The sequence below is a fragment of the Pipistrellus hanaki genome (assembly GCF_964339955.1).
Source record: "Pipistrellus hanaki genome assembly, chromosome: 12".
In the NCBI taxonomy this organism is placed as follows: Eukaryota; Metazoa; Chordata; class Mammalia; order Chiroptera; family Vespertilionidae; genus Pipistrellus; species Pipistrellus hanaki.
Genome location: NC_140514.1, coordinates 33,797,516 through 33,868,771, shown reverse-complemented (window position 1 = coordinate 33,868,771; position 71,256 = coordinate 33,797,516). Strand labels below are relative to the sequence as shown.

General features: G+C 43.5%; 2 protein-coding genes and 1 pseudogene across 7 annotated transcripts; 1 reads left to right on the top strand and 2 right to left on the bottom strand.

Moving 5' to 3' along the window:
* Positions 1–11,119: 11,119 nt before the first annotated feature.
* Positions 11,120–38,229, top strand: RAB1A (RAB1A, member RAS oncogene family). Its single transcript, XM_084901127.1, has 6 exons — positions 11,120–11,372; positions 23,936–24,008; positions 24,791–24,886; positions 34,561–34,656; positions 35,830–35,961; positions 36,413–38,229. Exons 1-6 carry the CDS (start codon positions 11,350–11,352, stop codon positions 36,608–36,610), a joined length of 618 nt encoding a protein of 205 aa, XP_084757253.1. The 5' UTR covers positions 11,120–11,349; the 3' UTR covers positions 36,611–38,229.
* Positions 38,070–63,866, bottom strand: CEP68 (centrosomal protein 68). 5 transcript variants are annotated; one of them, XM_084901078.1, is made up of 8 exons: positions 63,726–63,866; positions 54,364–54,752; positions 50,892–52,391; positions 49,388–49,510; positions 46,284–46,380; positions 42,602–42,774; positions 41,514–41,581; positions 38,070–40,462 (listed from the first exon to the last, which is right to left on the bottom strand). In XM_084901078.1, exons 2-7 carry the CDS (start codon positions 54,709–54,711, stop codon positions 41,558–41,560), a joined length of 2,265 nt encoding a protein of 754 aa, XP_084757204.1. In that variant the 5' UTR covers positions 54,712–54,752; positions 63,726–63,866; the 3' UTR covers positions 38,070–40,462; positions 41,514–41,557. The 5 variants fall into 5 exon arrangements, with proteins under 5 accessions (XP_084757204.1, XP_084757203.1, XP_084757205.1 ...); XM_084901077.1 differs by having other exon boundaries at positions 38,070–41,581; XM_084901079.1 differs by having other exon boundaries at positions 38,070–41,581; positions 54,604–54,752.
* A 2,537-nt stretch (positions 63,867–66,403) lies between these two features.
* On the bottom strand, positions 66,404–67,518 carry LOC311630691 (dnaJ homolog subfamily B member 6-like; annotated as a pseudogene). The gene has a single exon. The product of its transcript is annotated as a dnaJ homolog subfamily B member 6-like (transcript).
* Between the last annotated feature and the right edge of the window lie 3,738 nt (positions 67,519–71,256).

Below are 71,256 nucleotides of genomic sequence, written 5' to 3'. Positions count from 1 at the left end.
TGTTTAGAAACGAGAAGTTTGCCCTGCCCTCGTGGATTTCTGGGAGAGATTAGGCTTCAACAACTGAGTCCAAAAGCCCTCCTAATAGAGATCAGGGAAGGAGGTGAGAGCTGGGGAGGGTCAAGCTGTAGCAGAGAGAGAGATACACTCTGACACAGGTCCAGGTTGGCCAGTCTAGCCCTTTGTCACTCTGAGCCCAGGGGAGCTAGAAGGGTTCTGAAACCCATTTAGAAAATTTCAGTCTGGCCGGGACCGGTTTGGCTCAGTGGATAGAGCGTCGGCCTGCGGACTGAAAGGTCCCGGGTTCGATTCCGGGCAAGGGCATGTACCTGGTTGCGGGCACATCCCCAGTAGGGGGTGTGCAAGAGGCAGCTGATCGATGATTCTCTCTCATCGATGTTTCTAACTCTCTATCCCTCTCTCTTCCTCTCTGTAAAAAATCAATAAAATATATATTTTTTTAAAAATTTCAGTCTGATTTTATGGGGCATACCTGTGTTCCCTGCACACCAGGTGGCCTTGGCAGCTCCCTGACCTCATAGGAATATTTCAAACCGGGGACAACTCCTTGGGAGGTGGAAGTCAGGCAACTAGGCATTCAGACAGAAGTTCTTTTTAGAGGATTGAAGACCTGGAATTGGATATCTATAGCAGGCAAAGAACACTTTAGTCAATTCCTTCCTCTCTTCCTGCTGGCCATGACTGGATGGACAGGAGTTTATCTGTTAGGCTTCAACACATTGTTCCTCTTTCTGGGAGGATGGACTGAGTTTTATTTATGGGTGAGGAAAACACAAAAAAATTCAAGTAATCGTAGAGCTTAGTAATACGGCAATTTTTTCCTGAGGACCCAGTCAATGAAAATGTGAAATATTTCTTAGATATAAATCTGTGTGCAGAGTAGTGGCGGGAAAAGATACAGGGCTTGATAAAGTGTAGTCTCTGCTCTCAAAGAGCTTAGACTCTAGCTGCAAAAATAAAACATACATAAAAATTATAATAGCATGTAGTGCTATCCAGTAGATCTTTCGGCAATGCAATGATGGAAATATTCTATAATGTTCATACCTAATACAGTAGCCACTAGCACATGTGGCTATTGGGCACGCGAAATGTGGATGGTGCAACTGAGGAAATGAACTGAATTTTTAACAAGTTTAATTAATTTAAATAGCGATATGTAGTCATGGCTTCTGAACTGAACAGCTTTAAGAGGACAATGATCACCCATTTCAGGTTGATGTGGACAGGGAAGGCTTCCAGGAAAGGGGTGTAATTAGAGTTGGGGCCTTAGGAATATGTAGGACTATGATAAGGAAGTAAAAATAGATGGTACCAGCTTTTGCGAATTTTCAGAACACTATTGGGGGTACCGGAGAGTAAATATTAAACAGAGTAGAGTCCTCTTCTGGTTTTCCTGTTATCTATTGTATTGAAAGATGTTAGGGCACATGCCCCGGTTGCAGGCTTGATCCCCAGTAGTGTGCGTGCTGATTGAAGATTCTCTCTCATCATTGATGTTTCTATCTCTGTCTCCCTCTCCCTTCCACTCTCTGAAAACAAACAAACAAACAAACAAAAATCCACATATTTATAAGAAAAAGAAAAGAAAAGATGGTAGTTTGATGAGGCAATTATCTCTCTTCAGTGCTTTCTGCCCCTTGCTTTTCAGGGGCCTGAGCAAATAATTTTTTTTTTAAAAAAAGGTTTTTTAAAATATATTTTTATTGATTTCAGAGAGGAAGGGAAAGGGAGAGAAAGAGAGAAACATCAATGATGAGAGAGAATTAATGATGGGCTGCCTCTTGCACGCCCCACAACCCGGACATGTGCCCTTGACCGGAATCGAACTCAGGACCCTTCATTCCTGGGCCAACGTTCTATTTACTGAACCAAACCAGCTAGGGCCTGAGCAAATAATCTTAAGGGCAATGGGAAAAGCACAAAACCCATGTAGAACCCATGTCAGAAGACATGGGTTCTACTCCTGCTGTGTCATTAACTCACCCATAGGGCTTAGTTTCCTTGTCTAAAAAAAATCAGGGTTCTGTTTTATGCCTGTGTTCTGATTCCCATCACATTTTAGTGGAGTAAGATGGTGTAGCCAATGTTATCCAGCTTAAAATCCTATGCAAGGTGAAAAAGGGGACTCATTGGGGTGGGGGTAAGGGGTACAGGAATATTAAGAGTCTACATCCTCTTTACTCTCCTGTCTTAGAAGGAGAAAAGCAAATGTGAAGGAGTGGGTAAGCTCACTTCTAAAGTATCTCTCACCTCTATGGCAATAGGGGTTTTCTATAGGTTGAGAGGGGTGAGGAAAGATAGAATAGAATTGGAAAATACATTAAACTGAAGTGGGGATGTTGAGAGTACTTGGGATAAGGTTAGGTATGGAGAGTGGATGCCTAGAGGAAGAGGATAGTGGTGACCAGGAAGTTCAAGTCCTGAAAACTTTTCCAACCGTACAATTTCCCACTGCAGCCTACTGTCACATATGGTGCTTAGAGCCTCTGAAATAAAGGGATATTTCTCACAGTCATTGGACTTCTTAAATCCAGAGTTCTGTTTGACAAAAGTTCTCCTTTTACCAAGATCTAGTCAGGCTTCTTTGAGCCTTATTCTCAACTAAGTCTTAAACTTGGCCTATAAAGAACTATAGATTCTTAGCACAAATGATTTTTCCAACCCACCTCCCATAAACAGAGATCTGAACAAACACCAGGATACACACTCAAATCTTGGTTCTCAACTATCTCTCTGATCTTGAACAATTTTTTTCTTGAACAAGTTGTTCATGGAGAACATGTTGTGGTTGTCCAACAAAACTTCAGTTCTTGACCTGACAACCCTTTCATGCTGATACCGCAACATGATAAAAAAAAAAAAAAAATGTCTCTCAGGCCACAAACAAAGGAGAGAATGCACGAGTATGAGTCAGTTTACCACTAAACCTTGTGTTGTTAACATCTCAGGAAATTGTGCTGTGAATACTTTTGTGGGTTTTTTTTTTTTTTTTTTTTTGTGTGTGTGTGTGTGTGTGTGTGTGTGTGTGTGTGTGTGTGTATGCGCGTGAGTGTGTGCGCACGCACTTTTATTGCTGGGAAAATGAATGATTAGCACAATTTTAAAACATAAAGAGGCCATCAAGAATGCTGATGTGGTCCAGTTGGCCAGGCTCAGTGATTGAGTGTCAACCTATGAACCAGGAGGTCAGGTTCAATTCCTGCTCAGGGCACATGCCCAGGTTGCTGACTCGATCCCCAGTGTGGGATGTACAGGAGGCAGCCAATCAATGATTCTCTCCCATCATTGATGTTTCTTTCTCTCTCCTTCTCCCTTCTTCTTTGAAATAAAGAAATATATATATATTAAAACACACACAAAAAAAACAAACACACACACACACACACACACACACACCCCAAAAAAACCAAAAAAACAAAAACCTGATGTGGCCCTTGCCAGTGTTTCTCAGTGGTTAGAATATCTGCCCATGCATGGAAGACTTTTGGGTTCCATTCCTGGTCAAGGCCACATACCTGGGTTTCAGGTTCGATCCTGGACCCCAGTCAGGGTGCGTGCAGGAGTCAACCAATCCATGTGTCTCTCTCACATGGATCTCTAAAAATCAATGGAAAAATATTCTCAGGTGAGGATTAACAACAACAATGAAAAGAATGCTGATGTGTCTAAGGGGGTGAAAGTGCTCATGAAACAACAATCCCAGGCAACTGAAGAGCTAGAAAAAATGTTGATTTGGATAAACAGAAAGCAGTTAGCTGGTGGTAGCATTTTGGAGGCAATGTTATGTGAAAAAGGGAGGCTGTTTGCAGCTGACCTCTTGAAAGACACCCGTGGAATGAGTGCTGACCAAGTGCTGAAAGTGATTCATTTAGGGCAGTGGTGGGCAAATCGCAGCTTGAGAGCCACATTGGCTCTTTGGCCCCTTGAGTGTGGCTCTTCCACAAAATACCACATGGCGAGCTCGTACAGTGCGATAGAAACTTCGTGGCCCATGCGCAGAAGTCAGTTTTCGGCCTGGGCGAGTCTATTCGGAAGAAGTGGTGTTCGAACACTCAAGGGGCCAAAGAGCCGCACGTAGCTGGCGAGCCGGGGTTTGCGGACCACTGATTTAGGGCTAGTAGGAGATGGTTCTTTAGTTTAAAAAAAGAAGTGTTTATTTATAGGTTAAGCAGTGTATTAGACATGTGCAGTATATAAAAAAGGTTCAAACGGGGAATCATTTGGGAGCCTGGAACAGATTAATTCAATTTATATTATTACATAATAATATTATATATTATAACAAATCGCTTCTCAAACAGGCTTCTGGAATGAATTAAGTTTGAGAACCGAGTCCCACTGTAGTGTCTAACAGTTCAAGGCCACATCCTTAGGATCACCCCAGGGCCCCCCCCCCAACCCCCGACCCCCCACCACCCCTTCAAATGCCTGCCTGGGAAAGCTCAGTGCTGCCTGGAGAAATTTCTGTTTGTTCCAGCCAAAACTTGGTGTTAGGAAGATAGGCCCCCCCAGCACCCCCTCTTTGAGCAGTTACTTTCGAAAGCTTGCAGTTATAAATCTTTTGCTGCTTTCTTTTTGAAATGCAAACATTCAGGAGATAACTCATTTCCAGCCCAGGGCTCTTACTTGCATCACTGCCTCCTGTCATAAAGATGCAAAAAGAGCCTGTGATGAGTTGCTCTAAAAAAAAGTAAAAAGCTTGTCTCCCAGTTAAATGCCAATTAACAAACCCAGATGGCCTCATCGCATGGACCAACCAACCCCCTTAACACTCTTCAGAGGCTTTTCCTTAGCACACCCCAGCTTTTACAAAGCCTGCCTTTTGTTTTAGTGATGTTAAATTCAGTTCACATCAGGCCCTTTCCCCTATTGTAATAGTCATTACTGAATAAATTGTTCTTACTGTTTTAACTAACTCCTGGTTTTCTCTGTCATTGACAGTCTTCTGTGTTGTGTGCTGATTCAGAAAGGGGAGAGGGGAAGGCAGTGAAGAGAACTTACACACTTATATGCAAAGCCCATGGACACCAGCAATAGGGAGGTGAAGACCTGGGTGGATGGGTGGGAGGGTGGGGGTTGGGTAGGGGCTGGGCAGAGGGAGGTGGAAGAGGGCTAAAGGGCAGATGGAGATGTCTGTAGTACTATCAACAATAGTGTTTTGTTTTGTTTTTTAAAAAGGGGACAATTTCAGGTACAGTCATGAGCTACTTAATGACTTAATCAATGATAGACTATATATATGATGGTGGTCCAATCCTATATAATAAAACCCTAATATGCAAGACCAAACGGCAGAATGACGGGTTGCTATGGTGTGCACTGATCAATGCAGGAGCTGCCCTCTGTAGTCTGTGCACTTCCACAGGGGGAATGCTGCTTAATCAGAAGCCGGGCTCACAGCTGGCAAGCACAGTGGTGGTGGCGGGAGCATCTCCTGCCTCTGCAGCAATGATAAGGACCTCTCAGGAGATGTCCACCTAAGCCAGCAGGCGGACATCCCCCAAGGGTCCTGGACTGTGCGAGGGCACAGAGAGGGCACAGGCTAGGCTGAGGGACCTCCCTACCCAATGCACTGGGCCTCTAGTCTCTCTCTCTCTCTCTCTCTCTCTCTCTCTCTCTCTCTCTATATATATATATATATATATATATATATATATGTATTTTATATAGCCTAAGTAACCATTTGACTGTTAAACCATTTGATTGGTAGCTATGATGCTCAACACACAGGCATGGAAACATTGGACAGACTAATGAATCTCAGAGGGAAGGGGAGAGGGGAGAGAGCAGGAAGAGATTAACCAAAGATCTTGTATGAGTACTAGAGGCTGGTGCATGAATTCATGCACTGGGGGGGGGGGGGGGTGTCCCTCAGTCAGGCCTGCAGAGATTTGGCCGAAACCAGTAGTCCAACGTCCCCCAAGGGATCCTGTTTTGCGAGAGGGCACAGGCCAGGTCAAGGGACTTCACAGGTACATAAATCTGTGCACCAGGTCTTTAATAAGATTATAATGGAGCTGAAAAATTCCTATGGTGTATTGATGCCGTAGCCATCGTAAAGTCATGGTGCAACATATTACTCACTTGTTTGTGGTGATGCTGGTGTAAACAATCCTACTGAGCTGCCAGTCGTATAAAAGTATAGCATATATAGTTACATACAGTACATAACACCTTTCTTCCCCCACCAGTCCTGTCTTAAACAGTACATACAACTTGATAATGATGATGAATGACTATGGCTGGTTTGCGCATTTATTATATTATACTTTGGCTATTTAGAGTTTTATAAAACAGTATGCTGTTATGTTAGCAGTAGCCTCATACATCTTGTGTTGACGTGTCTCTTGATTGGATCCTTTTTGCTTATGTTTGATTTACTCTCATGTTGCTTCGTGTAGTAACAAGCTGTGCAGACTTGTAGCCTAGGAGTAATAATAGGCTATGCCATACAGCCAAGTGTGTAGTAGGACCTACCATCTAGGTTTGTATAAGAGCACTCTCTATGATGTTTATGCAATGATAAAATCACCTAAAGACAACATTTCTCAGAACATATCCCTTTGTTAAGCATGGCTATACTCTAGTACTTCCACACCAGGGCAGCTTTAACCCTGACTTTGAACTGCATGGCATTGCCAGTCTTCCTCCATTTTACCCCATTCCACCGCCCTCCTCCCCTGTTCTCTGACTTGGTTGGGGCCTTGGTTCCTAAGCCAATAGGTAAACAGGAGACAGTATCTCTGAGTCACTTTTAGTACCTCCCTCCCCACACCTTCAAATTCTATCTCCTCCTCCCTGGAATCTCCTCTCCTTTCCATTCTTTTTTATTTTTATTTTTTATAAAATATATTTTATTGATTTTTTACAGAGAAGAGGAGAGAGGGATAGAGAGCTGGAAACGTCGATGAGAGAGAAACATCGACCAGCTGCCTCCTGCACATCCCCTACTGGGGATGTGCCTGCAACCAAGGCACATGCCCTTGACGGGAATCCAACCTGGGACCTTTCAGTCCGCAGACCTACGCTCTACCACTGAGCCAAACCGGTTTCGGCTCCTTTCCATTCTTGATGCAATTGCTCTAGGTCAGGACTCATCATTTCTTGCCTAAATGAATCTAATTACCTTTTAACTAATCTCCCTACCTCCAAAGTGCTACTGTGTTTCCCCGAAAATAAGACATCCTCCGAAAATAAGACTTATTTACAGGTTTCCTTCTGAGTGAAATATAAGGCATCCCCCGAAAATAAGCTCCCCCAGGCTAAACATGAGAGATTTGGTCCACTGATTCTGAAAGAAATGGTGTCACAAGAAATTCACCAGGAAATTCAGGAATTGGATTGTTATGATGATGCTCCAGAAGATGATGACACGATTGTCATTGAATAAATAAGTAAATTCTTGATACTGTAGGATTCACAGTTTGTCTGGTTTGTGTTGACAACTACCGTACTACCGTACCGTATACAGGCAATAAATTTCCTTTATTTTCATTTAACAATAAATGTGTACCGTATTCTTCTTCATGGAAAAATAAGACATCCCCTGAAAATAAGACCTAGCGCATCTTTGGGAGCAAAAATTAATATAAGACACTGTCTTATTTTTGGGGAAACAGGGTACTTTTAAAACACTGAGCTGACTACCTCACTCTTCTCAGAACTTCTGACTCTATTGCCCACTGAATAAAGGTAAAACTTCTCAGCAGGCATTTGAGGTTCCCCTTTGCTCTCATCTTTTTTTTTTTTTTTAATAATATTTTTATTGATTTCAGAGAGGGAGAGGGAGATAGAAATATCAATGATGAGAGAGAATCATTGATCGGCTGCCTCCTGCACGCCCCCTACTGGGGATCGAGCCTGCAACCCAGGCATGTACCCTTGACCAGAATCGAACCAAGGACCCTTCAATCCGCAGGCTCACACTCTATCCACTGAGCCAAACCAGGTAGGGCGCCCCATGCTCTCATCTTAACCTCAATTTTTTCCACCTCGTCTTCCATGGAACTATTCCTTAAACTCATGTGTATCTTTACACTTTTAGGGTTATGCTCATTTTCTTTTGTCATTCTAAAAGACAAAAACTGATGTGGCTCCCTCTTCCCCGTTTTGCCAATGATCAAGCTATTAATCTTTTTCAAGGCCTAATTCAAATATCATTTCCTTAATAAAAGCATTCCCAATAATTTGAGTTGGAATTATTTCCCTCCTTCGTATTTTCACCTTATATCATTTTCATAACAGGTATAACTATCACCACAATGATGATACAGAGTACAATTAACCCTTGAACAACATGGCAGTTAGAGGTGCCAGTGCAATGCAAAATTTGTGTAGCTACTGTATTTCCATCACACAAAGTTCCTTTCTGTCTCTTTGTAGATAGTTCCTTCCTCCCACTTCTAGTTCCTGGCAATTACGGATTTGATTTCTGTCCCTACACACCTCATATAATTTAATCTAATTTTTTTTATTAGTTCTTCACCCTTGTATTCCTCATGGTTCCAAGCACAAGTTCCAAACACATTTATTATGTGTCTGTGCCACACCAGCACAGCCAAGGGTTCCGGGAGCCTGAGCCGGAGGGGGGACGAAGGATGGAGAAATGATGACAAAGAGAAAAAGCAGGATTTACGTAACTTGATCTTCTGTGCCTTGCTGAGGCCACAGAACAGATCCAGACTGCAAAGCTGATGCTTTATTGTCAGGGACAAACAAGGTAATTTACAGTGTTCTTGTAAGTTTCACTTGTTTTGGTAGCACCTGCTGTCCCTCCCACAGCCCACTAGCTACCCAGAAAAGATCTAGGGAGCAGTCACAAGATCAAGCTTAATTATGCTGAGAGGACTGTGCCCTCCAAGCTGGGAGTTGTTTGCAACTTTGCCAGCAGGTCAGTCGGAGGCTTAACCTTATAACCACTTCCTACATGTGTCAGGTCGTAGCTATTTGATAAAAGAAAAAGGGAATAAAATGAAAAGGAAAGAAGAAAGGAAGAAAAGAATGACCCCAAGAACAAATGAACATCTCTCTAAAAGAGTTCTTATTCACCAATAGGGCAACCAACAGGGCTCATGCTAGTTTAATGAATGATTCTGAGTTATTAATCTGAAGTATAAAAGTAGCTACTCTTAAACATCTAGAGTCCAGGGATCTTCAAACTTTTTAAAGTGGGGGCCAGATCACGGTCCCTCAGAGAGCTGGAGGGCCGGACTATATGAACTACTAATTCCTACTGTAACACCTCGGCTGCGCTCACTGCCCAAAAAACCTGGCGGGCAGGATCACACTCCCCTGGGGGCTGCATGTGGCCCGCGGGCCATAGTTTGAAGACCCCTGATCTAGACATAAGCTGCCACTGATCTCTTTGCATATGACAACACTGTAAGGTCTGAGGTGTTCTGTCCTTAGTATGCAGCAAGTACACTTAGAAGTTTCAGGGAAGTTAAGGGAAGGGAAAAGTATTAATAATTCTTTTACCAAGTGCCCCCACAGCCTTTGTGCGATATGCTTTATTATTCCCTTTGATCCCTGCTCTGATCTTGTTTTAATCTAATTCTTACAACTACATTCTCACATAAAAGTTATTAGGAGGTGTTTCTTTGTTGGGAAAGAAAATAGGCAATTAAAGGAAATTTAGGGGTATATCTCCAAGGGGAGGGGCAGGTTAAAAATTGTATTTTGGGGTCAGGATGAGTTCTTCAGAGATTTTTCTGAGTGTTCCATTTGTGAAATTACAATATATAATAAAAGACAGGAGACTGGGGTAATCAACACTTTTTGAAGTCTATCATTGATCCATTCAGGGTGCTTCTGGTGGAATTTAGGGTTAAGGGGTGTAGTTGGTAAATGGGTAAAAATAAGAACAGCCTTCTTTCCTTATTTTGGCGTCACAGGAATGTAAAGTTATTTTGCAATCACTCTCGGGATATCATTTCCTTGGTTCTTAGAACAAGTTGGAAGATAAACTTTGGACAATATATTGTACTATGCCCTTTGTAATGAAATAACCCAAGATAGTATGTTAAAGTTTAGTGATTTAAATTCCCGAGCTGATCAAAGAGAGCTGTTAAGATCAAAATACGTGTCAGTCCTACTCCTGGATTTCAACTAAAAATAAGTACAACTCAACTTGAAGGCTGAGGCCGGGACCGGAACATCTTGCGATTTTTGTCAGTTCCGTGTCCGTCCACGGCCTGCGAAGCCATTAAAAGTTGTGGAGTCGCGATGGGAGCGCTGTTCCAGGAGGATCAATCTGGCTGTGCGTGTGGAGACGGCCTGGGACAGAAGACAGAAGTAGCCCCGCTACTTGGAGGTGACTGAGTGTCCAGGCTGCGGAGATCAGAGCAGGGATCAAAGGGAATAGTGAGAAATGAAAAAAGAAAACAACAGTGTCAGTAACGTGAGTGAGGAGGGAAACTGGAAGAATGGCTTCGTGTTTCCCAGAGACGCCGTTTTCAGCAGAGGCCCCCTGATTCCTTCTTTGTCCTTAGAGGGCCGTCCTCGGACCAGCATGAAGGTTGAAGCCAGCAAAAGGCGCACGGGACGCAGGCCCTCCTTTCCTCCCCTCCCCTCCCGCCTCCGCACTCCAGCCCTCCCTCGGGTTCCCACCCCTCTCTCTGGTTCCCACCCCTCTCTCTTCCCCCAGCAGAGTCCCTAGAACTGCCTCCACCCCCATCCTCCGCCCGCCGCCAGCACCGCCTCCTGCCCCTCCCTTCCCCTCCCCCCAACCGCGTCCCCTCCCCTCCTCCCTTCTGGGGTGCTGACTTTCCCGGCTGCCACGTCTCACTGATGACATCACCAGGGCCGCTCGGCCTCAGCCAATCCGCTAGGGGGAGTCCGAGCAAAGTCCTAGCCAGCGAGTCAGCGGGGAGGGGCGCGGGGAGGAGCGGAGGGCGGCGGTGAGGGAGCGGGGAATGGGGCGGGAGACAGCCCCGCAAGGACGCATGCGCCGGGCGCGCGGGGCTTGGCGGGAAGGCGAGTCCCGGCCCCCCAGCCGCTCCGTCCGCCTCCAGCGCCCAAGGAAGGGCTAGCGACACGCTCTCCCGGCATGCCGCGCGGCGCTGCCGCCTCTGGGCTATGTAAAGGCCCCTCCGTCTCAGGCTTCCCTATTTCCTGGTTCGCCGGCGGCCATTTTGGGTGGAAGCGATAGCTGAGTGGCGGCGGCTGCTGATTGTGTTCTAAAGGGGACGGAGTAAGGGGGGAAGACGTTTGATCTCCCGGAACAGCCTATCTCATTCCTCTCCGACTACCCGGGGCGGCGCGGAGAGTCGGGTCGGCGGCTGCGGCAGCAAGGGCGGCGGTGGCGGCGGCGGCAGCTGCAGTGACATGTCCAGCATGAATCCCGAATAGTGAGTGCAGGGGAGCGCCCGCCGGCCGGGCCGGGGGGCTAGCTTCGGAAGGCTTCTTGGAGGGAGGCGAGGAGGGCCGGGGAGGGGCCGGAGGGCCTCGGCCGGGGTGAGGCGAGGGTGACGGGGCGCGGGGAGAGGCTGGCGGCGGGGAGCCGGGCCCCATTGTCTGACGGAGGAGGGGCGGCCTCGGGGAGGGGTCGGGCCGGAGGGGCGAGCCGCCGGGCCTGGGCCGGGTCCGGGCGGAGGCCCGGGGTGTCGGGCTGGTGCAGAGGCGCCGTGGGCCGAGAGGGAGGGGTGGGGCGGTGGGGTGTCGGCGGCGGGGAGGTGGGCAGGGGTAACTTCTGGAGGCTGTGACTTTCCAGGTGTGTTTCTCGGGGGAGAGGGCGGGGAGAGCGCGCCGGCGGCGGGGGCCCTGTCAGCCCCGGCGCCCGCTCCCTGCGGAGCTGTCAGAACCGCCTGGGTGGGGACCGGTTTACTTGTAAAAATCTCGAGTTTGTTGGCTCTCTTTCCCACCTTCTCAGCCAGATTGCCGGAGGTAATGTGGATGCTTTTTTTGTTTTTGTTTTTCAGGGCTAAGTGGGGTGGATGGTGAGAAGCGTTTTAAAATTTTTAGTTGTCTTTTTAAAATTTATTTTTAGTTATTTCTTGGAGTTCTTTAAGAATTCGCCACTGCCTTCCTAAAAAGCCTAGGCATTTGTGATTTTTTTTTTTTTAGAGGACACTTAAAGTCATTTTGTATTGTGGAGGTCAAGAAAGAGAAAGACTCATCTTAGGAACATGTATTGTGATATTACCAAATTAATTAAAGAAGGACTTTGCTGGGAAGTTGGAAGAGAAGCTGAATGGGTCCTAGGCTAGATCTGGAGGTTTTGGATTACCTGCTTGAATGTTTGCAGATAGGGAATGAGGTTCCATGACGTGTCATGAAAAGTTAATGCATTTCTTTTTCTTGCTTACTCAAGAAGTCACCACAGCAGATGTGACACACCTGGCACTTTTCCTAGGAACTGCTGCTGCTCACTTTCCTTGGGAAGACTTTGTTTGGGCTCTCCTAATGGCCCCTAACAAAATCCTCCTCCGGTTTGTATATATAAGTTAATGAGTAATTGGAGGAGATTTCATTGGTATTCCTCTTCAGTGTCAGAAGGCTTTGGAGAGACAGGGAGAACTTTTTTTGTTGTTTTTGTTTTTAAAGCAAAAGTCAGTATTTGTTCTAGAAGTTGAGTTTATTTGCCGCTTTGGTCAATTGGACATTTCCCCTTCAAGGTCCACCCATCAGTTTAGCTGACTGTCATATGTGTGTCACATGGTTCTTGCAAAATGCATTCTGACTTCAAGTTTTGTAATATTGTGGTTTGATTCTGAAATGTCCCCTTTTTTTTTTTTGTACTAAACAGAAGCCATAGTATTTTATTAAAATACTATAAACTTTTAAGAAGTTGAGGATAGTGCTCTCATAGTGCCATAGTTGCCATGTTGGCAGTTTTTAGATATCTTTATAAAGGGCTCCAAGGACAAAGTTTGTTTTGCATAGTTGGGCAGAGTTGAACTTGAGGTTACAGTAGTTAGTAGTTTTCCTGGCAACAATAAAGTACATGGATTTGCCACTTTCTGGAGGTTTGTAAACCTCTTGTGTTCAGGAGGTTTCTTATATTTGCTACATATATTTACTGTAAATAGATTTTGAAGATTAATTTAATAGAACATGACAAGTTATTTAGCCTCTGAATTTGTTTCTCCTTAAAAATAGGGTAATAGGAGTAGCTGTGAGGTTTGAATGCATATAAAAGAAATTGGAAAACTTCAGAGCACACTGAGTGGTGTACATCACTATCATGTAAGACATTCTAGTAGTTCTAGGATTTAGGAATGTAATCCTTACTCCCAAGGAGCTAATACATAATGGCATGTAGAGAATAGGTTGTATGTATGGCAATGCCCATAGATATAGCAGGTTGGATTGGAACAACAGCATTTCAGAGGAGGTTAGAGGGCTGTGGTTGGCTAGTTGGGTTCAGGAAGGCTTTGTAGGAAAGAGACCTGTTTAGGAATTATTAGCAGTTTTGGAGAAGCAGAGGATTTTTCAAGGGATAAGAAGGAGAATAAACAGCAAGGATTGTAATTCTTAAATATGGTGCCAAGTTATCCTTCCTTTTCATTCTCTGGATTAATGGCCTCAAAAGAACCAAACCCAGACACCGTGTGTATTTTTCTGGCATCAAGTGTGCTAAAACCTGGCCTACTGTATTTATATTCTATATTGTGTCTAGTAAAATAATCTAGGAGTTTTTGGAAAACCTTTGGAACAGCATCAGTAAAAATTACTTGAGGTGAGAGAAAGTAATGGATATTTTATTATGAAGGATCACAAAGGCAACTAGCAGGCAGATTTTTAGCAATCTGACTTGAGCAGTTTCCTTTGTCTTTAATGAAATTTGTTATAAAAGTGATAAGAAAAAAATGTCAAATAGAGAAAAAAAATGAAACAATCCTTTTATCACCTCCACCCAGGTCCATTTACTTAAACACTTTGTTCTAAATTTTTAAAGTCTTACATTTTTTTCTTAAATTAAGATTTGTATTGGTTGACATAAGATTACTTGTTGATAAAGTTTTATTACTGAGTGCTTTTATTTCATAATTTTCAAGTTGTAAGTTCTTGGTTTTAGAGTAAGAATAAGAACTATATCAATCACTGATTAAATTTTGAGCTGTGCCTTTGACTCCTTTCCATGTTATTTGTCTGGTTTGGGAGCATTGACAACCCTGAGTTATCTTTGTGGTAGAAATTAAGGGTAACAACTGACTCACTTGAATTTCAAGTACAAACAAAACAAAAAGCAACTGGAAGTGGAATCTGAACAGTGGAAAAGTAGATGGAAAGTGACAGAGCTTTCTTTTTTTTCTTTTTTTTTGAGATCTGAAGAAAGATTTTGATTTCCTGAGCTAGGTAGTGAAGCAGGCAGTGATTATTTCAGCACACTAGTTAAGAAATATTTAACATTATTGTCATGCCAGAAACATTTTTCCTAATCCATTAGTTTCTAGTGGGCTTTTTAGTGTCAAGAAAATCATTTTGGCTACTTCATCTATAAGGAATGTGTTAAGAATAAAGTACCTATCATGAATATACCAGTTAATTGCAGAAAAATGTTTATAATTACCTTGATTTTAGTTTTCACTTGCTTTTTAAAATCATGACTCCAGATGATATTGAGATCATGGCTCAAGATTTAATCATTCTTTCAAGTGTTGTTCATCTGTCATGGAAGACTCAAGAAACATGACTTTTTTTTTTTTTTTTGTCAGCATTATGCTTTGAATAAATCTTTTTTAAATACATATTTTTAATTAATTTTATAGAGAAGAGGGGAGAGAGAAACATTGATGAGAGAGAAACATCAATATCTGCTTCCTGTAAGCCCCTCCTGAGGAATGAGCTGTAACCTCTGGTATATGGCCTGACCTTCGACCTCTTGGTTCATGGATCAAAGCTCAACCATTGAGCCACACCAGCTGGGCTGAATAAATCTATCCTTTAGGTTAAGGATTTGAAAGCAAAAGCAGGTTAATTAGGTCTCTTATCTATCTAACAGTATTTTTCACTAATGAGTACCGGTATATATCATTACTGGTTTTCATATAATTTTTAGAATTTTTTTATTAGAAAAGCTGAAAATCTAAAAGTAAGTGGTTATTTTGTTGGTTGTCTTGACTTTTGGTAGTGTTGGTAGAAGTTTCAGAAATTCAGAAAAGTTTAGAGAAGAAAAATAATCAGTATTTTCACTGTCAATATGATTTCTTAATGTCTGTAGAGAGAATCAACATATGTAATTCTTTGGGTAATGTAAGTTTCCAATAGCTATATAGAATCTTCACAAAATACATCCGAAGAGTTTTGTGTCAGTGGATGATCTTGTAGGATAATTTATTTATTTTAATATATTTTTATTGATTTCAGAGAAGAAGGGAGAGGGAGAGAGAGAGAAACATCAATGATGAGATAAACATTGATCGGCTGCCTTCTGCACGCCCCTGAATTGGGGATCAAGCCCGCAACCTGGGCATTGCCCTTGACTGGAATCGAACCTGGGACCTTTTAGTGTGCAGGCTGATGCTCTGTCCACTGGGCCAAACCAGTTAGGGCATTGTAGGATAATTTAAAGATCTGAAACTTTGCTACAAAAAATTTTCTGTTCCTTTTCATCATAATTAAGTTAAAACAAGAGATGTTGACAGTTTCTTACATATTCCAGCAAATAAATAATTTAAAAATATATTAAAGATGGACAAACTTGAGGATCAAGTGTTCTCTTGCCAACTCTCTGGTTGGTTTTTAAAGAGAATTTTGCTTTCTGAGTAATTTTTAAAATTGTTTTAAATACATATATTTAAATATATTTTTTATTGATTTCAGAGAGGAAGAGAGAAAAAGAGAAACATCAATGATGAGAGAGTATCATTGATTGGCTGCCTCTTGCCTGCCACACACTAGAGATTGAGCCTGTAACCTGGGCATGTGCCCTTGACCGAAATCGAACCTAGGACCCTTCAGTCCCCAGGCTGACGCTCTATCCACTGAGCCAAACCAGTTAGGGCTGGTCATGTACTCTTAGGATGTTCTCTGTGGGCCTGCTGCCTATATGCATACATACTCATAATATTTTGCATAAAGTTGCAATCTGTTCACACTGACTGAGCCTATTCATGAACCTCAAGTTATGAATGCCTGATATAGGAGATTGGAAATAGAAAAAAGAATGTTTACTACCATTCTTTTAAAATATGGAGACCTGAGTGACAAAAGTTTTACTTTAAATCTGGTATTCTGAAGTAACTAGTTTTAAAACGTGAGACTTGTTTGGGCATGGCTTTATTTTGATGACCTAGTCTATGCTTTTCCTCTCTTCCTTTCCTTTTAAAAAAGTTAAAATTTTATTTTTAAAAAAGTTTTATTTCAGATAGGAAAGGAGAAAGAGAAAGAGAAAATGTCAATGAAGAGAATCACTGATCGGCTGCCTCCTGCATGTCCCCCCACTGGGGATCCAGCCACAACCTGTGCATGTGCCATGACTGAGAATTGAACCTTGACCTCGATTCTTCCCCCCCCCCCCCCCCTTTTTTTTTTTTTAATGCTTACCTTTATGTTCCTTGTTAAGGGTTCTAAGGGTCTTGAAACAAAGTCACACTGAGTTCACAGAACATTAGCTTTCACATTAAGAACAATAGGTCATCTCTAATACCTTTACTACTTTAAAGTTCATATGATTGTAGTTAAGATAAATGCCTAGCCACGTGTAATATAGTCTTATGTGGATTAGGTGGAACTTATAAAAATAATTAAATAGCTAGATTTATAAAAGGACATTTGAGGCAACTTTGTGAAATAATACATCATGTAGATTGTTGGCTAGCACTTGTCCTCATGAATAACATTTGTGTTCGTTGCTTACTAAAACTAATGAAGTCTGAACTCCAAAATTTACTATGATCTTTTGAGTTGAGCTAAATTATTTACTAACAGATGTTATAAGTTAACTTCTTAAAAAGTATGCTTTGATTGATTTTATAGAGAAAGGAAGGGAGAGAGAAAAATGTCAATGTGAGAGAAACATCTATTAGCATGTCTCCGACTGGGGATTGAACCCACAACCCAGGGATGTGCTCTGGCCGGGAATCGAACCATGACCTCTTGGTTCATAGGTCAAAGCTAAACCACTAAGCCATGCTGACTGGGCCATACTTTTCTTTGTATTTGGTCAACGTGCTAGTTCATAGATGCTTTGATCATTCTGATAGGTCTTACATATAGTACTTAATATGTTACATTTTTATAATCTCAGTAGTATATAAAATATGTCGTTGATGGAATGCAGTATGATAAAAGAATATACCATTTGGAATTGTAAACCCTGGGATTAAGTTCAGACTGCCACTTACCTCATACAAGTCATGTATGCCTTTGAGCCTGTTCCATTATAAAATGTGATTAGTTCTACCTCAGTTCTGATTCTCAAGAGTAAACTGTACAATACTATACAGACATTATTTGACATGTTCATTCTAGAAAGAGATGGATGTTAGAATATGTGTAAAAGCAGGTAGTTCTATGATCTTGTCTGCTTTAACAGTTTTTTCAGTACAGACTTGTAAAACCTTCCAGTGAAAGTATATGTATACATACATATGTGTACACACACAGAGCTAATTTCATCTTGAAAAAAGGCTTGATAAAGAAAACAGCCCTTTCTCGGTCATCAGTTAGAGTATGCTAGGAGTTGAGGGGTTTATATATTTTTGTTTTTTAATTATGAAATATGAACTCTGCTCCTAGGTGTTTGCCAGTTAAGATGATTCATGTTCAAACAGGAATAATCAATATATCAGTATTAACACAAATGAAATCTTGTGGTACTTTTAAAGAATTATGATGGCAGGATAGTGCAAAATATTTGGAGGGACTTATGATTTTTTTTTTAAAACAAAGTTTTAGTTATGTTTGATTTAGTTGGAAAGGAATAGAGCACTGAGGAGGACTGTCCAGACCCTTGATGCTAACTAGTTCTAGCATGAGGTCAACAACTAACAATTTGAGTTCCTACCAGCAGCCAGAAAATTATGTATATACATTATTTCCCTTAATTCCATGAAGAAATAGTGCCCTAGTTTTACGGATGAGGAAAAAGAGGAATAATTAAATGGCTTGCTTAAAGGGCATTCTGAGTAAACAGAATTGAAATTTTAACTCAAAGACCTGTGAATTCACAGTCCAGATATGCTGTTTCCAGTTTTACAATGTGGCTTAACTTCTGAGAATTTAAAATTTAAGCTAGTTAATTAGGAAACTAACATTTTTGTAGTCAATTACTTTTAAAATTCATTATCAGAGAGGTCTTTTTAAAATGTTAAAAACAGTTTGTGAGTTAACATATTATAAATGGACCTTTGATTTTGTTCTTCATATCTTGTTTTGGGTTGATATTTAAAACTTCTTTAGGCTTGAAGTTAATTATTTTATCCTCAGTTTTTCTATCTCATGACTTTTTAAAAATATATATATATATTTTATTGATTTTTTTACAGAGAGGAAGAGAGAGGGATAGAGAGTTAGAAACATCAATGAGAGAGAATCATCGATCAGCTGCCTCTTATACAACCCTTACTGGGGATGTGCCAGCAACCAAGGTACATGCCCTTGACCGGAATCGAACCTGGGACCTTTCAGTCCGCAGGCTGACGCTCTATCCATTGAGCCAAACCGGTTTTGGCATGACTATCTTTAAATATGTTTATTTGGGCCTTAGAAGTCATGGTTGTCTTTATGTGAGTAAAGCAGAGAACTGCCTTTCTTTTGTTGGAAAGGGCACATTTGCTGCAGAGCATGCTACTATAGTGTTTCTATGTCTTGGGAGTCGTGACCAGTATGATCATAGTACCTATAACTATTAGTTGGTAAGTTGTGATACTTTGTCATCCATCTTCTGAGTAGAAGATGAATAGCTTCAAAGTTTTTGTCCATAGCTCTTACAGCTTTCATTAAGTTTCCTTGTGGTTTGGATGGATGAAGGAAAGTGAATAGTAATTACTGCTTATTATGCTCCTATAATGTGCCACGCACTGTGCTAGAGGTTTTCGAGGCATTATTTCTAATCTTTACAGGAAGCCCAATTGGGTGGTAGAGTGTTCTAATAGAATCTTCACAGTTGAGAAAATTGGTGAGTACCTTACCTCAATCATAGCTAGTATGCAGTGGTACTTGAATTCAAATGCAGGTCTTTTCAGCTTTAAAACCATGCAGGATTTGAATGGTCAAGAGGTAGAGGACATTTACACATCTTCCTTGGTAGTATGTTTCTCAGCAAGTATTTGGTTGTAAGACCATCTAGTCATTGTCTTTTTGCATGACTTGCCACTTCTTTCAGTACTATCAAAATTACCCTCATTTTCAGAGTCCCATTTTTAATTTTTGGAACACTGTTCTAAATAGCTAAAATGGAACCTGGAAAATAAATCTATTGTCTCCAAATATCAAAGAAAAACATGTAGTTGTAGGGGTTGATTATAGGAATAGTTTTTTAAAAATTGTTTGGCTCTTTCCTTAAACTTGGCAATTGATTATTCTATTTATTTTGATTAACAGGCTGCTTTTGTCCATAGCAGAAGTTTTATTTACTTTTACTTAACCATAAAACTAATATGTGCTCTACAAAATTCAGATAATATAAAAACATATGAAGTAACTAAAAGTTCTTGCCTCTCCTCTCTCCTGATGGTCAATTTTGGATTGTGTTCTGTAGAGGATAAAGTGAGTGAAAAAGGAAAGTTTATGTTAGACACAATTACTGCAATTTTTATTAGTTATTCCATACCCCAAAGACTAATAAAATAGTGTGTAGTTTAATAGTGAATTAAAGTTTATTTGGCCACTATACATTAATACCATAAACATGATTTTGTTTTAAATTTGATGTGAATCTAGTTTTTAGGCTGTTTCCAAGTACAACATTAATAAAAGGTAAAATAACATGGTTCCTATCATGCAGGTAAATTAGTTCTAGATGAAAGAGAACAAATTTTAGTTTTCATTGAACTTTTAAAAATAGCAGGCCCTTTTTTAAAAACTATTTTTTTTTATTCAGAGAAGAAGAAGAGAGAGAGAAACATCAATGATGAGAATCATTAATTGGCTGCCTCCTGTATATCCCACACTGGGGATTGAGCCTGCAACCCTTGACTGGAATCGAACCCAGGACCCTTCAGTCCACAGGCTGATGCTCTATCCACTGAGCCAAACTGGCTAGTGCCTTAAAGGTATACTTATAACTGATAGTAGAAAATTTGTATTTTTGGGCTAGTGTTTGATTAGATGACTAGACACTATTTATAGTCATCTTCTGTTTTACTTTTGTCTTTTTTGCTTTGTTTCATTATAATAAACTAGAGGCCCGATGCACAAAATTCGTGCAAGGGCTCAGCCCTCACAGTTCCAGCTGCCTCATGCGGCCCTAACAGCCCTGGCTTTGTCTGGACAGTCGTTCTTTTGTTGGTCTAATTAGCATATCAGCTCTTTATTATATATGATTATTATATAGGATTTATTATAAGGGAGAGGGAGAGAGAGATAGAAACATCAATGATGAGAATCATTGATTGGCTGCCTTGTACACACACACACACACACACACACACACACACACACACACACACTGGGGATTGAGCCACACCCCAGGTATGTGCCCTGTCTGAGAATTGAACCGTGACCTCCTGGTTCATAAGGTGATGCTCAACACTGAGCCACACTGGCTGGACTATCTTTTCTTGGTATATTTTTTCAAAGGGTGGAGATGGCTGCCTCCTGTACATCCCACACTGGGGATTGAGCCTATAACCCTTGACTGGAATCGAACTCAGGACCCTTCAGTCCACAAGCTGATGCTCTATCCACTGGGTGGAATGTTGAAAGTTGTGTTAATGCCCGTCAACTTTCTCTTGTAAAATATTCACTGACCTGTGAATTATGTCTAATAATCCAAATTTTATTGCATAAAATAAGAAAAACAATTCTCATTTAATCCAAAAAGTTACAGTTGTGACTATATTGCAAATGTGCCAATGCTATTTGCTTACAACCTTGACCTACTCTACCTACCTAGAAATCACTTGTGTTATGGCAGGTGAGCTGAATGAACTTGTAAGGGTGTTAAGTCATTGAACAAACCTTTTCATTAAAAAAATGTTTTCTTCCCTCAACATCTTTTCTGGTTATAAAAGTAACACAGGCTTGCCGAAACCGGTTTGGCTCAGTGGTAGAGCGTTGGTCTGCGGACTGAAAAGTCCTAGGTTCGATTCCGGTCAGGGGCATGTACGTTGGTTGCGGGCACATCCCCGGCAGGGGGTGTGCAAGAGGCAGCTGGTGGATGTTTCTCTCTCATTGACGTTTCAAGCTCTCTATCTCTCTCCTTCTCTGTAAAATATCAATAAAATATATTAAAAAAAATAAAAGTAACACAGGCTTACTGTAGACTGTTAAAAAATATAAAGAAAAATATTAATCAATTATAATACTATAACTTAGAAGTGTCAATTTTTTCCAAATGTTTTATGTGTGTACACAATTTTTTTAAAAAAAGGTTATTTAGAATGTCCCAATGCAAGAAACATTCTCTTGTTGTGTATATTCAATAAAGGAAAGAAGTTTGTGGGTTTGACTTTGTTTGCCTTTCACCTTGTCTCTTGTCACGTTAGTAATGGTTTGGGAGAGAACAAAATACCGTTGACCCTTGAACCAATGGCACAGTATGAAATCTGCATATAACTTAAGTGGATCCTCTGCGTATGCAAATTCTCAGCTGTTGACCCATGGACAATGTAGATTTAAAAAACCCATGTAAAAATGGACCTGTGCAGTTCAAACCTGTGTTAACTAGGGTCTTGTGTAGGTAATGATGCTACCTTGGGCAACATCTGTGGCTCAAGGCTGTCCTTTATTGTAACAGGCTCCAGTACAGCTGATTCGAGGGTTAATTAAATGTCTGCTGGATGCCTGGCACTGTGCTGAGGGAGAGTGACAAATTCAGAGCATCTGTTGTGTTGAAATTTTTGTTAAAAACTAAGTAATTATAGTGGTATCAATGGCGCGATTATTCTTGCTAACCGAAATGTAAATTCTTTTTTAAAAAATATGTTTTTATTTTTTTCAGAGAGAGTAAGGGAGAGAGAGAGAGAGAGAGAAACATCACTGTTGAAAGAGAATCATTAATTGGCAGCCTCCTGCACAGCCCACACTGGGCATCAGTTCTACAACCTGGGCATGTACCCTGGCAGGGAATCGAATTGTGACCTTCTGGTTCATAGGTAGATCCTCAACCACTGAGCCACGCCAGCCAGGTCGGAAATGTAGAACACGTACCTACTCATTGCTGATGTTCAGCATTCTTAAGAATTTAATCTAATTAAAAAGGAAGCTATCAGTTGTGCTAAAGTGAGTCAGAAACTGTACTGCCCAATAAAAGTTGTATAGTATTATGTATTAATCATTTATTAAGGGTAAAATTTTACAATCATTAGCTCTCCCCCCCCCCCTTTTTTCATTAGGACATCAAATTGAAAAGGCTATTAGTTATTTAGTTCATCCTGTGCTTCAATTCCATTCATAATTACTTGTTTAAAAGCTGCTTATTTCTTTTTGTAAACTTTATTTTGCTACTGATTAGAGCACTTTGGATTCCCCCCTTCCCTTTCCTTGAGGTTTATATAATTAGGGACAATAAGTGTATTTTGGTAACTTGGTATAATCAAAAAGATGTTTTAAGTAACACATATTACAGTTAAGCCTGGGTAATAATGAAGATTCAAAAAGATAATTACTGTTAAAAGTTTCACATCTTGCTTACATGTAAATATGATCATTGTAATCTAAATTTAAATTGTGAATGATATTTGGGTTTCACCTTACATAGGTAGCATTTTTTCAAAACAAAATCACAAAGAACAAAATTGAAACTCGTCTGTCTTCTAAAATAATAAACTGTAAATTCTGGATCATTTTAACCTTTTGAAATTACTTAAAAGAACATATAGAATTGGTCAGAATTTGGAAGGATCTGTGAAGGATTCCTTTGGAAACCATGAGCAGATAGTCTGTTGTCATTAGGCCCATAGAGGAATCTCTGGGGATGGTCTTTGAGTCAGGCCTGGCAATGGTCAGTGTACATAAACAGAGCCTAGCTTTCAATGTTTTGTGAAGAATGCTTTAATACAAACGTAGAATGTTCGTCATGTTGTGTGTTTTCATAAAACAGCCTTTTTAAATATATTTTTATTGATTTCAGAGAGGAAGGGAGAAGGAGAGAGAATTTGCCTGCCTCCTGCATGTCCCCTACTGGGGATTGAGCCTGAAACCCAGGCATCTGCCCTGACCAGGAATCTAACCCCAACCTCCTGATTCATAAGTTTATGCTCAACCACTGAGCCATGCCAGCCAGCCAAACAGTCTTTGATTTTACCACATCTTTAGTTTAAAATATTTATCATATAGGGTTACCAGAAGTTAAATGACCCCCCCCCCTTTTTTTTTTTTAAGGGAGAACTTCCAGGTAGATGCTAGGGAAGGATCATAAAAGCCCCTTGGAAAATTGCTATGAAAAAATGATTTGATCTTGGTATTAGGAGGAGAGATTTATTTTATTGGCAAGAGCAATGGAAAGTTAACTCTGTATCCTAATATTATAAAGGGAGTGGGATTTATCTAATAGTTTTATGGGCTCTCCAAGAATGCATATCACTTACATTTTATTTCATTCTTTCCTTGGAAGTAGTTCACTGATCTCAGATCATTGGTGGCATTACTTATTTTACTTTTAGATAATTCCTTCCTGTATAGAGATTCATCAAAAGAGCTTCTGCTGTTGGTTGCAAATTTGGCTTCTCTGAAGCTATTCGTAGTCTTTTCAAGAGCTGTAGTCTTCTTCAGTGAGCTGTTAATTGTTCTTGGTATATTTTTGTTGCAATTTTTATAATATAATATGCTTTTTATTAATGTGATTTTTGTTTTCTTTTTGCAGTGATTACTTATTCAAGTTGCTTCTGATTGGAGACTCTGGAGTTGGAAAGTCTTGCCTCCTTCTTAGGTTTGCAGTAAGTTGAAATTGAAATGCCTTTAAAGAAATTAATGTTGTGTACATTTTCTAGTTGACAAAAGATTAAGCTGTTTTATTCACAATAAATTAAGTCTTCCAGAATTACATATTAAGGTCTCCAAGTATACACCCCCAGTGATACCTTTGAGTCTTAAATAAAAGAAATGCTGTTATTCTTAAAAGAAATTCAGCAAAGTGTTTTATAAAATCAGAGTGATAGTCTTGGTAGAGGTCATACAATGTTTAATTCCAACATGGGTAGTAAGTTAAGGGGAAAACAGTTGGCCTGTGTTGAAAGCGACTTGATGGAAAGCAAATTTTCAAGTAAAAGTTTCACAAAAAGAAAAGAAAAAGTAGGGCCTGGCACATTTTGACAGTGGTGCTCTATATGCTGAGATTTATAAGCAGATAAAAGACTTTTCAATCTAATGAATTCACAGTCTCCTTTATAGTGTTTATCAACTGCCTTCAAATTTAGCATGTTTTCCATCTCACTGTCTAGATCTTTGGTTCTCAGAGTGTGGACTAAAGGCCCTTGGGGATTATCAAGACTCTCAGTGGGTTGTCTGTGAGATCGAAACTATTATCTTAATAATACTAAGCTGTTAGGATTTACTAAGTAAATAATTACTTAGTGCTAAAAAAAAAAGATTTGCCTTTTTCACTGTATTGATAGTTAGACCTTTTAGCTTTATCAGCTTTATATGTAAAAGTTAGCACTGTTTTCTTATTTACTCTAGTATTGAACATTAATTTGAATCATGAACTGTTTCTTTTCAGGATGATACGTATACAGAAAGTTACATCAGCACTATTGGTGTGGATTTCAAAATAAGAACTATAGAGTTAGATGGGAAAACGATCAAACTTCAAATAGTAAGTAGTTTTTTAACTAGAAGGTTTTAAAAAAATTATTTTGATAAATTTAGGATGTATTATTTATTTTTTAATATTTAACAGAATTGAATTTGAAGTATTTTAAGGATCATGCATCCATAATAGAGTGGTAGAATAAGAATTGTTCAGATTAAAAATGACTTGTCCAAGATTATCTTCCTTATTGAATTTTCTATTCATAAAGCAGAGAAATACATGTTTTAAATCAAACTTGTTCTTTTTCTTGTGCTTTTATCAGTGGGGTATAAGCTGAACTTTACCTTGTCTTATAGCAAAAGTATGTTGAGCATTTTCTCTATGTCTTTTACTGTGTTGAGCACTATGGAACATGAAAAGAAACCTAGGGAGAAGTTCTTCATATGTGGCTTGAGTACAGTTGGCCCTTGAACAATGTGAGTTTTAACTGTGCAGACCCACTTACACACTGATTTTTTCCCCAGTTGACTCATGCAGTTCATTTGACCTAATAGGCAGTTCAAACCCAGATTGTTCAAGGGTCATCTGGTGGTTGGGAATCTACACGTGTGGAGAACAGACTTAAGTTATTTGCTAATTTTTGACTGTGCTGATGGTTGGCACCTCTAACCTCTCTGTGTTGTTCAAAGGTTACCTATATATATTTTTTTTTTTAAATTTCTGTTTTATTACGTAGTATTTACCAACTCTTAGAAACAGAATTTTATCGGAAAGGAACTTAGCTTTTCTGATTTGTTGTATAGCTCAAATTGATGTTGATTATTTGCCTATCGTTCGTAGCACAACCAAGTGGCCCATAGTTTTGCCTTCAATATTTTGTGTCCCTGTGCCATCCTGGTCCCCTTATCTATCTTTACAACCCAATCCCAAATTAAAAGTAGGTAATTGTAGTAGTTCAATTGTTATCACTTCAATATAGGTCTGGGATGACCAATGTAGGCATATCTATGGTTTTTAAAAATAATCTCTTGGGTATCTTTTAGAGCTGGCTATTAGTATTAAGTAACATAGAAAACTAGTGACTGTTCTTTTTTATGGAATTGATAATACACTGAACTGGGAATTCTGGATTTGGAGTCAGAAAACTTGGATTTGATATCTTCATTCTGGTATTTACTAGTTATAGAGTTATGGGTTTAACTTTAGCCTTTTTCCCGAGACTGTTTCTTATATCCAAAATGAATGTGAAAATACTTGATTTATGAACTCATAAGGTAGTCGTGAGATCCAAATCTGGTAGCTTTGTGTATGTATATGAAAGCCCTTTGTAAACTTTTGGGCAGTACAATAGTGTGTCTCCCCCTTTATTCTAAGACCCCCAGGGGATGCCTGAAACCACAGATGGCACAGAACCCTACATATACTGTTGATTCCCTATGCTATATACACACCTATGATAAAGTTTAATTTATAAATAAGGCACAGTATATTAGCAGTCTATAATAATAAAAGTGTAATATGCTAATTAGACCAGATGTCCTTCCCGGCGACCTTCCAGGCAAAGCTGGGGCTGCAGGGGAAGCACAGGTCCCTGGTGCCTGCCAGCGGCCAAAGGGAAGCTCGGTCCCAGTTGCCAGAGGGAAGACGGTGCCGGCAGCTGAGGGAAGGAAGGCCTACTCTTGCACAAATTTTGTGCATTGGGCCTCTAGTGCACTAAAATAAGAGATAAGAGAATGTGATCTCTCAAGATGATACAGTGCCTATATGATGAAGTGAGTTAGATATGCTGAATGAAGGGGATGATTCAGGTCGGGTAGGACTGAGTATAATGATGCAAGATTTCTGGCACAGCTCAGAACAGCATGCAATTTAAAACTTAGAAATTATTTCTGGAATTTCCATTTAAATTTTTTTTTACCACGGTTGTCTACTGGTATTTGAAACCATGAATAAGGAGGGACTATTGTATACAAATGTTACTGATGACATGACATTCTCCAGAGAGGTAATATTTTTTTAGTTCCTCCCTTATATGACTCTGATGAGGGGGAGAAAAGGTACATTAAAAAAGAACTGTTGGTTTTGCTATAAGTTAACACACTTGGCATTCCAAAATAGGACTTGCAAGGATATAATTTTCTGAGAGAGTGTGAAATACTTTAAACCAGCCTTCCAAAATGATCCTTCCTTCCTCCCATTATATGTAGAACTTTATATTTGGCACCATCTAAAGTGAGAGGCATGTTTCAGAAAGCTGCACTCAAGCCTCTTAACTACTGATATGAAATGATTACATGTGTGATTATTGGTTTCCATAAGGTTTGAATATATATTTGTGAAACATTCTTGTGACTGGAATGGTTCATAATAGGTCATTCTTTGAGTCTTCCTTTTTGTGTTTGGTAGTAATTTCCTTTCCCTATTTGAACATTTTTGGGAAGCTCACCAGTTTTTCAAAGCTAGTTCCATTTGTAAATAACCTCTAATAGTTGTGTCTTCATATTGAGCTGAAGCTAGTTTCCATTCACGTCTAGCTCTTATTCCTCTGCCTTTTGGAGCTTCCTGAATGAGATTAATTTCTTTTCTGTTGACACCTGCCCTTTATTTTTATTTTGTAATCTTTATTTTTTTAAATTATTTTTAATTTTTAAGTTATATTTGACATACAGTTTATTATATTAGTTTGAGGTGTACAACCAGTGATTAGACATACTATGCACCCTCTCCAATCCAGGACCCCTCAGGGGATGTCTGACTGCCCTCTCGAAATCTGGGACCACTGGCTCCTAACTGTTTGCCTGCCTGCCTGCCTGATCACCTCTCACCCCTCTGCCTGCCTGCCTGATCACCCCTAACTGCTCCCCTATTGGCCTGATCACTCCTAATTGCTCCCCTGCTGGTCTGATTGCCCCTAACCTGGGACCCAGGATTCCCTCCCTCTGGCTGGCCGAAGGCACACAGGATCTGGGCTGGCTTCGCCTGGGCTGGCTGCAGCCACAAGGGACTGTGGTTGGGCGGCTTTGCTTGGGTCCCAGCAGCAGGCACCCGGGACCACGGGGCGTGTGGCTTGTCCCTCTCCCAGGCTGGGTTACAGGCGCAGACACAGCCGCTGGCACCTGGGACCGCAGGGAGGGCGGCTTGTCTCCCGGACTGGGCCACGGCCTCAGGTGCAGGTGCAGCCCCTGGCGCCTGGGCCCATGGGGCCTGCAGCTTGTCCCTCTCCCAGGCTGCAGGCGCAGGCACAGCCTCTGGCGTCTGGAACCACGGGGCGGGTGGCCTGTCTCTCCCCCATTTCTCTCTTGGGAGCTCATTTGTGCCTAGCTGGTCCCCCTTCCTCTCTCCCCAGTGTTGAGTGTCTGAGGCCTGAGGGTGTGATGGCCATTTGCATATTAACTCTCTCTTTATTATATAGTATTATATCCTTTTTGCTGTACTTTACATCCTCATGACTATTCTTAACTACCAATTTGTACTTCCTAATAATCCCTTCCCCTTTTTGACCCATCTGCCTAACCCCCCTCCCATCTGGCAAACATCAAAATATTTTGTCTATGAGTCTGTTTCTGCTCTGCTTGTTTATTTTGTCTTTTAGATGTTGACAGATACGTATTGCCATTTTATTCATATTTTTTATCTTTTTTCTTTCTTTTAAAGAAGATCCTTTAACATTTCATGTATAACTTTTTCTTGTCTGGGATGCCCTTTATCCTTTGATTTTCAATGGTAGCTTTTCTGGGTAGAGTAATCTTGGTTGTAGGTCCTTCATCACTTTGAGTATTTCTTGCTAATCCCTTCTGGCTTGAAAGTTTCTGTTGAGAAACCAGCAGATATTCTTATGGGAGCTCCCTTGCACTTACCTGTTTTTTCTTGCTACCTTTTTATTGAAGTCAGAGAGCAAAGAAGAGGGAGAGAGAGAGAGACATCAGTGATGTAAGAGAATTAATTGGCTGCCTCCTGCATCCCCTACTGGTGATCAAGCCCACAACCTGAGCATGTGCCCCGAATGAGAATCAAACGTGACCTCCAGGTTCACAGGTCCTGCTCAACCACAGAGCCACACCAGTTGGACTTTTCTTCCTGCTTTTAAGATTACATTTTGTATTTTAGTTATGTGTCTTGGTATGGGCCTCTTTGGGTTCATCTTGTTTGGGACTTCTGTACTTCCTGGATTTGTATCTATTTCCTTCACCAGATTAGGGAAATTTTCTGTCATTGTGTTTTCAAATAGGTTTTCAATTACTTTCTCTCTCTCTCTCCCCCCTCCCTCCCTCCTTCCCTCTCTCTCTCTCCCCCTCTCCTCCTTCCAGTACTCCCACAATGTGAATGTTGGTATGTTTGAAGTTGTTCAGAGGCTCCTTACACTTTTTTCTTTTTGTTCTTCTGATTTGATGTGTTTTTGTGAGTTTTTTTGTTTTTGTTGTTTTGCTTCTTTTATTCCAAATCACTGATTTGATTCTTGGCTACATCTACTTTACTGTTGATTCCCTGTAAATTCTGCATTTTAATTAGTATTTTTTTTTTTTATGGTTTCCATGTCTTTTTTATGTTCTCACTAAGTTCATCTATTTTTTTTCCTCTAAGTTCATTGAGTATTCTTATAACCAGTGTTTTTAATTCTGCATCTAATAGATTGCTTGTCTCCATTTTGTTTAGTTGTTTTTCTGGAGTTTTGTTTTATTCTTTCATTTGGAACATGTTTCTTCTCATTTTGGCAAACTCCCCTTTCCCCTGTGTTTGTTTTTGTGTATTAGGTAGGGCTGCTGGGTCTCCCAGGCTTGATAGAATGGCTTAATGTAGTACGTGTCCTGTAGAGCCCAGTGGCATCCAAGTGAACCCCTTGTGTGGGCTGTTACACCCTTTTGTAGTTGAGCCTTGATTGCTATTGGCTTGTCAGTGGAGGGATTTACTCATGGGCTTATTGGCTACAAGGACTGGCTATGACTACTTAACATGGAGGATCAGCTGTGCAGGAGTCCACCTTATGGAGGATTTACTTCCAATGCTGCTAAGTCTGCCCGTTGAGTGTGTCACTGTGGGGGTAGTAGGGTAGTGCTTCAATGTGATCTAAAGCTGTTCTTGGGTGCCTCTTCATGGGAGGTGCAGGCCAATGTCAGTTGCCACCTATGTTCTGTCCAGTGCCACCTGGTATGAGCTACAAAATACCTGTAGATGACTGCTGCTTGTGCAGGTCTTAGAGATGCTCAGGAGAAACCCAGCTGCTGCCACTGGTATTGGGCCTGGGGCTACTTAGCAAGAGGTATGAATCATGTTGAGGCCAGATGCTGCTGCTTTAAAAAATTTTAGGAAAGCCTGAAGCATGAGCCAAGATACGCCATTCTTATGGAAAAGTCACTGGAAACAGCTTGAGTGGGCCTGTAAGTTGGGTGGGAAAAGTCTCAGGGAATCATGAGGCGAAGACAGTGATAGCCAGGTTGAAGGAGACTCAAATATGGCACCCGTCTGACATCTCTGTGCAGGGAGAGCTAAGCAAAGGAAAAAATGGCCTTTGCCAGCACTTCTGTCTGGAAGAAAGCTGTCCCTCTAGCTTTCACTCTGATGCCAGACAATTCAGTTCCTCCTTGTATATCCCTGGAGCCTTTCAAACTGCTGCCCCAGTGCTGGAGCTCAGAGCAAGTGAGTCAGAATAAGTCCGTGCTTGGGCCCTTTATTAGGAACTGCCTAGGCCCGGCTGGTGTGGCTCAGTGGTTGAGCATTGATCTATGGAGGTCACAGTTCAATATCTGGTCAGGACACATGCCTGAGTTATAGGCTCAATCCCAGTAGAGGATGCAGCGGATTAATGATTTTCTCTCATCATTGATGTTTCTTTCTCCCTCTTTGAAATCAATAAAAATATATATATTTAAAAAAAAGAAAAAAAGAAAAAAAGAGTTGCCTGGGATTCTAACAGTCTTGTTTCACTCAGACACAATTCCTTCTGGTTTTTATAGCAATTTCTCTTCCTGGCACTGGAACCCTGGGTTGGGGGGCCTGGTGTGGGGCTTGGTATCCCTTGCTCCTCGGGGAAACCTTGGCATCCAAGGTATCCGCGGTGATTTTTCTGTGCCACACATGGGTGTTGGACCAGCCCAGCCCTTTCTGTCTCCATCTCTCCTATCAGTGTTGATGTGGCTTCTTTATATCCTTAGTTGGGACTTCTATATTTCAGGTGGTTCTGAATGATGGTTGTTCTGTAGTTTAGTTGTAATTTTGAAGTGGTTGTGGGAAGGTGTCAGTACTGCCTAGCTTGCCCTTTGTGTTGATCTCATCACAATCTCTACATCTGAAATTAGTGTTTACTTTCTGGAATCATGTTTTCAGAATCTTTTACATTTTATAAGTGCTTTTTAAGATGGATTCCTGAAATAAAGTACGATATATAATCTAGCCAGTGTGGACTATATGAGGTAAATCCTCCCTTAATTTGGACTCTGAAAATATATATATATATATATATATATATATATATATATATATATATATATATATATATATTTCCCCTCTTGGATGACAGGGATTCATGGCTTTTTCTATCATTAATCTATTCAAGAAAGAAAGAAAAAGCACCTGGATTTAGGTTAACTTTTTAGAAAGTCTTATACTTTGTGACTATAGCTTTTTAATCTGAATGCTAGATTTTACTTTTAGTATTAAATAAATATATATATATATATATATATATATATATATATATATATATATATATATATATTTTTACAAATCTATACAAATATATATATTTGTATAGATTTCAGAGGGAAGGGAAAGAGAGAGGTAAAAACATCAATAATGAGCCAAAAACCAGTTTGGCTCAGTGGATAGAGCGGTTGGCCTGCGGACTGAAGGGTCCCAGGTTTAATTCCAGTCAAGGGCATGTACCTTGGTTGTGGGCAAATCCTCAGTGGGGGGTGTGCAGGAGGCCGCTGATTGATGTTTCTAACTCTCTATTCCTCTCCCTTCCTCTCTGTAAAAAAATCAAAACATATTTTATTTAAAAAAAAATCTGATGAATCATTGGTTGTCTGCCTCCTGCACACCCCACACTGGGGATCAAGCCTAAAACCAGGTATGTGCCTTGACTGGAATCAAATGGTGACCTCCTGATGTTCAACCACTGAGCCATTCCTGCTGGGCAGATTTTACTTTTAAACTCATTTCATTTCATTTTGTAAGGCTTGAATTATCCTTCTAAGTTTTCTGGCTCTTTCAAAATCATTATGTTGATCTATATTTTAATTATCCTTTCAGCTTTTCCTTTTCAAGTGTGCCCTTTGGGTCTTCCTCAGAATTAGTGATTACAAAACATTCAGTAGGGTAGGGCAGCTATGGGATCCAGACCCACAGCATGCAGGCATCCTTCTGTGATTGTTCACTGATGACACATTTATGGACATGCTTATGTTATGCCAGGCACCCCCCAAGAGGTTCGAGGTTACAGAGAGAGATTATTAACATAGCCTCTTAGAAGGAGAGATCCCATTGGAGTGGGACTGACAAATATGGGAAAGTCAGTAACCCTGTGATTAGGAGGTAATGAGAATTATATACAAAGGGTGATCAATTACAGTGGAAGGTACAATTATGTAGAATCCGGAGTTTTCAGACTGGCAAGGAGACAGGAGACATCGGAAAGTTTAGTCTTTGGAAATCTTGCTTAATCAGTTAAATTCTTTGTTTTTTTGTTAACATTTATGCATAAACAGTTTCTTCTTTGTGCAGGGAGTTGGTGTGTGGAGAAGGGAAGGAAGAACTTTCTTCTATATATAATCCTATTACCCCTCACAGAGTAATTGGATTTCTCATGTTTGTCTCCCATTTAAATGAGATATCCTGTGAGCGCTGTTTTGTTCCTCTCTATGATCTTGTTTTGTTCCTCTCTATGATCTTGAATCCTCGTGCCTGGTGTAGTGTAAGGATTTTCATAATATTTTATTGAGCAGCTTCTACAGTTAGGCATTCTGCTAGGCATTTTACTAGCCTTAATTTAAACCCATTTAACAATCCCTAAGTTGAGTTACACCAAAGATTTATAGATGAGGAAACTGTTAATTGACTGTCCCCAGTGTTAAATAACCAAGAGCCTGGATTTTATGTTTTGAAGTCAGATTGGCTTGACTCCAAAGCTTAGGCTTCTCTAAGGAATCCTGAAAGACTTTGATACTTTTAATATATATATATATATAAATTTTTAAAAAAAATCTATCTCAAAGAGGAAGGGAGAGGGTGAGAGAGAAAAATCAATGATGAGACTGAATCATTGATTGGCTGCCTCCTGCACGTCCCCTCTTGGGGATCGAGCCTGCAATCTAGGCATGTGTCCTTGACTGGAATCAAACCAGGGACCCTTCAGTCCACAGGCTGACGCTCCAACCACTGAGCCAAACGGGCTAGGGTGACTTGAACACTCTTTACTAATACAGATATAAAGTCTTTTGGGCTCTCAGGCCAATATTTTAAACAAAACAAAAAAAAATGAAGCCGTTGTGACTTGTTTTTGTTTGTTTTAGATGAATGGTGTTAACTTTCTTTGATTCATTAACTATTCCCCTGGAGTATGTTAAATTACAGGCATTATATTTTACTCCAAGCATAGGTTGGTATGCATCTCTATTTTCCTATGTAAACATTATCACATCTAGCAAAACTGACACTAAGGCCTCAATATTATCTAATATCCTGTCTGTATTAAAATTCCCCCCCAATTTGAATTTAACAGCACCTTGTCTGCTGGAAAAGACAGTGATTTCACCGAGTGCTCCTGAAGCAGTTTTGTTTTTTAAAATTTTCCCATTTAAAACATTGGAGGGGATCAATGCCAAGTTCACAGACTCCAGAACTTTGTAATCCCCTCCCGATAAAGGCTACTGCATCTTGATCTTCACTTGTCTTAGACTTCAAGTCCATTTATTTTTACAGTACTATTCTGTTATTTCTCCTTTAATCAAGATGTTACCTTTTACCAGTGGGGTAGGTAGCTATTCTAATTATACAAATTTTTAAAGAAGCCATTGTCTAAGAGCAATTTAAACCAAATTCTCATTGTCCTTGTTAATACCAATGCTTTTAAAATCTAACAATTGAGTTTCAGTTTTTTATTAAACCCAGAATTTTAATATAGTAATTTAAGTGATATTTGTTTTTGGTGTTTAAGTCTAAATGGTGAAGTGTGGAAAATTGCTTTTAAAATGAATTTTATGAAAGTATTTTGAATCATCTTCCTTACATTGTTTTCCCTAGGATTAAGATAGCACTTTAACCATATCTGGAAAGTATTATCTTGACTGGTATTTACCTTAATTAGATCCTTTCAGTGCATTCCATGATGCTAAAACATGCTAGCAAATAATATTGTCTTATGTGTGAGTGTTAAAGGGGTGTAAGGGCAGTAGCCTTCCTAATTAAGTCAGCCTGTTTATGCAGTCATTCCGAATGTCTTGCACAGTTCTAAGAATGGAAGGGAGTATGAAAAGTATGACACAGTTCCTAATCTCAAAGAGCTGGTGTAATATTGGTAGCATAACCGTAAGCTAAATTGTAGCCACTAGCTTCTTTTCTGGACCTTCAGGTATTTAGCAGTTATCATGCATTTAGTAGTTAAGCACTGAGGGCTAATGTTTCCATATCAAATCCTGGTCATTTCTGTACACATGTAAACTAAATTGTTCCCCCTTCTCCTGCCCCTTTTCCCAACTCTATCTTAATGGAACTGTTTGGATTTCTTGATTATTTTATAATAGTGGGACACAGCAGGCCAAGAAAGATTTCGAACAATCACCTCCAGTTATTACAGAGGAGCCCATGGCATCATAGTTGTGTATGATGTGACAGATCAGGTAAGTTCCAGAAGGAAATTGTGTTACATTGACCAAATAGGATATTACTATTTGATAAATAGCCATCCATTTTATTTATATGGACAAAAACTTTACTTCCAAATAAATGAATCACACAAACATTATTTGGGCACCTAATGAATTGGTCAGCCAAAATGTCATATTATTTTCCTTAAGTAAATAGAATGTTTAGTATTTGATTTTACATTTGCTTTCAGGGACTCTGGTTATATTTATTATCAACTAAAAAACTGACTGTTTTGACAAAGAGTTTATAGGGAACTGTAGGTTATTTGGCTTATACCATTTTTTGGGTGTTAAATATTTACTAACTTGCCTAATAGAGTTGTCAGAATTGTCAAAAACAAGATTATGAGTCTGCCTGTGGAGGATATTCTCGATAGATTGAGCTAGAGGAAGATTTTAGGAGAATGGAGAATATCTGAAGATTAGCTTTTGCAAGGTGGTGGTGGAGGTACAGGGATAGCGTAAAGAATGTAGTCCACAGACCGTAAGAATTGTTGACAGAAAATTAGAAAATTTCAAGTTTTTTTTCCCTATTAAAGAATAAAGATAAATGTTTAGAACTTATTTTTCTTATAGCAAATGTTAAATGTCACTTCAACTATGATATAGCTAATTAAGAGATAACTAGAATAATAAGACTTTAGATTCAATGCATATTGGGTGATACAACAGGAGAAAATAGCGCTAATTTCAAATCTCATGTCATTACCTTGAAATACTTAAAATTTTTCTCAATATGATTGCGCTAAAAAAAACAAGCATCTTTGGACCCATTTATTTACTTTTTTTTTTTATCTCTAGTAGTAATACTTAAGCTATCTATTCATAAACCAAAATAATCAAATTTCAATTCAAATTTGTCAAATTTGCTTGAGCTAGTTTGATGCTGAGCTGTATTTCTCTGTCAAATAAGGTATTTTTATCCTCAAGCCTTCAAATTCTAATTTATTTAGGTATGGATAGTCATTGTAATATTATCAGTTTATTTCTTAACCAGCACTATAGTAATTATCTTGTAGCTAGAGTTTCTTCATTAACTCTTCTTAGGTTAAGAAAACACTCCTTTTATCTCTCGCTTCATTAGAACAGTTGTTATATTATAGAATAAAGCTATATTATCATCCTTAAAAATGTCTGTCTTCTTAGGAATCCTTCAATAATGTTAAACAGTGGCTGCAGGAAATAGATCGTTATGCCAGTGAAAACGTCAACAAGTTGTTGGTAGGGAACAAATGTGATCTGACCACAAAGAAAGTAGTAGACTACACAACAGCAAAGGTATGTTTAAAGTTGATTTTCAAACTGAATTTGAATTATGTAGTAGGGAGTCATAAATGATCACAACCACCTTTTGCTTTTAAAATGTGCACTAAAATTCTTTAAAATGACTTTTTTTAATGGTGTCTGTTTGGATTCAGTGAACTTAGTCTTTCCTCACTGCTCATTTTAGACAGAAATGCACTAAAAGTGACAAAGATTTTTTTCAGCCCTGATTGGTTTGGCTCAGTGGATAGAGCATCGGCCTGCAGGCTGAAAGGTCCCAGGTTTGATTCCGGTCAAGAGCATGTACCTTGGTTGCGGGCACATCCCTAGTCGGTGGTGTGCAGGAGGCAGCTGATCTGTTTCTAACTCTCCCTCTCCCTTTATCTCTGTAAAAAAATCAATAAAAAATATATTAAAAAAAGAAAAAGATTTTCTCAATGTTAATTGTGCTTTATTATTCTCTTAGGAATTTGCTGATTCCCTTGGAATTCCATTTTTGGAAACCAGTGCTAAGAATGCAACGAATGTAGAACAGTCTTTCATGACAATGGCAGCTGAGATTAAAAAGCGGATGGGTCCTGGAGCGACAGCTGGTGGTGCAGAGAAGTCCAATGTTAAAATTCAGAGCACTCCGGTCAAGCAGTCAGGTGGAGGTTGCTGCTAAAATTTGCCTCCGTCTTTTTCTCACAGCAATGAATTTGCAATCTGAACCCAAGTGAAAAAACAAAATTGCCTGAATTGTACTGTATGTAGCTGCACTACAACAGATTCTTACCGTCTCCACAAAGGTCAGAGATTGTACATGGTCAATACTGACTTTTTTTTTATTCCCTTGACTCAAGACAGCTAACTTCATTTTCAGAACTGTTTTAAACCTTTGTGTGCTGGTTTATAAAATAATGTGTGTAATCCTTGTTGCTTTCCTGATACCAGACTGTTTCCCGTGGTTGGTTAGAATATATTTTGTTTTGATGTTTATATTGGCATGTTTAGATGTCAGGTTTAGTCTTCTGAAGATGAAGTTCAGCCATTTTGTATCAAACAGCACAACCAGTGTCTGTCACTTTCCATGCATAAAGTTTAGTGAGATGTTATATGTAAGATCTGATTTGCTAGTTCTTCCTTGTAGAGTTATAAACGGAAAGATTACACTATCTGATTAATAGTTTCTTCATACTCTGCATATAATTTGTGGCTGCAGAATATTGTAATTTGTTGCACACTATGTAACAAAACAACTGAAGATATGTTTAATAAATATTGTACTTATTGGAAGTAATATCCAACCGAATGGTGATAAGTATTGTTTTAATTCTTATGGTTAAAGGGAAAGAGAGCCTTGCATTATTCCTAAAACATCCATTTGTGTGCAACCAGGGCATTGTAGACCTATCTTAGAGCAGCATTCATTATGCTTTCCAGATAATACACCTAATAAATGACCTAGGGAAGCTTTCTGCTGTAGGATTTTAGCCAAGCTTAGTGGTTCAGGGAGATTAAATTGTATGGAAGAAGTCTATGCTATATAGCTTGTTATCTCTGATCCTTTTCTAAAACCATCTGAAATGGCTTCATGAATCAATATTTTAATTTTTTTATGTGGTAAAGGTGGAAAGCATCACCTTCCCTTAATTGGCAAATGATCAGACCAATACATGTGCTAATATTTCTTCCATGCTCGGGGTCAGATGCCAACTATTTTATCCTCCACAATTGTGTAACTTAGGTTGGAGGATAAGTAAAGGATTAACAAGTAGAAAGAAGGGAAATTTTACTATCTGCCCTAATTTTAGAAATTATTTCCCTAAAAATTATCTGAAAACATGAACGTTAGATGGGAATAAGTGAGAGAAATATTTATTTCCGTGGGATTTTGCACATGTGAAAATTTTGTTAAATAGGACCTTAAAGATTTTAGGGTTTGTTTTTTTATTGTGGAAAACAGTCCTTTGCTTAACACTGGCATTTTAAGGTTATGTAAATCAAAGGCTGTTTTCCTGGGGCTTGAAGGTAGCCGCCAAAATATTCTTTACTTAGGGGCTTGGGATATGGTTGTTGGCAACACATTTTATGGTGGGATTTTGAATTCAATGATAAAATCTAAATTAAAAACAAGCCAAAAATTAAAGGTTTTTATTTTTATTTTCACTAAACAGACAATTGAAATACATGGTACAAAAATAAGTGGTAAGATTATTGTAAAATAAAATGGACAGAATATTCCACTTAATTTTCCTTCTATGAGAATTTCACAATAAAATCATAGTTTTACTTTGTATTATAGATGTGCTTGTTGGATCTATTCATCCTCACATAAGGCATCTGAACTCAAATTGTTATTTGGGTGAAGATTTTTTTAAAAAGTGCTTCAAAAGGTTTTTTTGCTTTACAATATGGTATAAAGGGGGAAATAATTCAGAAACTATCACATCTTCTAAAGTAGATAAAAGATACAAATGTTAGTGTGACGCCATACACAGCAAGTTGTTCAAACTGTCAGCTTATTCTTGGTGAGTTGGCAAAAACATTACATGAATTTATTTTAAGATGTAAGCATATTTACATACTTAGTTTTGAAAATTTTAGTGTTCTTTCCCCCATGACAGTCAAGACTGGAGCGGAGAGTACCTAAGCAAGATGTTTTAGCATGCTCCATTGTTTGCTTTTATGAATATGCCAATAAATGCAGTCTTGAAAAAAAAAAAAAATCCCATTCCTACCCCCTTTTCAAGTACACACATTTCAAGCTACTATGGGCTTTTATCGATAGTTATTTGTTGGACTATAAACTGTTAAAAGTGGCTATCATGAATTAGTTTATGTAAGAGTAAGCTAAATCTGCCGAAGCCGGTTTGGCTCAGTGGTAGAGCGTCGGTCTGCGGACTGAAAGGTCCCAGGTTCGATTCCGGTCAAGGGCATGTGCCTTGGTTGCGGGCACATCCCCGGTAGGGGGTGTGCAAGAGGCAGCTGGTTGATGTTTCTCTCTCATTGACGTTTCTAGCTCTCTATCTCTCTCCCTTCCTCTCTGTAAAAAATCAATAAAATATATTTAAAAAAAAAAAAAAGAGTAAGCTAAATCTAAGCAGTGCAGTCTTTGGGAAATCCTTGGAGAATGACAGCTATTCTGGTCTAAGCAGTAACTTCCTATTTTTTGACCTTGGATTGAAATAGCATACATGTTGCATTGCAGCATATTTTTACATCAACCCTTCTTTACGTTCCCATTTAAGCTTCAAAACAGCCCTGTGTCGTTGACACTGTATTTGATTTGCAGATGAGCTCAGCCATGGAGCTGCAACAAGAACCTATGTCCTGAAACTAGCAATACAGTTCTTAGTTAAGAACTGTATTGCTAATTCAAAGGGACTACTAGGAAATTTTCCTAGAGGTAAATTTGGGATTTCAAAATCACACTTATGCCACCATAGGCCACTACTGTCCTTAAGGCTAATGTGTACCACTGTGCATTGGCCAGCCAGGCCACTTGAACTGTAACCCAGCCATACTGGCTCATGGAAATGTTGCTAGCATCCTCTTAAGGCTGAAACAATTTCAGCTTCAATTTTAAGGGAGGTCTTCAACTTTTTATAGCACTGCTGAAGATGTAATTAGCCACTGCGCTGATATTACTCAGTGGCATTCTCAGCGAGGTCTAGAATGAGCACCCTTCTGTCACTTTATTTCAAAGGAGATGAACAAAAACCTTGAGTTCATTTCTAGGTAAAGTAGTACTTTCTTGGGAAACAGTACTTTGAAATAAAGTACCCTGAAGATTTTTATAATTATAATTATTAGGTTGAGTTGGAGTAGAATGGCATATGCAGCATTCAATTACTGTAACCCTAGCCAGTTTGTTTCTAGAGGGTTGTCATCTTCAATTTTTCTTCTTCTTCTGACCTGTAGACTTATTTTCATGCCTAACAAATAGTAGTAGTAAATAACTGGGTTGAACTCCTAATGGCTACCCTGTAACATACTTAATGGAAAGTAGTGTAAAGGTATATGCCATTTTATAGCCACATCAAAGGGAAGGTGATATATAACAATATAAAAACAGAGGCTATTAGACATATGTGCCTTTTTAACCAGTTCTAGGCTATTAAAATTTACGTATGGAATCAAGATTAATATGGAGTCATAATACAGGCAGAATCTTCATACACGGTTTAATTCTGATCATGCCCTTAAACTAAGCATTATGGTAAATCATACCATAGTAGCAGCAGGCACTTGAAATACTGAATTTTATATAGCTGCTATTGAAATTTTAAAGCAGAAAAAGTTACATTTATAATAGGACTTTAGTTCGAATGTTATGTGGCTCAGCCCCCCAAACTAAAGTCCTAAATTTCTTTTTAAAAAAGTAACTTGGTATTAAATGTTTTGTTCTGAGGGATATCAGAAGTTTGTGAGAGTAATTGTTCTATCATCATCATCTTTTGATTCAAGATGACTTGTTCATTCTTTACAAACTTAAAAGATCTTCCTTTTTAAAGCACCTTCCTCAAATGAGAATCTGGAAGGAGTTTGAAAAAAGATCTTTAAGTGTTTATCTCATATATTTAAGTATGAAGAACCCTTTGCTTAAATCTTAGCCCACTATAATACTAAAATTATATGGGGGGAAATGTACTTTTCTCATTCCACGTCAATTCATAGCCCAATAGAAACTAACTGATTTTGTTTTTGCATTATCTGTGGTTACCGGTAATGGATGATTACTTTGCTTTAAAGGTTACAGAATCGATACTTTAAATGGTTGACCTGTAAATTTAATTCTATCAAGGTACTTACAGGTCAACTCCCAAGCAACAAAAAATTCCTTCCTTCCACTTCACTATTTATGGCCTTACTTTCTGTAGTTAACCAGGCTGTATGATCCTATCCATGCCCTTCCCTCCCTGACCTTGGACTACTCTTTACTCTTCCACAGGAGAGTGGGAATGGAGGGGAGCATCCTCCTAGGAGGTACCTTTAAGATGGTTCATTAGTCCATAGCCTTGCTGAAGCTCAATGGCAATTCCCAATGCCCCAACACACTGTCCTTTAAGATGGAGCCCTAAGCCCCGAAAATGACAAAAGGTCTAACCCCCAAAGTAATTTGTAGAGGAATCTTCTATGAATTTAGAGAGTTAAAGTCTCTTCTAAAGTCTTCTAAGTAGGACTTACAAACCCAAGCTTAATTTCATGAAAAGACCCAAGTTCCTGACCAACCAACCAATCTTGTATGCCTGAGAGTACTGATTTATTTGGTACCTTATTTCTCATACCAGCCTTCTTTAAATGATCTCAGTGCGTGGACTAGTTTGAGAGTTTTGTCTGCTCTTTTTAACTGGGCAGAGGGGAAGACAGACCTATAAGACTATTAACATTATTTTATCAAAAGACTGCAAAGCCACATGCTCTTTGCAGAGAAGCACCAAAGGAACACCTTAGTTTGGAAGTATTTGTTTTAAATAAAAATAGTAATTCAGTAGTCCCTTATCTCAGGGAAGATAAAGGCATTTTAAAGCTAATACATTAGGTTTAAGTTTCCCCTTTGATTATCAGTGTTAAATGGCTCTTACTTTCTTCCAGAAAGTTTCCCACCAGCCAGGTTTTGGGAGACAGATTACATCTCTGCCTGAGAAGATGCCTGAAAGAGAAAGAGAAGCATTTGTTACATGCAGAATGTTGCAGAGGGGGATATACAACAAACATTTTAGAACCAAAACAACTTGCTAAATTTCTGATACAAATAATGGACTCTTTGCTCTTGACATACCTGGATTTTATCCTTTACCTTATTTTGTCAGATCTAATCTGGAAAACCTGAGTTAGGCACCACATTTTGATTGGAGAGGCAATTTCAGAGATAGTATGGTCCAGTTGTCCCAAAGTGGGTACCAACTCTCTCAGCCTGCCTCTCCTATCATTCAGTTGGACCTTTCTAGAGAGCAGAAGAAAGGTGTACTATTAAGTTCCCAGGCATGTTATCCCCAACTATCCCCTCCTAGCCTTTTGTGGGAAAGGGAGGTGTGGAGAGTTATCAGTAACTGGGTCTACAGGCACTGAGTGCGTCAGTAGTTGCTTGGAGAAAGTATGAGTTGGGTGAGGAGCAAAGTAGGTATAGATAAGTTTTGCTGCTGTTGCATTTGGGTGCTGGTGAAGGGACTGCCATAGAAATGGGAGCATGACTTCCTAGTCCTCAGCAGGCAGCATGGGTGAAACGGAAATGTAAAACAGCAGCGAGCCTTTGTCCTCATGGGAAGACCCCACACACACCCCGCCGGCCTGCCCTCGCTTCTTCCTGGCAATGGTAGCATCTCCTCCTAGCATCTCAATTTTTTTTTTAGCCTCACCCAAGGAATGTTTCCATTGAATTTTTTTAGAAAATGGAAGAGAGAGAGTGTGAGAGAGATGCATCAGTTAGTTGCCTCCTGCCCATGCATCAATTGGGAATGAACCTGCAACCTGGGTATGTGCCCTAACTGGGAATTCAGCCCACCATCTTTTGGTGTATGGGAGGGTGCTACACCGGCCAGAGAAACATCTCATTTGCTTTAATAGCTCTTGGCTCAAGTTTCTAAGAAACAAGCAAATGTCAGAGCAGGAGCTCTGTGCCCTAATCCAGCACAGGGGTCTGAGGAGGGATGTTCTTGGTTATTCTACTTACCAGGCTCATCCCAGTCACATCAGCACTACTGTGTGCCACTGGTGTGTCTTCAGGGATGAGGGTGCAGCCAGCCAGCATGTCCACAGAAGCTAAGATTGTGTCATACAGGTGATCTGCACGGCTCTCCAGCTCGCTGGGCTGCTTTGAGATCCGCCTGAGGACATCCTTTAACACTAACAAAACAATTAGACCAAAAAAAAAAAAAAAAAAATCATGCAAGTTATTTTCAAAAGAACATACAAGGTGTAGCATTTTACACAATAGTTTCAGAATGTCTACTCTTAACTGACTCTCCAGGAAATACTATTGCACTGGTGGATCTTTTAATTTATGACTAAAGTGAGGCAAGAATTTCTCTGGCTCTACTTTGGAATTACATAATTCATAAAAAAGCAGTCATGGTTCTGTGGTGACTGGTATTATCTGACTTTGAGAGAGAAGACTCAGGGCACACCCACATCATGTGGTGCAAAGGCTTAAATGAAAAAAGCCAGGATTAGGGCTCCTGGTCTTGCTACCAGGTCCTAATAGCTTCTGTTGGCTGGGGACTGTCATTTAGCCTGTGCGCAGGTAGTCTGGTAACATTTGGGGATCCCTGTGAACCCCTTTTTGAGTTCTAGAATAGATTTCAAAAGAAAGTACCTAAAAGCAGGCAAAGATACAATGGTTAGCCAGGCCGGCATTGCTTGGTGGTTGAGCGTTGGCTATGAATGTCATGGTTCAGTGGCACATGCCCAGGTTGCAAACTCAATTCCCAGTGTAGGGTATGCAAGGAGGCAGCTAATAACTGATTCTCTCTCACTGATGTTTCTCTTTCCCTCCCTTTACCTCTGAAATCAATAAAAAGATATATTTAAAAAGGACAGTAAGGCCAAGATTCCCTTCTACACATTAAGTGCTCATTTGAGAAGGGGATGGGCTAGGTTCAAAGTGCATCTCATATAGCAAGCTTGCTTTTTTCTTAAAAATGTTATTTCCTTTGTTAAAACAGAAAGGCTGCTCTAGTTTCCTGTGCTTTTATCAGCTGTGTTAACACTCTCCCATTTCCTGCCTCAGCTGCAACATCTGCCAGCAGTGGAAGGGAAAGGGGAAGCTGTGTATCTGCAGAGGATGCTGATGGATGGGCAGTACAGGCTGGCTGTGTTGAGATCAACCCCAAGGGCGCCATATCAGTGCACAGTCATCAGGGCAAAGTGCTGTCCTGACGGCTCACGAGAGCTGGGAGGGCAAGGCTGGCAGAGGGCAGCCAGGGTGCACAGTACAGCTCATCTGGGATGGGCTCCCCCTCCACGTCCACCAGACCTTTGCCCAGTCCCTTGTGCTTTCAGTGGAGGTCAGGGGACCTTTATATTTTTAAACTTCTATTTTAGAATGTTAGAGCGTTTGGTTGGAGTCAAATAAAAGGAAAGCTGGGAACAGGAATGAAGTATTTCCCAGTGAGATCTTGTTTTAACTAGAGGCCCGAAACATGAAATTCGTGCAAGAGCAGGCCCCCTCCTCCCTGCGCTGGCACCAGCTTCCCTCTGGCACTTGGGACCCGGGAATGGCTTCGTCTGGAAGGATGTCTGGTCTAATTAGCATATTATGCTTTTATTATAGATTATTTATAGTGGCCTGTTTCAGTTTGATGCCAATAGGTTCCAGCCATTTGACCCAGTGTAATAAAGCGTTTGTTGAGATAGGACTGTAATGAAAACCTGCCAGATTTCTGTGGAGAGGCCTCTGACAGGAGGCTGAGATCGGGACATTTTGAGGGGGAGTTCATCTGGCTTCTCATCCCCAAGCTTATGCTGTGGCAGAGGCTGGGGAGGAGTGTCTGTGCTTGAACTCTTGTCCCGGAGCAGTGGTCACCAACGTTTCAGGCCTCACGGACCACCGGTTGGCGACCACTGCTCTGGAGAACACCTAGCTGGACAAACCCTGTGAATCAAGGGGAACTTGTGATTTCCATAGAGCAGTCAGGTTCCTGGGTGTGCCACACAGGATGGGAAGGGGCAGTGTGTCAATCTGAAAGAGCCCGGATGCACAGAGTCTGAAAACTACAGAAACCCCAAAAGCCTCTTATTTTGACAGTAAATACCTCTAGACTCCTTTGAGAGAAAGGCAAAGTGGGACATTTTTATTACAAACTAAGCACTGAGAAGCTTTCTGAATTGTTTTTTAAATGGTCAAAGAACCTGTGGCCTTTAAGAGGCCCTATTGTTACATGCGGCCTCTGGGAAGAGTTTCCTGGTATTGAGCTCCTTCCCTTCCTGCTCAGCCCCTGCCTGCACCCCTACACGCTAATAGGGGCTGGAGCCAGGCTGCCATTCCTTGTGTGACCAAGGCAAATCCATTACTCTGCGGAGATGACAGTAGTAATAGTGTCCATCTCACAGGGCTGTGGTTAAATGGGGAAAAAGTGAACTGCTTCAGCAGTGTCTGGTACACAGTGTTCAGAAAAGTACTGGAGTGATTACAGGTAGCAAAGGAGGTTGGCATACTTAATTTCTGCCCCAATCAAAACCAGAAAACCCTATACAAGGGAATACCAAAAGAGCCAAAACAACTGCCTCCGAAGGGCTGGGGATTGCAAAGGTCTCATATGTCATTGGATAAGCACCACCCTTTGGAAATCCCTGCAGTGTCTCCATGGCTCCTTCAGTTTTCAGCCCTGTTGATTTCTCTTCCCAGGGCACATTTGGCAATGCTGGCGATACATTAGGTTGTCATACTGGGGAGGGGTGCTACTGGCATCTAATGGGTCGAGGACAGAAATGCTGCTCAACAGCTTACCATGCACAGGACATCACTCTGAAAGAAGTATGTGGCCCAAAATATTGGTAGTGCTGAGGTTGAGAGAAATTGTGCTATAGTATACACCTCTTAATATGCACCTGCCCACTACTTCCGGTCCGGAAAGGGCAGCCTCAATGCCTCTGAAGCCCGCAGGTCCTGCCCAGCTTTGCTTATACTATTTGCTTCTAGCATAGACACCATCTCCAAATCTGACACAAGACAGATGGCTTTTCAGCACTTGGATGTTGAGTCTCATAGGAAACTAGGGGCTGCTTTTAGGGACCCATCACTTCATTGCTTTAACCTAGCATTCTCCTACCGCATCCTCCATTCACATCCACCTCCAGCAAGGGTAATTCTATCGTAAATCCTTGCACCATGAATGCTACTCGTTTATGATTTTCACATTTTCCTATCTTGGAAATCCACCCTACAAAACAGTCTTGAGCTTAGTTTGTGCACCACCGTCCCCCCTGTCCCCTTTCTCAGTCCACTTCTTCAGTCTATTCGCTCAGAATAGATTGACTGCTCTTGAATCCTGAAAGAAATTCTTCCTGAAAGCAGATAACTAGAGAGAGGGGTGTCGCCTGCACTGGGAAAGGAAAGGAAGCCTCCTAGCCAAAAACCAACCAGCATTCCCACCCAGGACACCCGGAAAAGCTGAAAGCAGAAGCAAGTGTGGCTCTTAAAAGCTTGACACGACTTTACTCGGCTTACCTTTGTGACTGCCGCCACATGGTGTGGTTGCGGGGCAGGGATGCTGTGAGGGGCTGGCAGTCATTGGAATCCAGGGCAATGGGTGCATGTGGGAGGGGCTTCGGCACTATGGCTCCTTACCAGTGAGTATGAGGGGCCCTGGACTGCGCTGACAGGCTGGCTAAATTCAAAGCCTCAAGCATCTCACCTGGGGTGTTATCCAACAGGCACTGAAGAAGAATCTCCCCTTCCTGTAAGACATTCTCCGCCAGGGACTGGTGTTCATCTATGTCTTTCTTAAATTGCTTAAAGTATATCAGGGAAAAAAAAAAAAAAAAAAAAAGGAAAAGAAAAAGCTTCGTTACTCTCATTTTATAAAAGTTATTCAAAATGATCCCTTGTAGGGTAGCTTGATTTCCCTCTAACCTGTAATATACACCCACTGGTCTTCAGGACTCCCCAAGTAAACAGTGTCAAGTTGAACCACCTCTTTGGAGCCCAAGGTAAATACAGAGGCAATCTTTTTTTTCTGTTGCAAGTTTGACAATAGTTTTCCCCGTAGGTGGAGCCTGGCTTATCAACAGCGTGGAGTCAGAGCTTCCTTCTTGTGCCACCCCCCATTCTTTATATTCACAGGCAATGGGATTCTTAAAATCCTCTATTGTAATGGAACTGGCAAGTAAGAGATGTTGTTAATGTGACCACAGTGACTGCTGCCTGTGGTCACGTTCTGTGTGGACTTCAGGCCTAGGGAACGCATCAAGGAAGCCGAGTCTCCAAAGGAGCTCATCCGTTTCCCCTCACAGGTACCGCGCCTTGTCTTCAGTTGTTTTTGGTGCACTTTTAGCCCCTAGGTGTAAGAGTCAAATCCATGACCACTTTTAGTATAGGGTGCAGAATGTGTTTCACATTCTGGTTATAATTTTCCTCCTGGATTTACTATATTCCTGTCTTCAGCCCTAATATCTATGCTTATTATTTTTATTCTTTAGTACTCTTGATAGTCTATATGCTGCCACAAACCCATTGCTATTAAGACAAAGTATGTGAGACAGAGTCCAGTTAAAATATTTGAATGCACTAGAGCAGGGGTCCTCAAACTTTTTAAAGTGGGGGCCAGATCACAGTCCCTCAGAGAGCTGGAGGGCCGGACTATATGAACTACTAATCCCTACTGTAACACCTTGGCTGCGCTCACTGCCCAAAAAACCTGGCGGGCAGGATCAGACTCCCCTGGGGGCTGCATGTGGCCCGCGGGCCGTAGTTTGAAGACCCCTGCACTAGAGGCCTGGTGTATGAAATTGGTGCACAGGTACAGACCCTAGGCCTGGCCTGCGATCAGGGCCATCTTCCCCAGCTGTCCGCAGCTGGCCCTGCCTCCTGCCGCCACCACCCCCCGGTTCCCTGTTCGCCATCGGGTGATCAGTGCCGATGCCGATGGGGTGGGGGTGGGGGGGAACGACGACACACCGAGAGGTCGGCTGTTCCTGCCTGTTTGCCAGCCCTGCCCCTGCCATGGGTGGCCACCAGGCAATCAGAGCCTGCTGGCCAGGGAAAAGGACCAAGAGGTGGTCAGTGTGCCTCACAGTGACTGGTCCAGCGGCTGTTCTACCTTTAGGGTCAATTGGCATATTACCCTTTTATTATATAGGATAGAGGCCTGGTGCATGGGTGGGAACTGGCTGGTGGGGGGTGGGAGTGGCCTGGGTGAGGGGCCACGAGCAGTTTGCAGGCCGGCCATGCCCCTGGCTTTGTCAGGAAGGACATCTGGTCTGTCTGGCCTAATTAGCGTGTTACCCTTTTATCAGTATAGATACCCACACTCATGCTTATATTAGGTAGGTAACATCGGTCAGAGTAGCTTGTACATGGGGAATCGGTTGACGGAGTGGTCTCAGTTAGTGGGCTAGGCTTCATTGTCCTGTAGGAATAACTCCCAGCTCAGATCTGTTCTACCCACAAAGCAAGAACGTTGCTCTGGTTGGCTGGAAGTTGATGCAGGACTGACTGAGGGATACAATGGAGGGAATGGAGTTGTTTCACTGGCACCTACACTGAGGGGGTGGGGCTGAGGCACTTTGGAAAGGCCACCAGGTGAGTCTACCAAAGATCGTTTCCTCTTCCCACAATGATGCTGCTCTTGGGCCTTTGAGAGGTGGGCCCAGCACATGGAGGACTCTCACACTCAGCTTTGCTTAGTGTATTCTGGGCAAGGAACTCTCTACATAACAGGAAACAGCATTCCCACTAATGTAGAGCAGCTGGCCCACCCAGATGAGACTCCTCCCTTAAGTTTGACTTGGCCCCAAGCTGGAAAACAAAGGCCCTCCATGCTGCCTGGGCGTGGTGGCAGCTCTGGCTCAGCCCAGGCTGGTGTGGCCCTGGCTCAGGAAATCACAACCTCTTTGGCTGAAGGCAGTCGGTCAGGTTATTATGTGGGAGAAATGCAAAGAACCGTCCCAGGAAAACCCTTTCTAGACTAGCATCAGGCTGAGACCACAAACACCCCGCTCCTTCATTAGAGGTTATCAAGATTTGGCCAACCAGACATGCCAGAAGTCATGAGTAGGTCAGTCAAGGTTAATGTTATGTTTCGGGTAACTGTATAATTTATCATCCAATTTAGAACACTGGGGATGAAGGGGAGGCTATTGATAAGTATGCCAGAACAGCAGGCACAAACTCACCTAAAATTTTGATCCAAAGTTGTACTCAGAACCACCATTAAAGAGATTTTTAAAATTAAAACCTGTTTTTTTAGAGAGGCAAAATTCCCCAAAACAAAATACTGAGAAGCAAATAGAGCTGTATCTTTGTATAAACACCATCAAAATGCCCTGGGTATGTCTTGGAGTCAATACAAATTCAGCTTAAACAATTATGTATCAATCAGTGCTGTCCAAAAGGTCTGTGGTGATGGGAACGTTTTACCTGCACCGTAGTCCCTAGATGAATTCTGACTGAACCCTTGGAATGTGGCTATTGCAACTGAGAAATTTGGATTTTTCATTTTAAATAGCCATATGTGCCTAGAGATTCCAAACAGTACACATGTATGCTTCTCAATGCCTGAGATATTTGGAAAATTACACTGGAAGTCACCCTTAAGTATTTTTGATTGAGGATAAATGAATTTTCTCCAAACTCTATTTGGCTTAGGAAATAACTGATATAGTTTTTTGGCATTAAGAATTTGAAAAGGACCTATGACTAGCTTTCAGGTAAAAGTCAACTGAGCCACAACATACAGAGCATGCTATTTAAGCTTTTACTTTGTAATCAAGTGACTTAGCCCCCTCTCATGAGTATTACCCGGTAAAGCTGCAGAGAAGACTTGAGACTCGTAAGGCTGGACTTTGGTGGAGTCCAGTGGTCGGTAACATCAGCTATGTCATACAGCCAGTGGATCAGCTCGTCTAGCTGACAGCAAAATGTCTGTGTGGACAAATAAAAGACACATGCTGTTTACATTTTCAAAAGGCTAAAAATATCCAGGGGATTCTGAGCTGGACTGTGCACCAGTCCAGAGCATTCCTTCCCTTGAAGCTTTGGTCCCTTGTCCTCCCTGCCTGTCCGCACCCCGTGACTCCAGACCTCTGCCAGGGCAACAGGAATAGCCCACCTTGGTTCTGTCTCCCCTCAGCCTGATATGACACAAAAATGAGACTCAGAAAAGCCAGCCCTGCATGGGGACAGAGCAGAGGTGAGGGCAGGGATGGGAAACAGCACAGGAGAGGTATGCCTGCCACAGAAACCAGTTGCTGGCTCAGCACCACTAACTATCGGCCTGTTCCTGGGGGAAATGTGGACATAAATGACTGGTCATGACTCACCTGAATGTTCGGCTGACAACGGACAATGCACGCCCGTTCTGCCTCCACACTGCTCAGGGAGTAGGGCCCCTAGAATCCTGCCAGCGACTCGCCCTGGGGAGGCTGTGAGCCAAGCACTGTCCTCATATTTATCACAAAGGAGAATACATGCTAACATTTCTCCTACCTGCTTACAGTTCAGATGAAATCATGCATGGTTATTGCACAACTCCAGTTCTAGGAACCATCTCCCGGGTGCACGGCCCTCTGGATGGCCACCTTGCTGCGGTGCAGATGTGGGCATCCACGTGCTCACCTGGGGCTCTCCCAGTGTGCGTGCAGAGCCACATTTCTGAACACACCTGTCAGGACTATGCAGATCCCACCCTCTCTCAACACAAATTATTTCATTTAATCCACACAACACCCTGAAGTGTCAAATCTTGTTTTTAAAAAGCAAACTCAAGAGATTGAGCTGAATTCCAAAGATAGCAGTGCCATGATTCAAATTCAGCTCAGCCTGATGCTGACATCCCTGTAATTCATTCTATCTCCAGATATTCTGGGGAGGTCCATGAGAGGGTCAGTGGCCAACCAGTTGAGGAAATGGTTTAGCTAATAGCCCCTAATTCTGCAGTTACTCCACTTTATTACGCTGAAGCTCTGAGAAGGCCTGCAGTCACGAGAGCACTTGTGCAGAGCACCTCTTGATCTTCAAGGTCAAGAGCCTTGGGAAGCAGCTTGGGGTAGCAGCCAAGATCTCAGGCTCCAGCCCTTGCTAGCTAACCGTAAGTGGGCAGGTTGCTTAACCCTTCACTACCATTTTCTCTGAAAAATGAGAACAGTCCTTATTGGGTAGTGAGTTGTGAGGATTAAATAGGATAAGGTACAATACAGTGCCTGGCACATGAAGTGTGATCAATGTTACTAAGTTCTGTTATTAAAATCAGTGGGCAGGGGGAAGAAATGGGGCACCTTTACACAAGCCTCTTAATGTCGTTTACCTTCACACAGTGCATGAGTGATTCTTTTCCCTGCTCTCGTCCTCTCGTGGGAGACTGCCCTTTACGGTCTGGGTCCGAGAATGTCTGCTGGTCCAAAATGACTGGGAAAGAGGAGCGTGTTCTCAGAGGCCCACAGGAGACCCCCAGTGCCTGGCTGCTCACCAGACTGCCGTCCCCTGCGGAGTCTCCTGCATGGAGAAAGGAGCGGAGCAAACAGTGGTTCTGCTCCTCAAGCCCCCCGGGCCCTCTGGGGACAGAGGGAAGCTGGCTTTGGCTGGAATCCGATGGGAAGGAAGTGGGCCCGTCACTGTTCGACACATCCAGGGAGCTCTGCCCTTCGGCAGCTCCAGCGGGCAGGGTCACCAAAGTAGGAACAGAACCCAGATACGAAACCAAGCTAGAAACCTGTGTCAGCCGAGCGGGCAGGGCAAGATACTCGTCGTCACTCTCCAAGTCCTCTTCTGGCTTCCATCCAGGCTCCATGCAGGCAGGGCGCTGCTCACCTTGGCCAGCCCCCTTCTCTCTCTCTGGCCCGGATGAAGGCCATCCTCTGTCCCATGTCCTCAGTTGGGGAGAGCCCACATCGAGGTGCTTGCCCACGGTCCGCCAGTCCTTCACACCCCTCAGGGCTGGCTCTCTCCTTTCCCAAACAGTGTCCTTGCTGCCTGCAGCCCTGGGAGTAGATGTGAGCCGGCTGCCCTGCTCCTGGGGTACTCCAGAGTGCGACCGTTTAAAGCTTGGCTCTCTGGGCCCAGAGGATGGCAGGGCACTGGCATCCGCTGGTGGGCAACTGTGGGAGACATTAGTGGGTGACTTCAGAGTGCTTGCTGGGGAGACAGAAAAACTATCCAGGTCTACACCTGAATCCTGCAGGACAGGGTCAGCCAGCATGTGGCTGTCAAGATGCCTCGGGAGCCGAGGCCTGGGCCTAAGTGGGTAGGTATAGTCCAGCAGCTCTTCATACTCTTTGTTCGGGTTCCACAGGGGGGAGCGGCGGTCGGGGGAAGGCGGCAGGGAATCTGGCAGCACGCAGGCCCAGTACTCGGCTTGGAAGGATAGATGCCTCCTGCGCAGCCCGGGGGCATCACCCCCAGAGGACACAGGCTGTGGAGACCACTGGAGCTGAGGCCCTGGTCCCACCATGGAGGGGGCCGACTGGGAGCCAACCAGCTCCAGGGAGGGCGAGACCTTGGCAAGAGAGCAACTTTGAGGCTCTGCCTTCTCTTGGTGTCCTTGGGAACTGCTGTCAGGGGGTGAGGCAGAGACACTGCGGCTGGAAAACGGAGCAGTGGCACCTGGGCTCACCATGGACCTCCACTTTGACGAGAAAGGGAAACCTGAGATGTGAGGCTGTCGGCTGAGGGCCAGCACCCGCGGTGACTCCACGGGGGATGGGTCATCTTCGGTATCAGCATCATGTCCTGAGCAAAGGGCTGTGGCTCTGGGAGCAGTTGTAGTCTGAGGTAGCTCTTCTAAGGCAGAAAGCCTGGTGTCCTCCATCTGCAATGAGAAGAGGGAAGGAAAGGTGATAAGTAAGCTACGCTTGTTTTTTTTTTTTAAACATAGATGCATCATAGTTTTATTTATTTTCTAAAATATATGTATATATTTTACTGAGAGAGGGGTAGAGATATAGAAAGATGGATGAGAGAAGAACATCACTGATTGGCTGCCTCCTGCACATCCCTACTGGAGATCGAGCCCGCAACCCAGGCATGTTCCCTGACCAGGAACTGAACCTAAGACTCCAGGTTCCTAGGCTGATGCTCAACCACTGAGCCATGCGAGCTGGGCTACATTTCTTTCTTAGATGATAAACCGGGATTTTTCTTTGGAGAGCCCAGACGACATTGAGGAGAGGTCCTGACATGAGTCTGCTACCCAATGCAAGAATCAGATAGAGTGCTGCTAGTGGCAGCATGAGACTTCCCCAAACTGATCCCACCCTCGGTCCTTTCAAGAGTTCTTCCTCGCCCTAACCGGTTTGGCTCAGGGATAGAGCGTCGACCTTCGGACTCAAGGGTCCCAGGTTCGATTCTGGTCAAGGGCATGTTCCTTGGTTGTGTGCACATGCCCAGTGAGAGGTGTGCCGGAGGCAGCTGATTGATGTTTCTCTCTCATCAATGTTTCTATCTCTCTCACCCTCTCCCTTCCTCTCTGTAAAAAATAAAATATATTTTTAAAAAAGAAAAAAAAAAAGTTCTTCCTCCACAGACACTGTTCCATGCAGAAGCTGGAACACACTGACTAGCCTTTTAGAAAAGGATAGATAAAGCCTCAGTCATTCTGTCACTGACAGAGGAGACACATCCAAACCCACGCAGTTCAGCTCAGATGCCAGTGGTAATGAACACTGGCAAAATGATCATTCGTCTCAGCCTCTTTACTCTGAATTTTTTATCTGCTTGATGAAGAACTTGCCCTGAGGGAGGCAGGCAGCATAGTTACAGCCATGAGCTTTGGAAGAGACAGACCTAACTGCCACCTCCCAGATGTATAACTTTGAGCCTTGCTTCCCACACCTGTAAAGTGGGGATAGTAATAGCACCACTTTCTCAGGACATGAGGGCTATATGAGCTCATGTATGAAAAGCACTGGGTCAGAGCTCAACACACAATAAGCAACAGACTCACATCATGAAACAGCCCAGTTGGCTTATGTCTTGCCTCCCTGAATCTCTGACTCACAGGTTCCCTGAGCCTCCCACCGCCCTGGCTCCCAGGCAGGTGGGCCCAGCTTCTGTTTTCTCCCACAGTCACGCTCAGAGGCTCCTAGCAGAGTGAGGCTCCATAGGGGCAGCATGCAACAGCCAAGGCCATAATGACACCAAAGAGATCAAAGTCATTCCCATGAAAGGGCTTGGCAAGCGGAGCATAATAGGATGTCAGAGCTGGGAGGGACAGGCCACACAGGTCACCTTCCAATTATACTGAGGGCCTGAAAGATGCGGTGATTTGCCTGAGGTAACAGAGGCAGGCGGGGCTCCTTGCTCCATGTGATTCCTACTAGGCAAGACTGCCCTGCACTCGGAGGCGCAAAACAAAGTTCCTTGCCCAGCAACAGTGCTGCCATCACAGGGCAGCTTTGTGAGGTTCCCTGGGTTCCAAGGACATAGAGCCCTCAGGAGACCACAGCTCTGGGCCCTCCTTCCTCATGTCTTCTCAGGGCCCCCCTGAGGCCTTAGATCACCAAGTCAGAAACAGGACAGGGCTCCCCTATTGAGAGCACTCCTGGCCCTCCCCTCTGGGTCATTAGTCTCTTAAGGAACAGGAGATGCTGTGGACAGAGCCCCCTGCTGGTGCCAAGGCCCAATTCTCCAGATGAACCTGTAGAACAGAAATCACCATTTTACAGCTAGACTCCCCCAATGCTCCATCTTGTACAGGGACTGGGGAAGCATGTAAAATGGTGACAAAATGCTGGAATACACTCCCAAAAGATAGCATTAGGCAAATGTACAGTGCCACTGACCTTAGTAGCTACCTGGCTTCCCACAGAATGCAGCTCTCCTGTCCCCACATCGGCAGGAGGAGGCAGGCCACTGAGAGCAGGCTGAGATGCACCAGCTACTGGCTCCCTGCTGGTGTTGCTGGCCTGTGCCTGGCAGGCTCCAGAGGGGCAGCAGACAGGGGCAGGGGGGCCCTCTGTCTCCCACACAGGGGAGGCAGGCCCTCCCTCAGCTTCCAGTCGTGGTGGCTGCTCCCCACTCACAGGCCCTGGGGTGTCCCTCTCCTGCTCTCTGCAGCTCCAGCGCCCACAGGACGGGGCCTTTGAGTCCAGGGATGCCTCCACCCCTGCCTTTTCTTCTCCCAGAGCCATTGATGCGTCTCTAGGTCTGGATTCCCTGAAGCTTCGGCTGCCTATAAAGTGGGAAAGGGAGACAAAAAGGTAAATTTCTACATCTGTGTCCAGACAACCTTGCTTTTTAATGAATAAGAAAACCTTTTTTATTTTTGGCCAAAGGAAAACAAACAAATAAATGATGGCTACTTCCTTAGAGAAGAACAGAAGCCCAGGTTCAGCGTTTCTTGATCCCAAACCCTTCCGAAGAAGGCAGGAACACAACATTTGTCCTCTACTTTTATGTGGCCTGTGCCAGCTCCAGCAGTAGGTTCCAGGAGGGCCACTGCAGGTCCAAATCAGAGTCAAGGCTTAGCCCTCACTAAAGTCACCTTTTCGTCCCTGTCCCTTCAGCCCAGCCCCACTGGGCAAGAGGCCTGGCCTGTGCCAGCCCAGCTGTGGGTCTGTTGTTGAAATGTCAGCAGGTGGCTCTGGCTTGGCGCTGACCGCTCTGCTCTGCTCTGCTCTGCAGAGCAAGTCAGGGCACACCCAGGCCTCGGCTGAACCCAGGGTGCTCCCTCAGTGCCACTCTGCCCTGCAGAGAAGGCAGGACCCTCTCAAAGCACAGAAATCATGCCCCAGGTTGAGAAAAGAGACACACACAAGGCAGCAGGCAAGGAGGGAAGAAGGAACACGTAGGAGGTGGATCTGAAAACAGGTCTGTTGCTATAAGAGCTTTGGGAGCAGAAGGAGACCCCCTGAGACTAAGCGTGTAGGCAAGGACTGCTGCTGGGAGCACAACTATGGGAGGACTTCGAAGGGGAACAAGGGATCCTCGAGCACCCAGGATTTCAGCAGCTGCCTGAAGTACAGTGGGCCAACCCCAAAGCTAAAACTTGGACACAAATAGCCTTGTTTCCTCAGAGACCAGGTGAGTGATAGCAAGGAGGTGGGAAGTCTGAGAAAGTGGAGGAAGCCATGTATGTGGGCTTACCCTGCTCAGCTCACACAGGAAACACAACTATGTGAGGACAGCTATCCCGAGACCATCCATCCAGGAGGGTCCTGCCTGCCTGCCTGGGCACTTGGGGCTCCGAGCCGCTTCAGGGGCCTCCCTAGGGAAGACCACACACGTCGCATGTACTCCTGCTTCTCACAACCACCACATGTGGCATACACTAATCAGGAAAACTATTTTTTTTGGACAATTTCAATATATGGCTGAAAAATAAAATGTACCCTCCGCTCTTGTCCCTGTTCCTCCCTAAAACGAGCCAGTGCATGCAGGGCACCACGACAATGCCTGGCAGTGCCAGCTAATGCCACCACTATCAAGGGGCCGTGTGCGACCCAGAATCAGCCTAACAGGTTACAAGGAACAAAGTCCAAGAGAAGGAGAAAAAGCAACCTATTTTTCATACAAATCAAGCAAAATATTTACTATTAGATAATATTACACACACACACACACACACACACTCACACACACAAAAGGCAAACAGTCTCATTAATTTTGTGTATCTCTCATCTGATGCATATGCAGACAAACACAAAAATCTATTTCATCATTCTCCCGTTTTGTTTTTTTACTTAGAAACAGCAAAATGTATAAAGCATGCTTTTCTTTCCTATCAAACAAAGTCTCTTAAGAGATCATTCCTTAGCCTTACACAGAGCTTCCTCGTTCTTCGTATCACTGCCCAGTACTGTAGTCCACTGTAAGACTGCACACTAGTTCATTTCACCGGTCTCTTACCAGTGGACATTGGGTTATTTCCAATCTTTTGCTGTTACAAACTGCTGAGGTGAATGACCACAAACACACATCACTGGCACGCATGCTAGCACCCCCACAGCATAAACAGCCAGAAGCAGAACTGCTGAGGCCAACGGTACTTGCATTCGTACTTTGGCATATGCTGCGCCAAGTGCCCTCTATGGGATGGCATCGATTTACACTCCCACCAGCAGCATGTGCGAGTGCCAGTTGGCCATGGGAGGCAGGTCCTCTTATTCTCATTTCACAGTCGGGAAACCAAGGCTCAGAGAGATTCCACTCTAGAGCTGTGTGACTCTAGAACTAAGCTCTTTTCGAACCAATGAGGGAACAAGTCACCAAGCAGAGGCACACAGAATGGAAGAGGGAAGAGACTGGTAGAGGGACAGAGATGAGTGACCAAGTCCTGCTGGGACAGATTTTCATGGAGCCACATCCTCACCTTGTGGCTACTTAAGAAACTGCAATGAAGAGGTTTACAGGCAAACTGTTCTCACAATGACGGCGACAGACTGAGTCCATGAGCAGGAAAAATCAGGGTGATGGCTGAACCTGACCCCTGTCCTCTAGCTTCTACTTCTTGCTCCATCCCTAAACTCCCTTACTGGCTGGTGTTGGGCCCTGACAGGTGGCAGCTAATCTCCCTTTCACACCCTGACTTCCCCCCTCCACTAAAGCGTGTGGTTTTGAGACGGGGCTGGATTAAGAAGATGCTGGGCAAAAGAGGGGTGCAAACGAATGCCCTCTGTCTTTGTTTTGATGTTTTGTTTTCTGTTTTGTCTGGATCCCAAAATAGAAAGTGTCCATTTATCCCTGGGGGGTTGTGATTTAGAATTATAAGCTTTTCAGGAGATACCTTTAGGTAATTTTCAAGTATACACACGAACCTGAACTAGGTTATCAGTGTCGCCAGACGCCTTTTAGCAACCAGGTTAGGAGGTCTGAAATTCGAAGACTTTCATGGAAATGGTACTTCTGAAAAGACAGATTATATAGGTGGTTATTTTCTCATCTGGATAAGCAGTCCCTTCATAATCTCACTTATCTGTCTGACAAATCCTTTGCTCCCTGTGCTACACAAGTTTATTATGGGAACACAGATACATATAAAAGAATAAAAAGAAGCCCATGAGAGTTCATTCAAAATCTATAATAATAAAAGGGTAATATGCTAATTAGACCGAATGAAGGCAGGGCTTCAGGCTGCAAGGGAAGCCCGGGTCCCGGGTGCCAGAGGGAAGCTGGTGTCGGCAGCCAGGGGAAGGCCTACTCTTGCGTGAATTTCAGGCACTGGGCCTCTAGTTGTATATAAGATGCTATAGAATACAGAGAAGGGAGAAAGTCACCTGGGTACAGATAATGAGGGAAAGCTCCTTGAAGTAATGACTGCTGAAGGCAGACCATTTAAAAAATGTCAATCATGTTGAAGAAAACTGTGGCCTAGCAAATGCCCAGTTTTGGATTTCTAGGGCTCGACCCTGTCTGCACTTGCCAGGTGGGCATCTGTAATACCGCACGAAGGTCCAGCCCTGACTTACAGATCCTAGATTTTACACAGCATCCTTTCTGACCATCCGGGTTTGAGAGTGGAGGTGTGGATCTGCTTGGACTCTTCCAATGAGAGACAGCTTACTCCTTTTCAAAGCACCCAATGATCTACGCTCAGTCTGATAAAAACGACTTGCTGGGCTGGACCAACACTGTCCCTGATTAATAGTTTTAAACAACCTGGCATTCTATGTGGGGGTTCCCTGCTCTTAGCTCACTCATTTCACAGTGCTCCGGGGGCCAGCAGCCTCGTGGTGGGCAGAGGCCTCAGTTGGCCTAATGGAAGCACCAGCAGATTGCATTGAGCGACTGGAGGCCTCAGAGCACAGACAAAGAACAATGAATCCAACCCTCCCATCTGAGAAGGGTCTGTACACACCATATCCGCCAAACCAAGAGACAAGGCACACGAGCTTCAGGATATTCTGGGGACCACCTGCACTTTGCTATTAAAATTCTCCACTAGCTTCCAGGGCTTGCAGAGGCTGCATGACCCACCAGATATAATTAGGAGTGATGTAGGCTGGCTTGGCTTACTCCTCCCCTACAGTAAAAATATGCTCACACATCACGCATGTGGTAACACTAACTTCATAAGCCTGGACATCTGACCCTTCCTAGTGTCTGGTGCATCACCCTTGTGCAGCCCTGTCCCAGCTGCCAGGGCTTCCTCCCATTGCTCCTATCCCAAATGGAGGAAGGAGAACTGTGAACGGGGGGTGTGTTCATGGGGGGAAGGCGGAGGCGTGTGTGTGTGTGGAAGGATGCAGTTCCTCTCTTCAATAAACCACTCAAATATGCACATGATAAGCTAGGGAGAAATCCTCCTCTGATCAGAAAAGGTCTTTCCCAGGATTCTTTAAATTATGAGCTCCCTTTGAAACAATCTGATTTACACCAACTTTTTCTGGGAAGGGCCGTCTTTGTACCTGAGCGTGCAGACAGCCACCTGCACCAGCAAGGGCAAGGTGTTTCTTGACATAGCAAGCCCTACCACTTCAGGGGCCAAAACCCAACTCTCCTTGTTGTTTTCACAGGAGGCACAGGTATACGTGGCAAATGCCATGCACACAAAGGGGCAGACTGACCAGAGAACCAGACAAAGAGGCTCTCAGTACTGCTCTTTCTCATAGAACATGAAACTGCCCACAAGGAAAGGGGAGGGGAGGGGGAGAACCCAGTGCTGTAGGTTGCTGGAAGGCTTCTGGGAACTAGATTAATGGGGGGAAAAAGCTTTAAGGCAGAAGCTCATCTATGTGTGGGAGGCAGCATGAAAGGGGGTAAAGACATATGTGGGGGAGGCCAACAAAGGGGGCAGTCACAAGGGCGCAGGCCTGCCTCAGAGCAGGGTGGACACCAGCAACACAATGGCCAGAGGTTTGAGAATGGGAGGCCAATGGCCAAGAGCAACTGCCGTTCCACCTGCTCCCTCCCTGGCTGGAGAAGCCTGAAGCCCCTTAGTCCTCCACACTGGTTCCGTTTTCCCTGTAAGGCAGGTCACCATAAGTGCTGGGGCCCCTCCTTTGCAAGTGGAAATACAGCAAAGTGAAGAGGAAGACCAGGCTTAAACCTGCGGAGGGGGAGATATGACTCCAATGGGCTGATGCCATCCTCAGGATCCCTGGGCACCAGCAACCCCTTCTCTGCTCCTGCCACCCCCGCCCCCACCCAGGGCTGCTTTCCCACCTTCTGCTTGGTAAAAGAAAAGTCCTCTGGGCCCTAGGAGGAGCCATTGGGTCCTTCTAGATCAATGTGTGGGAAGGCTGCTGCCAGGCCGCTCTCTATTCATTCTCTCTCTCTCTCTCTCTCACCCACCCACTCACCAGCTGGCTGATTGACTGGGACCACCACACAGCCTCACAACAGGCCAATCTTCTCAGTTGTCGTGAGAAGTCCTTGGGTGACATTTGGAGATGCAAGTGCCACATCTACAAGGAACTTAGGACTGAGCTCCCAGACACCCCTCCCCTCAACCCCAAGCTCTCCTTAGCAGCCAGCAGACTGTTCCCATCCCACGAAGCTCAAAGTGTGAGGATGAGGAGGACTGAACATGTCAATCAACTGTACCCTCTGTTCCCACCAAAGAGCAAGGCAGAAAAACAGCTTCTCAGGAACAACAACAACAAAAAAATTGCTCCTACTGTCCCAGGAAGCTGGCCTTGGACCGGTTTCATAAGCCACTGCTTTTGCTGTACTGACACTTTGCTGTGAGCCCACTGGGCTACACAAATGAAGACTGGTAAGAATCTTGGTGAACTTCTCAAGAGAGGCTATGAAGAATGTTACTCAAGTACCAAAACCAAAGGGTCCTATTAGAGAACCCATGAGACAGGGATTCTCTGGTCTCAGTAAGAGAAGCAGCTGTTTCACTGAGCAGCCAGTTGGTTTTTACCGGTATTTTATAGCTAATGGCAAAACTGATTTTTAAAAAATATTTCCTCTTTGCTTTGCTGCTAAGAAACTCAGGACCAGATCTGTAGTCCCACCAAAGCAAAATATATAGGACAAAGAGGCAGTCATTTTTTGTACTGATCTTACCCTTGACTTCTCTCTTCTTTTACCCTGTCTCAATACTTTCACTAAAAATCCTTACACTTAAAAATATCCAGGAGAAATGCCTCAAATCACTTTTTGGAACAAAAGAAGAGGAACTGTTAAAAACAGAATGACAGGGGAAAGCTCCTAAATCCAAGACTTCATCCCAATACTACAGAGAACAAACCTGTTATCAGTGCTTCTAAAAAGCAATGCAGATGCTCTTATTAGTATCTTTCTATTCAAAGTGTGTGTGTGGTCCACGGATCAGCAGCATCTACATCACCGTAGAGCTTGTTGGAAATACAGATTCTCAGGGCCCACCCCATACGCTTGGAATCAGAATCTGTACTTGAGCACGATGTCCAGATGACTGGTAAGCAAACTGTTTCAGAACCACCGGGTTAGAAAGCCCATTTGTGCACTGTGGAGCAGAACTTTAATGGTTTATGCACATTCACTGAGTGCCTATCTTATGCCGGACACACACAAGAAAACCAATGGCCCTGTCCTTAATGCCTTTCCAATAGGACACTAGGAAAAGCTCGCATCTTGTGGCAGGTTTGTAATAGCTAATTATAGAATATCACAGCTGGATGGGAATCCCCAGAAAGAACAGCATTCCATAGAAAGGATTTAAAATTCTCTGTGGCTTCAGTAAAAGCAGAATCAGAGATCGGAATTTTCCACAAGTAGTGGTTTTGTTTTGGAAACTCCAAATAATTTAAGAGAAACTGGTGTGCAAAGGGAACCTACAGCTGGAAGGAAATGTATAACTTAGCCTGCTTCCTGCGGCAGCAAGTGGCACAGGAAAACCTGGAAGTGAGGCACTCCCCCCTGGGGGTTATATCTGCAACGCTAGGTCTGGCACTAGGTCTAGAACCAACAGGAAGATTTCTTCCACTTTTCACGTTATGAACAACTTTCAAGACAGGAACCAGTTTCTTCCTGAGAACAGATTTGTTATAAGGAGAGAAGAGACCCCAGGCTCTGCCTCTTTCTGGCTGAACTAACACACCATCCTAAAGATTTTCTGTCAGCTACCCCAGGACCACTTTTACGCCTCTGCTCATTTTGAGTAAGAAGCCACATTACCATCAGAACACCTGCCAAAATGTTATCTGGCACTTCAATCTCTAGTGGGTCGCAAGACTAAAAGCATAAAGAGCTAATTTCTATGGAATAGAGGCATACCTTAAGACATCGTGGGTTCAGTTCCAGACAACGGCAATAAAATGAGTTATATTTTTGCTTGAAGGGCCTTGCCTTCCATTTGTATAAAATGCAACATGTGTGCAACACAATAAAATGAAGTTTGCCTGTATGATTTTACTGAGGGAGGTTGGGGTGGGATCTGAAAAAGTTTAAGGGATTTTTTAAAATCAAGAAACACATAGGACAGGTTTTAAAGAGTCAAAAAACATTGTGTTCAAGTACCTGTTTATTTTTTATAACAACCACTAACAGCTACTGAACATTTCTGGAGTGCCAAGGGCTATGCTAAGCACTTTCTGTCAATTACTTAGTCCTCAGAACCCATGGAGTAGCTCCCATTTTACAGATGAGGAAACTGAGACCCAGAGAAGTTTAATCACTTGTCTAGAGTTAGTAACATGGAAGAGCTAAAGTCTGATTTGACTTGAGTGCCAGAGGTCGAGGCCTCTCTGCCCTGTAAGAATAATTGGTCCAACAAGCTAATGTGAGTACAGTTTTTGTTTTGTAAACTTTTGGGCCATGCAGCTGACGTGTGTGTGTGTGTGTGTGTGTGTGTGTGTGTGTGTGTGTTTGGCTCCCTTCAGCCAGAATGACTTGTGTTCCAAGCATTGTGCTAAGGGCTGGGGAAACCACACAACAGCAACAGAAGGTAGCCTACAGGAGGGAGTGATTATTAGTTGGTAGGGAAAGCTTTAAAAAGCATTCCCAAAGAGGTGCGCCTGAGTCCTGTACCGAGTGACCCAGTATTGATGGACCCAAGTGGAGGAAGAAGCAGGGATGAGAAGTTGTGACTTCTACTTTTAACCAAGCTCTAGATCCTTGGTTTCTTTCTTTTTAAATACATTTTTATTGGTTTCAGAAAGGAAGGGAGAGGGAGAGGGAGAGGGAGAGGGAGAGGGAGAGGGAGAGGGAGGGAGGGAGGGAGGGGGAGAGAGAGAGAGAGACATCAATGATGAGAAAGAATCATTGATCAGCTGCCTCCTGCATGCCCCCTACTGGGGATCAAGCCAGCAACCCAGGCATGTGCCCTTGTGACTGGAATCGAACCCGGGACCCTTCTGCTCGCAGGCCGATGCTCTATGCACTGAGCCAAACCAGCTAGGCTCGATTTCTAACATCACACACTTTGTCAAGCATTTTAACAACATTCTTCACACCCAATATCCTGAAACTGTTAGGGTATTTACCAACGGCTAGCTATCTTCCCACTACCTCCCCCCACTCCCCAGTGAACTCCCAGTGACTGGTCCAATGTGCTCTGGCAGGTTTCCGCTCATTTTATGTTACAAACAATACACCCACCGAACTCAACCTCTTAATCCTAAATGAAGGACCTGGAACAGGCTTTGGACAACGTGCCCCTGGGCTGCCTGCAGCAGTTCCCGCGATGGCAGCTGGAAAGGGCGGCCTCCCAGGCATGGGTGAGATACCGTGCGTGTTCCCCTCGAACAGCTGCATCCCAGGGGAGCATCGTTCCTCTTCCCCGCGGGAACGGCCCTGAGCTGGGGCGCCCGGGTCCGAGTCCCTTACACCCTGGGGCACCTCGGCGTGGGCGCGGGGTAAACAGCACCCTCCCGGGGCGAAGCCCTGAGGGGCAGGGAGCTCCCGGGAGGCAGAGGCCCACCGGCGCCCCGGCTGCGAGTTGGAGTGGCCACGCATCCCCTACCCCATCCCCCGCCCGCCGCGCTCAGGCTTCCCCAGTCCCGTCTCCCGCCTCCGCGCCCCGACCCCCGGCCGCGACCCGCACCCGCCGTTCCGTCCGCAAAATGGAGGCGAAGGCACCAGGCGCCCCTGCGCCCAGAAAGCTTTCGTGCCCTCCCACTGGGGGGGAACGGGAGGCCCAGCAGCCCGCCTGGTCTCCCAGACCCGGAGACACCGAAGGGCACAGGGGGCCGGGCCGCGCGGGGGGGGACTGCCGGGGCCGCCGCCTCCAGCCCCGCGAATCCCCCGACACCCGCGCCGGGCGGGCACCACCTACCGCGCCTCGGACGCTCCGGACGCCCCAAGCAGGCCTGCGGCGGCGCCCGCGGCCCCGGCAGCCCCAGACGGCAGCCCCGCGGCCGGGCTCCAGGTGCAAACCGCTGCCCTCGCGCGGGAGCCCCAACGCTCGGGGCGGAGCCAGCGCCGGACACGCCCTTCGCACCCGCCCGCCTCCGGGCGGAGGGAGCCTCTGGCGAAGCTCGGCCAATCGTAGCCCTCGGCCCGGAGAATCGGCCAATGCGCGTCCCGCTCCTGCAAGAAGGGCCCACCCCTTGCGACGTAGGGGCGCAGTGGAGGCCGGATCTTCTTCGGGCTCTGGGCCTCCTGCCCGTCCGCCCTCCCTCCCTCGCCTTCCGCGCGCGCGGCTCACGTTCGCTAGTTCCGCGCCCCCAAGTGGGGTCGTGCGAGGGCGCGGCGTCTGGCGGCGCGGCGGAGGGTGCCGCGGGCGCTCTTTTCCTGCGCGGAGGCCGCGTGGTTAGTTCGCGTTCGCTCATTCATTCATTTTGCTCAGAGCGCACTGCTCCATGCTCGGCGCGCCGCTAACGGGGGATTCTGCTGGGCAGTAACCGCTAGAGCTGTGTCACTGCTTGAGAGGGGGCAGGGGAAGGGGAGGTTAGAGTTTTGTTTTTTGTTTTTTAAATAAATCTTTATTACTCAGATTATTACATTTGTTCCCCCCCCCCCCCCCCCCATAGCTCCCTTGGGAGGTTAGAGATTTTTGTCTGGCCCAGGAGTCACAAAGTTTTGACAGCAAGAGCCGAAACTAGCCCACAGATGTTTTTGCTTGTTTGTTTTTAGGAGAATTTAAGCCCAAAGGACAGCAGCACTAGTGCGTTAAGTAACAGCCAGCCTATAATACATTTGTTACCTGATTGACATCTGAAGGCATTTGTGTTTGTGACCCTTGGTCTTCTCAGAACATACAGCTGGAAAGAGAACAGGTCCAGTGTAGGACCAGGGCACCAAATTCAACGGAAGGGAACTTGCGGGGAAAGGGGCATGGTGGGGAGGGGAGGGATCAAGGCTGAATGGATAAGATTTAAAAAGTCCAAGGGACTTCTAAGTGGTAAAATTTGACATAAGCAGACTATGAGCAGAAAGGTAATTCTGAAGTTAGCAGAAGACCCAGCACAGCCCTGACCGGCTGTGTGTCTGGTCCCATGTCAAATCCCACCACCTTCATCAGGCCCACCCTGAGCTCAATCAGATGTGCACGCTCCCTCCATGGAGGTACACTCTGCAGCACACGATGTGTACCTTTCCCGTGGCCTGTTTCATTGTCCACCCTGCATGGTATCCTCACCTGTAAGAGGGGATTGGGTGGGTGACTCCTGAGGGTCTTTTCAGTTCTGACATTCTGTGATTTTGTGTCGTAAGCATCTTTTGTTTTTGCCTGACAAGTAATTTTTTTCTTTGAGAAATGGCCTAAAATCCCGTGGATCAGATGGTTCTTAAGGGCCTCCCAAGTCAGGAAGGGAGGGGAGAAAGAGAGGCATGATGCTCAGGCCTGGCCAACTCTCTCCCCCTCCTCTAGTCCTCATCAGGGTGACCCAACCTGAGGTGGTGTGAGCCCTTGTCTGGGATTTCAGAGCGGAGGCTGGGAGAGAATGGCTCATTCTTTTCCTGTGTATGCGAATAATCCTTACACTAAAGAGCTGGAGAACCAGGTCCCGAAATGGGAGAAACGCAGGAAGGCCAGGCAGCGATGATCAACAAAAGCCATCATTGGAGTGCAGGCGTGCACTTTTCATCTTGCCATGAATTGCTTTTCAACCCTTCTGTGATATTAACTATCCTCTCAAGATTCATGTTTGTGGCTGAAACGGATTTGGCTCAGTGGATAGAGCGTCGGCCCAGGTTCGATTCCGGTCAGGGGCATGTACCTTGGTTGCAGGCACATCCCCAGTAGGGGGTGTGCAAGAGGCAGCTAGCTGATCGATGTTTCTCTCTCATCGATGTTTCTGACTATCCCTCTTCCTTCCTCTCTTTAAAAAATCAATTATATATATATATATATATATATATATATATATATATATTAAAAAAAAGATTCATGTTTGTGGTCAGGATCATTGACTTGGCCTAGTGTAGGTCATGTGCCTGTGTTCTGATAGGCAAGGAGAGTTCTGGTTTCTGCTGTAGCTTCTACTGGACTCATTGGCTTCTAGTGTGAGAGGGGGGCCCGAGATTCAGAGTGGGGTGGGCTCCCCCCAATTTCAAAGGCTCTTCAGATGCTGGGTAGCCAAAAAGAACTCTAGTCCATCTCTTAGGCCAAGGAATGCCCAACATCCACAGACATGCTTTACCTGGTGCTCTCAAATTAATTAATTTATTTTTATTTTTGCACCAAACACATTGCATTTATTTTCTTTCTTTTTTAAAAGCAAATAACAAAGACCCATTTTACCAGCTTTACTTTTTAAACCTAAGCTTAATATTACACATTTAAACAACTGTCAAAACTTACTAAGTTGCCAGCATTCATGCACAACTGGAAAACATCCTCCATTTCTACTAAACCAGAGATATTACCATGGATGCATTAGTGCCTTTCCCTACTCAACACGGAAAGACTGAAACTGCTCTGGGGGGCGAGTCTGGCAACGTGAGCTTCAGAGCAGGCCACTGCTGCTTGGCTCACGCTTAAAGACAACGGAAAGCAGGTCGGTGCTGGTGTTAGTGTATGGCGTCACATTTAATAAAAAGCAAAGTGCATTACAGAGATTTACAACAATTGCAAAGACCAAAAAGAAAAGGTCCTTTCCTGTGGTCCCAACAATAACTGAACAGTCTGACCAACAGGCTCCGATGAGCTGTGTATAAATACTTTAGATTAGGGACAGTTATACTGAAAGTCAAATTCATCTGAAATCTTCCACAAAAAAAAATGTTCCTGTTAGTCCTCAAATGGTGCTAGTTACAGTTAACATCTCTGTTCCATGCGTGTGTGCGTTGAATTGCTTGTTATCCAAGCTGCTCCTTACCATTTATCGTCAAGGACTTCAGCTGGCCGTCTTCTTCCACTTCTACCCTCTCTTGGCCATTCTCGACAGTCCTCTTTGTGGTGGTTTTTCTCCCGTTAACAATTCTGGTGGAAGTCGACACGGACTTGAGGTTGCCACCGCCACCAAAGGACGTGGAAGGGAACGAATTGAGACCCCCAGGGCCGATGGGCCTGAAGGAAGAAGATCCTGCATCAGAAGATGGAGACTTTCCACCGAAAGCCGAGGACCCCGTGAAGGCGGAGAAGAACGAGGTGGCTCCCCGGCTCCTGCTCCCACTCGGACGACCCTGCCGAGCTCCAAAGAAGTCATCAAGTGGGTCTTCCGAGAATGAAAACGGGTCCCTCCCACCAAAACATTCCCTGAACACGTCATCCGGTGTCCGGAATGTGAAGCCGAACCCGGACTGTCTGTGGAAGTGACTTCCACCTCCACCTCCACCGTTGAATCCTCCTTTGCCGCATCTGTCATAGACGTCCCGTTTCTTAGCATCGGAGAGCACCTCGTACGCCTCGGCTACTTGTTTGAATTTCCTCTCCGCTTCTTCTTTATTCTCGGGATTTTTATCTGGGTGCCACTTCAATGCCAGTTTCCGATACGCCTTTTTGATGTCCTCAGCCAAGGCATGTCTCTACACGCCGAGAACCTCATAGTGACCCACCATGGCTCACAGGCTGTTGGAGGGAGCCCTGCAGCACGCGGGGCCGGCGGCGGGGGGCTGGTGGGGCGGCAGCCTGGTCTCCTCTTCGGCTTCTGAGTGGAGTGCTGGTCTGTGCTTTCGGATTTAAATAAAAACACTCCCACCCAAGATAACGCAACCATCGCTCTTACAGCAACCATGAGAATGGACTCATTTCCTCCCCAAATGAGGACTCCGGCTCAGAGTTTCATCAGTTATTGAATCTGGCCCACGTCCAGATGTGTAGGCGATGATGCAGTTTTCCTCTCTAAGTTTCATCATCATCCTATCTCAGTGTCATAAAGTGTAGGCTACATTTTAAAGCTCACCCTCACTGATATACTTTAAATGCAATAATGAAGAGGAGGGCGACAAAAGAAAAGGACAATCGCTAAAAAGTCTATAGAGGATACAGCGAGGAAGGAGACGCCCGTAGAGGCTACAACCTTCGTTGTTACCGCCGGTAATGAATCTGTACTGGTATTTACAATTTCCCTTCAACGCCATCCGTTCCAGTCCTCCTTACCTTCAAGCTGACCGGGATTCTTTACCTGGTGGGTTAATCACACGTCCACTCCTGAGGAGTCGGCCTTGGGGGCCCTGCCTGGGTGTACCTCTTCACCAACCTGTATCTCTGCCACAGAGTGATGGGGTGCTCGTATTCCTCCTCGGTCTACTTTTGCTGATCTGACAAAAAAAAAAAAAAAAAAAAAATAGGTATGATTTTGATTCATTCACGCTGGATGACTATCGTTGTGTTAGATGTTGTCATTTTTTATTGGACAGTCTGAGGGAAAGGAAGTCAGGGCCCCTGACTAAATAGATGTTGCATGTTTTAAATGTCGCGGCACACTGGTAGAAAATGGCCAGTGTAGCCCAAACCGGTTTGGCTCAGTGGACTGAGTGTCAGCCTATGATTGAAAGGTCCCAGGTTCGATTCCGGTCAAGGGCATGTACCTTGGTTGCGGGCACATCCCCAGTGGGGGTGTGTGCAGGAGGCAGCTGATGATGTTTTTTTCTCATTGATGTTTCTGACTCTATCTCTCTCCCTTCCTCTCTGTAAAAAAATCCATAATATATATATATATATATATATATATATATATATATATATATATATATATATTTTTTTTTTTTTTTTTAAAGAAAAGAAAAGAAAATGGCCAGTGTAGAGGAAGGAACTTTGCTTGGCCTATACACGCACATCTAGGGGGCAGACATGACATGAGCAGAGGAAGGTGCCTGGGGTAAAGACAATGACACTGATTTTGGACTTAGATGAAAGCAGGGCGTTCCGCCAAAACCGGTTTGGCTCAGTGGATAGAGCGTTGGCCTGCGGACAGAAAGGTTCCTGGTTCGATTCCGGTCAGGGACATGTACCTTGGTTGCAGGCACATCCCCGGTGGGGGGTGTGCAAGGGGCAGCTGATCAATGCTTCTCTCTCATCGATGTTTCTAACTCTCTATCCCTCTCTCTTCCTCTCTGTAAAAATTCAATGAAATATATTAAAAAAAAAAAAAAAAAAAAAAAAAAAAGGCAGGGTGTTCCGATGGCGCTGATTTCTAGTCCGTTGGAGACACGGAGCTGAAGTTGAGGAGTCAGGGCTGGAGGTGAAGATGAGATTGTCAGCCATACAGCCCAGCTACAGCTAAAGCTACTGTTATGGAACAGAAAGAGTTCTTCCACCGGTGCCAGCACAGCCAAACACGGAGCACAAAGGATTGCAGTGGAGAAATATGGTTATTTTATTGATGAATGGCACCATCCAGGAGAACAAGGAAGCTACTTGCTCAAAAGCCCGAATGCCCTGATGGCACGGAGGTTACAGGTCAGATAGGTCATACGGGTACTGTGAGTTAGGAGGTTGGGGTCATGCTGGAAGCTGATTGGTTGCAGATGAGGAAAGGGTAAGAAATCATTTCTTCGGCCTTGAAGACAGACAGCTCCAGGGCCTGTTCCATGGTCCCTCTGTCTGATTTAGTGAGAAAGCAGCCCCAGGTGTCATTTTACCTTAGGGCTCAGGAACTGAAGCATAATTTAGGTCAGGATGTTATCTTTAGGCCCAGAGGTCTGGACCATGTGGCCATTAGTCAAGTCTGGGCTACTGTTTCCTTCTGCCTGGGGGGTTGCTGATTAACTGGGGGAAAGGGTAGGTATCTAAGGGGAATGTATACACTGGTGGGCCAAAGTAAGTTTACTGTTATGAGTATGAAACAGATTTTATTCTTTTTTTTAATATATATATATTTAAATATATTTTATTGATTTTTTTACCGAGAGGAAGAGAGAGGGATAGAGAGTTAGAAACATCGATGAGAGAGAATCATGGATCAGCTGCCTTTTGCACACTCCCTACTGGGGATGTGCCCGCAACCAAGGTACATGCCCTTGACCGGAATCGAACCCAGGACCTTTCAGTCTGCAGGCCGACGCTCTATCCACTGAGCCAAACCGGTTTCGGCATATTCTTGTTTTATTATTTATTAATTATTGTTTTAGTTTTCATCTGAACATGTGATTAGAGAGAGAGAGATGATTTGTAAGATTGGGATTTAAAGCTAAGTGTGAAGTCCTAAGGATCCTCAGCTTCACTACAGTCAGGACAGAGATTGCATAGGCATGGAAGGGATTGTAAGGCTGGAAAAGCCAGGGAAAGTTGCTGTCATTAACATTTATTCTTTTAGCCATCTTACCAGAACTTCAGAAATCTGCATCTAGCACAGAAAGGTGGATAGGTTTTGCAAATGGTATGATGTCCATTCTGCATCCGCATCTATGTGCTGCCCACATGTTTCATGTCTCACATTTGTTTTTTCTGACAGTGCCTGATCATAGGGTTAATTTTGTGATACTAATGTAGTATTTTCCCTCGTATTTCCTCCTCCCCTGTCCTCCAGCGCTCAGTTTCATCAGGGGAGGTGTGTGGAAAGCTGAAAGAAGAAGTTGCCTGCAAAACACTTCCCTTTTGGGCTTTGTTTCCAAAAGTTTAACCCCCTGAGATGACAGTGTAGAGGAGCAAGGGAATGGCTCTGAGGGGAACCTGAGCCTCCTCAGGCTGGGGAAGGGGTCCAGGTTCCTTCAACCCCTGAGCCCTGGCAGCAGTGAGGGGTTCCCAGCCTCACCAACCACCCATATGCCCGCAGGGCGGCATGTAAGCTTGTGGGCCACTGGAACTGAGGGAATCAGGTAAACGGAGACCAAAGATGACCCCACACTGCAGGGTCTATCCAGGGTTATGGATAACTTGAAACAGAATTTCCTGTTGGTTTGGTGTTGAAATTAACTTGATTTAGATAATTTATTCCATAGTAGAGGTTTTTAAAAGTTGTAGGGATGAATATATTACTGCCCTGATCATCATTGTGCATTTAGCCTTTTTTGTACTATACACAGGGTGTTTTTTGTTTTGTTTTGGAAGGTAGATTCACAGAAGTAAAATTACAAATTGAAAAGATATAAATATTATTAGGGCTCTTGATACATGGCATAAATCTCCTCTTCTGGATGGGTTGTGCCTTTTCAGATTTGTATTTCAAAACTAGGACCTGTTGCCTGGCTGGAATGACTCAGTGGTTGAGCATCAACCTAAGAACTAGGAGGTCACGGTTCACTTCCCGGTCAGGGCACATGCCCAGGTTGCAGGCTCAATTCCCAGTGTGGGGTGTGCAGGAGGCAGCCGATCAATGATTCTCTTACATCATTGATGTTTCTCTCTCTCTCTCTCTCTCTCCCTCTCTCTCTCTCTCTCTCTCTCTCTCTCTCTCTCTCTCTCTCTCTCTCTCTCTCCTCCCTTTCTCTCTAAAATCAATAAAAATATGTAATAAAAAAGACAAACAAACTAGGGCTCT

Coding starts and splice junctions, on each gene's coding strand:
- RAB1A (XM_084901127.1), top strand. CDS start 11,350: ATGTCCAGCATGAATCCCGAATA. Junction 34,657..35,829: donor TGTATGATGTGACAGATCAG/GTAAGTTCCAGA, acceptor CTGTCTTCTTAG/GAATCCTTCAATAATGTTAA. Junction 35,962..36,412: donor TAGACTACACAACAGCAAAG/GTATGTTTAAAG, acceptor TTATTCTCTTAG/GAATTTGCTGATTCCCTTGG.
- CEP68 (XM_084901075.1), bottom strand. CDS start 54,711: ATGGCTCTGGGAGAAGAAAAGGCAGGGGTGGAGGCATCCCTGGACTCA. Junction 52,392..54,363: donor GAAGCCAGGTAGCTACTAAG/GTCAGTGGCACT, acceptor TTCTCATTGCAG/ATGGAGGACACCAGGCTTTC. Junction 46,381..49,387: donor CTTCTCTGCAGCTTTACCGG/GTAATACTCATG, acceptor ATATACTTTAAG/CAATTTAAGAAAGACATAGA.